The sequence below is a fragment of the Patella vulgata genome, chromosome 9 (assembly GCF_932274485.2).
Source record: "Patella vulgata chromosome 9, xgPatVulg1.2, whole genome shotgun sequence".
In the NCBI taxonomy this organism is placed as follows: Eukaryota; Metazoa; Mollusca; class Gastropoda; family Patellidae; genus Patella; species Patella vulgata.
Genome location: NC_065887.2, coordinates 4,277,991 through 4,350,079, shown reverse-complemented (window position 1 = coordinate 4,350,079; position 72,089 = coordinate 4,277,991). Strand labels below are relative to the sequence as shown.

Here is a 72,089-nt window from a genome sequence, read left to right as displayed (position 1 = left end):
TGTGTTTCTGTCGAGGTTGTAGCCAAGATGCCAGTGTGTCGTACCGCTCGACTACCTCCGTCACACGCAACTCAGAAGTTACAAGTTGTAGCTCCTGGTTATTTTGTGTTTGCGGGACGTGGACGGGATGGAACGGTGTATAGTCCTTCGGATAACACGTTGGGTTGTCGAGCACGAAAATGAACCCTTGATAGTTAGAAATCGAACAGAGAGAGAGAGGGAGAGAGAGAGAGGGGTCCTTAACCTTCGTATTGTATTGGCCAACAGAGAGGGAGAGAAAGAGAGAGAGAGAGAGAGAGAGAGAGAGAGAGAGAAAGATGGGGTTCAACGTCCACTCGACACAAACTAGGTCATTTCGGGACTAACATATAGTTCAATTTTATTTCAATAATTCGCTTGCGCGTAGGGGTCTTAAGCAGTGGGAGGAAGCCATAGGCCCCCGAGAAAACCCACGAGGTTGGACAGGCGACCCTACTCCTTATCACATACAACCGTGGAATCGAAACCATGCCAGTTGACTCAATGACAGACCTTATGATACAGCGCTCACGCGCTAACCATTCGACCATACCATTTTCGTCTTAGTACACTGCATAGTGTATTCACTTCTTCATTAGATGTAGACAAGTAAAACCTTAAACATCATTTCATTGTTGTTTATTGTGTTACAGGAAATTGACTGTTGGTAACCCGTATGATGAAACGGCTATAATTGGAGCACTGATTAGCAATCAACATTTAAACAAGGTCAAAGGTTATGTTAAAATGGCTGAGAAAGAGGAAGCCGACGTATTGTGTGGTGATATGTCTGATGGGTTAAATTTAACAGACGAGAAGAAAAATGTAAGCTGTGTAACTGATGTCTCTCAATCTGATTAAAACACAGATCCTATTTCGTTTCGTTTTTATAGTTCAAAATGTCGTTTTAGTTGTCTTTACTACACGTGTAGGCCATCGAAAGTATAAAAAACGAAACGAAATATAGATCTTTATCTTAATCAAATTGGATGTCTCTTTATCCATCAGAACTTCTGATCAACAACAGAAGCCATTATTTACTTTTGATCTACAACGCTTTACACCTGACAATATTACACTGCATGGCTTCATATCGCCAATAGGGCCGAACAAGTAGGACGCTAACCCTATTTCGTTTCGTAGATCAAGATGGTCTTTTTTCTTTGTGTTTTTTCTTTTTTTCAATTTATTTATGGTACAATTACATGTATTTTAAAAAAAAAAAACTAATTTATTGACCGTAATATAATACAGTAATATATATTAACATACAAGTACATAAAAATAGAAGCCATTAAAGACACATTCAACATTACAATCTGTTCATGATGTTTGTAACCTTTACAATCTCAACAGTTCGAGGGGGATTAGTGACTCAAAAGGAATTTCCACTTTTCTAATTTGTCTTTATCTACTTGCGAGTCTATCTCTGCGCTTGAATGTAGAAAAGCGATGTACTCTTCTTTAGTTGGTTGATTAGAGGCAAATTTTGTCTTATAAATATTTTCCGGCGTGGTTCCCCCTTGTCGGTGATGCAGGACGGATGGCCTGACAAGGACTGCTGTCTAGTCCTTCGGATGAGACGAAAAACCGAGGTCCTGTGTATACATTGGAATGCACGTAAAAGATCCCTTGGCAGTTGGAATTCGATATAAGAGTAGGCGATAGTGCCGCTGCCCGGGCAAAATTTCCCTCATAGCACACTGTATGGCGTATGTCCGTCTTCATTAGATAGAAGCAGAACAGTAGGCCGTTAAACCCCATTTCATTTCATTTCTTTTTGTCTTATAAATATAATACTTAGTTAATATTATTGCATGGTTCACAAAGGAAAGCTCAGTCAGGTTTGTGGAATTTCCGATCTCTTCGTGCACATTATAGTATCCAGAATGCATGGCAGGAGAAGCCAAGGTCTGACAAAACAAAAAAAATGGGTGAAATTGTATCAAATATGATATTTAACATAATGCTGTCTCCACCTTGGATCCTCATCCCGACTCCCCTGGTTAAACCCGTTCTTCCCAGTAATTATTAATGTCTGCTGATGACATGTGATTTTGTTGCAGGGTTATTTTATGAGACCAACAGTAATAACGAATGTTCGTGATGAATCTCGACTGATGACGGAAGAAATATTTGGTCCTGTTGTTTGTGTCGTGCCATTTGATGATGAAGATGAGGTAAACATAATAGGGGGTGGGGGGGAATACCGCAATTATCGACCGGTTTCCATGAAACGTCATGATAATAATATCTCAGAATAGGCATAATTTCCACCACTTCCGATCAGCTGCTTTTGATGTATCCGATTACCAAACATTTCATGCAGAACGACCGACTCCAGACCACAAGTATCAACCGATATCCATGAAATTTACAGATTATGATTACATGTATATTAATAGACATTATTCTCCCGACATGTTATAATCATTTGTTGTTGGTTAATCACAGGTTATAGAAAGAGTTAATAAAGTAAAATATGGTCTTTGTGCTACAGTTTGGACTCAAGATGTTTCACGACTTCATCGTGTTTCTCATCAGCTACAGGTATACTTTTATATTTATTATTATTATTATTATAATATCAACTACAGGTATACTATTATTATTATTATTACTATTATTATTATTGTTATTATTATTAAATTAAATCAATACTATTATATGCGTTTGTATCGACCACTGATTAGCTAAAGGGATCTGCATTCAATCAAATCGATTACCCTAATCAACAAATTTATCGAAACCGATTTCCGAAGCGATTACCACAAATCGCAAAATCATCTCTAATCTGCTTTTTAAACTATGTCCACTCCAGCTAAAAGGCGCATTTAACGAACTTAAAGTAATTTGAAATCGACATCTGTATTAAATTCAAATCGATTTGGCAAGTCGATAAAAAAAAGCCTTTTTTATTATATTTAATCAATATGAAGCCACGGTGAATAAGTGAGTAAGGCTCTGACTCACTAACCTAGTGGTCTCTGGTTCGACCCCGGTGATGGCCGAGAAAGCTCCATGGGATTTTACGGTGTGGTTCCCCCTTGTCAGTGGTGCAGGGCAGAGGGCCTGGAAAGGAACAGCGTCTAATCGTTTTGATGGGACGAGAAAAATACATAGGTGTCCTGTAGCCTACACTTTGGTGTTTACGTAAAAGAACTCTTGAAAGTTGGAATTCAATTGCTGTTTGCTGTCTAGGCAAACTTCCCATCACAGCACACACTTAATGACGTATAACAGTCTTCATTGGCGTGCACGTAAAAGACGTCTTTAAAGTTGGAATTCCATAGCTGCCTGGGCTAAACGTTTCGCATAGCACGGTGTATGCTGGTTTTCATTGACCCCGTTGGAGCAGAAACATTGAACATTAAACCATCCATTCATTCATTCATTCATTCATTCATAAAGCCATTGTATTTTGGGGGTCACGGTGGCTAAGTGGGTAAGACGCTGGCTCGCTAGTCTGGAAGTTGGGTGTTCGATCCCTGCATTGGCCGAGAAAGTTCATCCAGATTTCCCAATGTGGTTGCCCCTTGTCAGTGATGCAGAAAGGAGGGCCCGACAAGGACAGCTGTCTAGTCGTTCGGATGGGACGAAAAACCGAGGTCCCGTGTACCCATTGGCGTGCACGTAAAAGATCCCTTGACAATTGGAATTCGATATATGGGCCGTAGTGCCGCTGTCCGAGCAAAATGTCCCCTCATAGCACACTGTATGGCGTATGCCGGAGCAGAACAATAGGACGTTAAACACCATTTCATTTCATTAAGCCATTGTATTTTGACCCTGTTGGACATTACACCAATCATTTATTCATTGTATTTTACAGGTAGGAACTGTGTGGGCCAACTGTTGGCTGGTCCGAGATTTAAACCTACCTTTTGGTGGAGTAAAAGAATCGGGTGTTGGAAGGGAAGGATTAAAAGATTCCATTGATTTTTACACAGAAGAAAAAACAATATGTCTTCAATTATAGCAAAGTTTTCAACTTCACAACACTCATGGTTAATCTTTAAGTGACATTTTAAGCGATTGGGAAACACATTAATGGAACACAGTTTTTATGGGAAACAATCACTGGTTTTATTCTAAAAGCACAACGTTTCTACAAGTATCATCTTATCGTTTTCAATCATTCACGGTTAATTTGTTGTCCTAGTAAGCGTTCGTTTCATGTCGTTTGTTTTTTTTTGCTTTAAATTCGCTGACATACTTTCAAATAAGGCCTGCACCATCTGTAGCTAACACCTCACCTCAATGACCTCTCTACCTACTGACCTCTGACCTCTACCATAAGCCCTATCTATAGAAATGGTTACCAATAGTTACGGTTCCATTAAGAACCGAATGAAGATTTTTGTAATTAAATGTCACTAGTGATCAATGATTCAAAGCTAGTGTTGAGAATGTACAGAAAGTGATTAGATATTGTACAATAGTCATTTATTTAACAGGTGTGTAAATGACTGTACAACGTGTATTTACTATTGTTATAATAGACTACCCACCACCGAATACACAAACCCAAACAATAATGGCGTATATATTATATCACGTATAAGTAGCGTCATACACAAGCCCAGTCAATAATGGTGTATAATATTATCACTTATTAGTGACGTCATAAAGCCTACTTGCCATCCAACCTCTGTATCACCATTGGTCTCATTTCGTTCTACTCCATCAATCATCAAGGGCAGATAATTTGAATACGTTGTTCCCTGTGGATGAACCTAGGGGAAAGCGGAATGAGACCACTGTGGATACCGATATTGGCCTGCCACCTGACATATATTTATTTTAGTACAAGGATTATCTTCATAAGTAAATCATATCGACTTTACAGTGAATGCTATGGGTTTTTATGGACTTCTGAATTGTATTATGAATAGTTTTGATTGATGGTAAAAGATCCCTTGGCAGTTGGAATTCGATATAGCGCCGCTGCCCGGGCCAAATGTCCCTCATAGCACACTGTATGGCGTATGCCCGTCTTCATTAGCCCAGGTTAGTAGCAGAACAGTAGGACGTTAAACCCCATTTCATTTCATTTCGTTTCATTTTTGGTTGACGCAGTGTGTAACATGCCAGGAGGGATAACTCTTGTATTCAGGAACATTAAAGGGGAGATAACAAAGACTGTATTTGTCTGATTGTATTTATGTATATATTGTAAATTGGCTTATAAAAAGTGTATAAATTTTTAAATAAATTGATTTTAATACACATCGTTATTTTATAATGATTTGTCACAATACACATGAAAACATCGTTCTATATTATATAAATTCCAATTATTGGTGCTGACGTGCAATTAAACAATATTTTATTCATTCATTCATTATAAACACCAATAAATCACCATTCTTTTTATAATACTACATCGCACTTTTATATAGGGGTTGGGGGATGGATGAATGGTTAGCGCGTGCAAGTTGTATCATAAGGCCTGTCATTGTCAATTGGCTTGGTTTCGATTCCCTGGTTGTACATTACTAGGAATATGGTCACTGTCCAACCTCGTGGATTTCCTCCGGGTCCTCCGGTTTCCCCCCACTGCTAAAGACCTCTACGCCTAAGCGAATTATTAAAATAAAATTGAACCATATGTTAGTTCCGAAATGACCTGGTTTGTGTCGAGTGGATGTTAAACCCCCTCTCTCTCTCGGATCGTAAATTCATGGATTATTGCCCCTGATTGTACGAAAAAGATCTCGGATGGGTTTATATCGAATCGTAAATTCATAGATTATTGCCCCTGATGTTTAAAACCCTTCAAAAATATCTTCTTTACACAATTATCACTGATTTCGGACGAACAACCGAACGGAAACTTCCTGTTATAATGGTCCTTTCCAAATACTGGCAAAACAGGCAACACTATACTATTGCTGTGGACAGTCTTAAGGCACAGATTTTCCTCGAAACTCAAAATATACGTTAAGAATAGAAAGATCTTGTTGAGCATTGGGAGGCAGACCACCATAAATTGTAGTTCGTCTATTTACGGCAATTCTCGCTCTGTCTCTTTTCTCCCCTTTTGCATGCCCATTTTTGTTGATTTTGTGGTCTAGAATGGACGAAGAGGGTTTGAATTAACATTTTCTGCCAGGTTTTGGTAAATATTTATGATTTTGAGGCGGAAGGATAACCGAGTTATCAGGTTGGTTACGGTGACATGTACGACGAATAGTTACATATTTTTAGTATGGCCGAATGGTTAGAACGTACGCGCTGTATCATAAAGCCTGTCATTGAGTCAACTGGCGTGGTTTCGAATCCCCGGTTGTACGTGACAAGGAGTAGGGTCGCCTGTCCAACCTCGCGGGTTTTCTCAGGGTCCTCCGGTTTCCTCCCACTGCTAAAGACCCCTACGCGCAAGCGAATTATTGAAATAAAATTAAACCATATGTTAGTCCCGAAATGACCTCGTTTGTGTCGAGTGGACGTTAAACCCCATTTCTCTCTCTCTCTACATGTACATTCATTTTCAAAGTGTGATAAATGGTTCCTTCATAGTGAAACATTTTAACTAAATACCATGCAAAAGGTATATTACAATAGTTGACTGTTTTGATTGTGTCACAGGCGACATGAATATAGTCCATTAATAACTATTCATATTTAACTGTCTAAACGATAAAGAAAGACAACCAGGGCGACTGAAAAACACAAAGTTGGAGATTATCTATGTCTAATCTATAAAAAGACAACCCAGGCGATTGATAAACACAGCAATATGTTCTGTTAATCTCGGTATTTTACTATTTAAACGCTAAAGAAAAACAACTTGGGCGACTGATAAACACAGCAATAAAACAAAATAAACAACAAACAAGCAACAAACATAGTCTGTTTATTTGCGATGTTGGGTATATTTTAATATCTTATTGGTTTAAAGAAGTAAAGAATAATATATTGTAGTTGTTAGTATCTAGCTACTTTAAAGGTGTACAGGTGAAGTTGTAGTTGTTTGTATCTAGCTATTTAAAGGTATACAGGTAAATATATAGTAGTTGTTGGTTTAACTGGTTACTTTAAAGAGATACAGGTGAAGTTGTTTGTATCTTGTTGGTTTAAGGAGATACAGGTTATTTATAACCAAAACAAATCGACTCTTCACAATAGGCTTCTGAAAGTACAACATAATATGGTTTATAATAATAATAAACATCATAATCCTTTCAATATTTCACTAGTTGTAGAAAAAAACCAAAACATCATTAGAGTCTTTGTGCTATATTTTGACATTTTGGTCATTATGTTCGCCATTTTGAAATCTCCGATTAAAAGAAAGACAGTGGATAAACCTATAGTACACCACGGTGGACGACTAGAACACCTTAAAGGCTCAATACCACTCTTGTGGTAACTGAATAATATGTCCCAATCTTTATTCTGGTCAACAAATTGTACTATTTTAGAATATTTCAATTAATTCATGATACAAATTTCATCTTAACACACCTTATGTAAAAATTTTGAAAAATTCAACATAATGGTTTGAAACGTCTAACGTAAACCTTTTCAAATGAAACTTCGATTTAAAAATATTTTCGAACCCTCTGAACAAATAAAATAGGATGTAATGGATAATTTACACAACAGGTAGGACACTTAAACATCTAGTACTTAGATAGAGATATTATTTATTTTCTGGAGCTTTCAAGCCAGCAAGAGTGTTATTGTCCCTTTAAGGTACACTCTCCAGTTTCCATCAAGGTAGCCAGAGAGTAAACTTATAATACACACCCCAGGTTACACCATAGTACCCTTTACACGAGGAGAGGTCGTTTCTTTCTGCTTTACATATCAATAGAATCATGAATATCTACCTGCACAAAATCCCTTAACACAAGGGTACCCCATGCAATTCTTTTCGTCTTTACATTGTTCTATAAATATCAGTAATATATATCATTATAATATGACACCATGAATATCATGAATATATCATTATATATGACACTATGAATATCATGAATATATCATTATATATGACACTATGAATATCAGGAATATCATTATATATGACACCATGAATATCATGAATATATCATTATATATGACACTATGGATATCATGAATATATCATTATATATGACACTATGAATATCATGAATATATCATTATATATGACACTATGAATATCAGGAATATCATTATATATGACACCATGAATATCATGAATATATCATTATATATGACACTATGAATATCATGAATATATCATTATATATGACACTATGAATATCAGTAATATCATTATATATGACACTATGAATATCAGGAATATCATTATATATGACACTATGAATATCATGAATATATCATTATATATGACACTATGAATATCAGGAATATCATTATATATGACACTATGAATATCAGGAATATCATTATATATGACACTATGAATATCAGGAATGTCATTATATTGAAGTAATGTATTCATCAACATGGCAACAGAAACGAGTTATATTTACATATTTCTAGATATATTATCGTTAATATATATAAATAGCCAGGGTTGGTATAATTGACCCATTGTCTATAATATATATAAATAGCCAGGGTTGGTATAATTGACCCATTGTCTATAATATATATAAATAGCCAGGGTTGGTATAATTGACCCATTGTCTATAATATATATAAATAGCCAGGGTTGGTATAATTGACCCATTGTTTATAATATATATAAATACATCAGGTTGGTATAATTGACCATAATATATATCATATTCTATATTTACCGTGACAAACACCGTTTGAACACTTGCCGCCAACATCAGTACAATCATTACCTTCATCCTGTTCATCACAGCCATTGATAGCTATAATAAAGATAATTTACAATATAAAACTGTGCCTCTTTTAAAAGTTATAAAGCTAACATGGTCTGGTTGACAAGGTGCACAATCCGAGCAATCATCCACCGGTCAATAGTGTCACCAGGTGTTCCTTTAAAAGATAAAATGGTAACGTGATTGGCATAGGATAGTGTCACTAGGTGTTCCCTCTGTAAACAATTTAAGCATACACTACTAAGCACAAGGTATCTATCACTGGGATATAGGAAAGTGTCACCAGGTGTTCCTTCTGTGAACAAATTAAGTATAAACTGCTAAGAATAAGGTATCTGTCACTGAGATACGAATGAAGCAAGTAGAACAGTATTGGTACTAGATAGAGACGTGTTATGGATAACATATAATTAATATCATACTTACGCATGCACGTGCCATCTACACATTTACTAAACGTAGTACAGAAGTTATCTCCACATCGTTTACCTGAAACAATAAAATTAAACCATACAATTCAATATGCTTTATTAACAGCAACTTTTTTCTCTCACATTAGGTCACTACTTTGTGTTGTTATTGATAATAACAGTCCAGTATGAAATGAAATGAAATGAAATGGGGTTTAGCGTCCTACTGTTTTGCTCCTAAACTGGGCTAATGAAGACGGGCATACGCCATACAGTGTGCTATGAGGGAAATTTTGCCCGGGCAGCGGCGCTACGGCCTACTCTAATATCGAATTCCAACTGCCAAGGGATCTTTTACGTGCACGCCAATGTGTACACGGGACCTCGGTTTTTCGTCCCATCCGAACGACTAGTCAGCTGTCCTTGTCAGGCCCTCCGTCCTGCATCACTGACAGGGGGGAACCACGCTGGACAATCAGGATGAACTTTCTCGGCCAATGCAGGGATCGAACACCCGACCTCCAGGCTAGCGAGCCAGCGTCTTACCCACTTAGCCACCATGATCTCCACAGTCCAGTGTACACAGATATTAAATAATTACTGTATATCGGGTTTTCCAGAAAATACGAGTACACCAGGCGGTGGACAAATTGACCATTTGTTTATTTAACAAGATCAGGGGCGTACATAAAGATTTTGTTTGGGTCTGTGTGTGTGAGGGGGGGGGGGGGGAGTAGCAAAAATGCGACCTTTCCCTATGTCCTAGGGTTACGGTTCTCCTTGTCATGTGCAACCGGGTAATCGAAACCACGCCAATTGACTCAATGACAGACCTTATGATACAACGCGCACGCGCTAACCATTCCCCCTCCCATATAAAAGTGTGATGTATTAAGTTAACACTTCGTCAAGGTCGTTGAGATGTAAATAAGGTTAGGACATGTAATTATTGGCGAGATTGTTTGTTAGGGTTAGGGTTAGGTCCAGGGATGGGGATTAGGGTTCGCATTAGCGCTAGCCTTGTTTACTTCTCGTGACCTTTGACCAAACTTGAAGCTGGCCTTATCCAATAGAAATGAAATGAAATGAAATGAGGTTTAACATCCTACTGCTAACCTGGGCTAATGAAGACGGGCATACGTCATACAGTGTGCTATGAGGGAAATTTTGCCCGGGCAGCGGCGCTGCGGCCTACTCTTATATCGAATTCCAACTGCCAATGGATCTTTTACGTGCACGCCAATGTGTACACAGGACCTCAGTTTTTCGTCCCATCCGAACGACTAGACAGCTGTCATTGTCAGGCCCAGATCTAACCCTATAATTCCTAACATGAACTGGGCTAATGAAGAACTGGTTTTATTGATTGTAACTCAACTAAATAATTATGAAACATACCCTTATCATGACATCTGGTGTATAGGCCGTTTTCGATTTCATCACAAAAACCATCTAAAATATAAAAATATATATAATTTAGTTGTATTGAACTTATTGTTTATAACTGGACGCCATACCAAACTGAAAGGGACCCTTTTATATGATAATATCCACACCACAATACGGAAATTCCCTAAACGCTTTTAACCTAATCCCTTAGAGGTATTTAGTAACTGGATAGAGCAATAAACTATAACACATACTTATGGAAGAACAGCTACTCATGGGTGACATTTCGCAGGTTTCCTCCTTTTCAGTGGAGCAGGACGGAGGGACCGACAAGGACAGCCGTCTAGTCGTTCGAATGGGACGAAAAACCGAGGTCCTGTGTACACATTGGCGAGCACGTAATAGATTCCTTGGCAGTTGGCTATCGATATAAGAGTAGACAGTAGCACACTGCATGACGTATGCCCGTCTTCATTAGCCGAGTCGGAGCAGAACAGTAGGACGTTAAAGGACAATATTGGTGCCAGTCATTATCACATGTGTGTTAGAGCTGGTTAAACACATTCCAAATATATTTTTAACACAGAGATCATTGCTACGATAGCTAAGTAATACAGGTTTCCCGTATCGGAACTTACAAACGCCAAAGGAAAATGAAATGAAATGAAATGGAGTTTAACGTCCTACTGTTCTGCTCCTAACCTGGGCTAATGAAGCCGGGCATACGCCATACAGTGTGCTATGAGGGAAATTTTGCCCGGACAGCGGCACTACGGCCTACTCTTATATCGAATTCCAACTGCCAAGGGATCTTTTACGTGCACGCCAATGTGTACACGGGACCTCGATTTTTCGTCCCATCCGAACGACTAGACAGCTTTCCTTGTCAGGCCCTCCGTCCTGCATCACTGACAAGGGGAAACCACGCCGGAAAATCTGGATGAACTTTCTCGGCCAATGCAGGGATCGAACACCAGACTTCCAGGCTAGCGAGCTAGCGTCTTACCCACTTAGCCGCGTGATCCCCAACGCCAAAGGAAAACACGAGTCGCCGCTCTATATAACTGACTGAAACGACGAGTGATAACAGATACACGGCCGAATTTACTACTCACTACTAATTCCCTCGATGACCAAAAGTTGTTATATGGGACTGTAAGAGGATACCTGATAATTCAATAAAGTAATTGAATGTCATTAGATAAGAGAACACGAGAAAAATAGAAATAGTCCGTACATTCCCTTGTTTATATTCATTCTATACCTTATAAAAACATGGTAATGCACGGACTTTTTCTGTTTTTCTTTCGTGTTCTCTATCTAGTGGCAGTCAATTCTTTTTATGAATTGTCAGATATCCTCTCACAGTCTCACACAGCAACTGTTGGTCTTCAAAGGAATTATTAGTGAGCAGAAATTCGGCCGTGTATCTGTTATCAGTCAGTTATATAGAGCGGTGACTCGTGTTTTCATTTGGCGTTCGTCACTTCCGATACGGGAAACCTGTATTACTCAGCTCTATCGTAACAATGATCTATGGGGTAAAAGTATATTTGGAATGTGTTTAACCAGCTCTAACACATATGTGATAATGACTGGCACCAATATTGTCCTTTAAACACAGTAAATCTCTAAAGAAGTGTATATGATGTCTTTGTCGGGTGAAATAGTGTGTGCGTATTGCGAGGGGAGAGGGGAAGTTGATGATGTTGATATCAATGATGATTATTAATGTCTTTTTCTACATAAGATGACTGTAAGAAGACTGAACTAAACTCGAGGGGACATGAGCCATGTTGTTCAAATTGGTCTTGATCAACATCTTATAGGTTCGTAAAATAAAAATTTTAAGCAAAGTGGATCTCTAAAAAAGTGGCTACGGCAATGTCATAAAATGTTGAGAAATTTGATCAATGTTCAAATATGATCATCTTTTAGATTAGTGAAACATTAATTTCTAGCGATGTGGATCTCCCGGAACAAGCAGCGGGCGGGATGGGTAGAATGTAACCTGAACACGTTTTTTTTAGATATTTACAGTGCTAGAAAGCAATTTTTTACTAAACTAAACGGGGATCATCATCATATCAACTTTATCCCCCCTCCACCTCCCCCTTACGCCCCCCTCCCCGCCCCTTACAAAGCAACCTAGTTGTCCAAGGGCACCCTATATATTAGAAATTAATGTTTTATATGGTGATCATCAAGACCAATTTCGAAGCACGTGGTATTGATACCCCCACCCAATAAAATGCACGCCAATATCCTGCATTGCACCCTATTGACAAAGGGAAAAAGATGCCCACAGAGGAATTTTATATACTTATTGAGGTCCCAACAGCCAACATATGTTATACTTACAACCGGATATACAGGTTTTATTAACACAGACTTCCCGCTTAACAGCGTCACAGGCTTTACCGCCACAATTTTTAACTACAAAAAAAATGTACGGGTTTTAGACTATTCAACAAATGTTAATGTGAAAAAAACCCATTTATGATTGACTTATATACCTATCTAACAATTAAATGATTACGTGACATTTTACAAAGCAATCCACAAAATATACGTATGATGAGAATTGTGGTTTTATATGTACACTAGAACATGAATTGTAGTGTTATGTGGATAGGTAATGATTGGTTAGGTTATAAAGAAAGAGAGAGAGAAATGGGGTTTAACGTCCACTCGACACAAACTAGGTCATTTCGGGACTAACACATGGTTCAATTTTATTTCAATAATTCGCTTGTGCGTAGGGGTTACTAGCAGAGGGAGGTAACCGGAGGACCCGGAGAAAACCCACGAGGTTGGACAGGCGATCCTACTCCTTGTCACATACAACCGAGGAATCGAAACAACGCCAGCTGACTCAATGACAGACCGTATGATACAGCGCGCACGTGCTAACCATTCGGCCATCCAAATCGTCGGTGTTGTTATAAATGTGGTAGACTAGGTATCTTACCATCGGTCGTGCATTTTACCAGCATACACGTGTACCCGCACTCTGTTACGTTACAGACTCTCCCTGTAAAAACATAAAATATAACTAATCACTCGTCATATAATGTGACATTATCCGAGTCTTCAGAACTTTAGAAATTGGAAATCCATGAGTACTATGATAGTTAGAATGTAAATGTGGTGTTCTCTTGCCATCTTTGATTATTGGGTGAATGTAAGCTTACTCTTCCGGACGCTTGTTACCACTGTTTGTCGTGTATTTTGTACACGAGGAGCAGTCCATTTGCTGATTACACTATTTTGCTTGAATACACTGTTTTGCCTTTAACGTTTTTTAGGACTTCGAATTCTGTATTACGGTTTGGATTGTTCGTACTTGGTTTTATTTTATTTATAACTGAAATTAAAGATGACAAAATAAAACTACATTTTTATGGTAACGTTTTCACCGCGATAGCGGCTCTTCAGACATTTATTATACAATAATTCAATTAACTATTATTATATAGGCAAGGCTAGTTACTCCGTAGCCTAACGACTACAAATATTCAATCCCACCATGGTCTTTATTTTATTTAATTTAATTATTCTCTTATTTAGAATTACGTTTCGGGTGGTACTTTTCAATAAAATAGCTTTCTTTTGTCTCCAAGAGGTCGTTGTCTATATCTTCTATACTAATATTTGTGACTGTCGTTTGTCTGTCTGTCTGTCTGTCTATCTGTTCGGGGTTGGCGGCTACACTAGGTCTGCCCCGAGTCTGAAATTTGGGGTATAGGGGTAGCTCGGACCGGGGAGTAACATAGGCCAAGTGGCGTTAGTCTACCACTTCCGGTTTCGGGGTTATGACCTCCGAGCGAAGCCGGGCATTCTCCTAGTAATATATATACTAAAGAAGACAAAGTACAAGTACGTCTTTGTTTACGGTAGATAAATGCATAAATAAATAAAAAATGTGTCCAAGTAAACAATTCTCCACTTTACTTCATTCTGACATACACTATATCATATAAGTTAGCTGTCTGCCTTCTATAGGAGTCCTCAGATATTAATAATGTATAAGACTCCTGTAAAAGGCAGACAGCTAGCTTATATGAATTAATGTATGTCACAATGAAGCAATGAAGCATAGTGGAGAATATTTTTACCTGGAGAAATATCCAAAAATATGAGCACAACCGTAAAGCTACACTACTTTGTTTCACGGTAAACGATGAAAGAAATGCCGACACTTCACTTCATTCTGACATACATTAAATATATGCATAGGAAATGAAAATACTTGCCAGTAGAACAGAGAGTTAACGTCGAAGCCAAAATTAGGATGACAACAGGCACTAAGAAGTTAAACACTACTGGTGAACATTCTGTGTCCGATCGCTTTTAAATACAAACTGGTGACAACAGGTCAACAGCTATTGATTTTGTCGACAAAAACCCATACTTTATTTGATATATGACGCATACTGACACTGAAATTAATTACTAGCAATATGATAATACACGCTTGATTAAATTTTAAATTCATTTACTTTTAGTTTACGTGTATGCTTATTGAATATAATATAACGTTAATTATTGTCTGTACATACCAATATTCCTAAATCCAAATGGTTGCTGAAATGGTTCATATTTCGATTTTTCACTCAGATCTAATGCAAAACAGAAGGTTTTGGCGCGAGTAGTGACGTGTCAATTTCGAATATGTACAGAAATGAAAAGAAATGGGGCATAACGTCCTACTGTTCTGCTACGAACTCGGCTAATGAAGACGGGCATACGCCATACATTATGCTATGAGGGAAAGTTTGCCCGGACAGCGGCACTACGGCCTACTCTTATATTGAATTCCAACTGTCAATGGATCTTTTACGTACGCGAATGTGTACACGGAACCTCGGTTTTTCGTCCCATCCGAACGACTAGACAGCTGTCCTTGTAAGGCCATCCGTCCTGCATCACTGACAAGGGAGAACCACGCCGGATGAACTTTCTCGGCCAATGTAGGGATCGAACACCCGACCTCCAATTTACCGTCTTACGCAGTAATTAACAAGGGTTAAAAGATTTAATATATTTTACTAACATGATTGTACGAAATGTCACGTTTTTAGCTTATGTGGCTAATTTTCAAAACCGTTCAAGTATCTCCAATACACAATAAGCATGGTTGAATCAGTGAAATCCTACCGAAATTTTCAGTCAAATGGTCGCTCGCCTTTACGCAAAGCATATAATGACCAGGATTTCACAGTACCGAAACAGCTTTAACCCGGGTTTAAAATGATATTTTAATGGAAATTGATAATAGAAAATGTACATTTTTAATTTTATTACATTCAACTGCTGCTTTCGACACGGTGGACCCTTCCATTCCTCTACGTAGGCTTCAATTTAAATTCGGTATTTGTGGCTCTGCATTAAATCTTTTAGAAAGCTATCTTATGGGTAGAAAACAGTGTATTTTAGTCGCTACACACCACCCAGACTCAGCACGATTTCACTTGATGCCCTTTTGGAAATTATCCAAGAACCACTAGGGCCACACCATATACGTACTAAATTATATTCTATTCCACTTACTATTTTGAAATTACTTAAATCTGAATATTTGGATTCAAATTGCACTGATCCTGCATCCACTGAATACAGGGTTGTATCCATTGTTCTTGACATTGCCCACCGTCGTTTGGACATTGCGACTGAGCCTGATGTGTCTAACACCACCAACAGTTCATTTCTAAAACTGAAATTTGCTAATAAAGGCATTGATGCTATCGGGTTAAGCCAAATATTACACCATTAGCAAGTCACAGCACACATCCCTCCTTACTTCAAAACTGTTACTGTTCCTAGGATTTCTTATACGTATACTAAACCCATTGCATCCAAAATATTTAATTGCAGAAACGCATTATCTAACATCACTGCAAAAGAATTATATGATGACCCTTTACCCTGTTCTTGCTCTACGTCGTCCTTCATTTACCAACCAGCTGGACATGTAGTCACTGGTGATTTAAACATAGTCCAAAATAATAAGTTACGTGAGATTTTGTCTAAAGGACCCAAATACCGGGAACCGCAACCATTTTCATGGGTTCAAAATTTCAAACTTATTATGGATGCCGTAAAGGACTACGCCAGATCATGGGCCAAGAGGGAAGATGTTATCTCTGATACTCTCTCAGATTGGACTAAGTCTATCAGTCGTTTACTTAAACGAAGAATTTACATGCAACGTTTGTTAGTTGATACTAGGCCTAAATCTATTTTCAATGATGTTAACATTGTTGAAAATCTCAACGCCTTACATGACAAGTATGTCATTGTACCGGCTGACAAAGCGTCCAATAACTTAGTGTTTATATGTAAACGATATTATTATGACTGCCTGTTCAAGGAACTTAATTTCGGGAAATCTATCGACATTGCTACTTATAAACGCTCTACGCTTAGTAAGGATGAAATTATATCCAATCACAGATCAGTACTCACTTCATTTGGTAATCCATGTGGAGATACCTATACAGAACTACCCTTGTTATATTGGATACCTAAACTACATAAAAATCCCTACAAGCAACGTTTTATAGCAGGTTCATCCCGTTGTTCCACAAAACCACTTTCAAAAATATTGACATCTATACTAACGGCAGTGAAAGAGGGTATTCAAAAATACTGTGATAAAATATACTCTCGTAGTGGTTTTAATCAAATGTGGATATTAAAAAATTCCAAAGAATTACTTGATGGTTTACAATCTAGATCACTTGCTTCAATCTCATCTATACAAACTTTTGACTTTTCTACTTTGTACACTAACATTCCCCATAGTAAATTAAAAGCTCGGTTAAAAGACATTATTCACAGTGTCTTTTCTTCCAAATCGGGAAATGTTAGATATCAATATTTAGTTGTTAATTACAATTCTACATATTTTGTTAAGAACCATAGTGATTCCAAAAATAAATTCACCGCCAACAAGATAATTCAGATGTTGGATTTTTTAATTGATAATATCTTTGTTGATTTTGGAGGGGAAATTTATCAGCAAGTGGTAGGTATCCCCATGGGCACCAACTGTGCACCTTTGCTTGCTGATTTGTTTCTATATTCCTACGAAGCCGATTACATACAGGCACTCGTAAAATCCAATAAACGATTAGTCAGACATTTTAATTTCACTTATCGATATATCGATGATGTACTATCACTGAATAATCCAAAATTTAGTGATTATGTAGAATTCATATATCCTGATGAGCTCGAAATTAAAAACACTACTGACAGTGACAATTACGCTTCCTACTTGGATCTGCGTCTCGATTTTGACAATTGCCATAAACTTAGTGTTAAATTGTACGATAAACGTGATGACTTTGACTTTCCGATTGTTAACTTTCCATTCATTAATAGTAACATTCCAATATCACCAGCTTATGGAGTGTTTGTGTCTCAACTAATTCGTTACGCGAGAGCTTGTTCATTTTATTCTGATTTTTTAAGTAGATCGAGGCATTTGTCATCTAAGCTTCAACTACAGGGATATTTGCGAACTAAACTTATTAAAACCTTTAAAAAGTTTTATGGGCGTCATATTGACTTGATTGGTAAATATAACATGTCCCTCTCAGCTATTATTCTAGATATATTTAATTGACGCGTATACAATCTCCCTGATAATATCTGTCTACTACATCGTTAACACTGTTCATCACGTGCATTTTGCATACCGATAGTCCATTGGCCAATCACGCTATTTTACCGAGATTTCGCCAATTAGTTTGGATGCAGCTATGGCGGGTGTGGCGCCAGGCAGGGTAAGCTTACTCTTCCGGACACCTGTTACCACTGTTTGTCGTGTATTTTGTACACGGTGAACAGTCCATATGCTGATTACACTATTTTGCCTTATTACACTATTTTGCCTATACCGTTTTTGTTTTTTAGGACTTCGAATTTTGTCTAATGGTTTGGATTGTTCGTACTTGGTTTTATTTTATTTAGTTAATTGTAAATCGTCGTATGAATCTGTTTTGTCATCTGGGGTTCCTCAGGGTTCTGTTCTTGGTCCGATTTTATTTACCCTCTATACGTCACCATTAGGGGGTATTGTCAGAAAATATGGTCTCAGCTTTCATTTGTATGCCGATGATACTCAATTATATATTTCATTTACGCCTAATTGTCCATCCTCTTTCAATTTATCACTGTATTAGTGAAATTAGAAAATGGATCTCAAAGAACTTTCTAAAATTGAATGATGATAAAACCGAATATTTGTTATTAGGTTCAAGGCATCAATTAAGTAAATCTGCACATGATTACCCCCCTGTTGTAATTGTGATATATTTTCATCTTATTATGATCGTAATATTGGTGAAATCTTTGATACTTTTATGCTTATGAGAGATCAAGAAAATATTATTTGTCAATTGTGCTATTTTAATATCACAAATAAAGGTAAAGTACGTAAATTTGTAACTGTAGAGGCCACTAAGTCTCGATTAGATAACTTTAATTCACTTTTAGTTGGTTTACCTTTAAAGGAGCTAAATCGCTAACATTTGGGACCTAGAAATTGACAAAAGTGGGTCGCAACGCATATAATACTGTAATATGAATGTATACAAACTGATTTACATTCAATGGTTTCCGTTTTTACTCCAATTTCAAATCAGTTATGTTCGGCGAAATAAGCCAGCAGTCTCAATCGAGTGCAAATTTCTAGCGTCTGGTTATTCCAGTCTACATACGGCGTTTGATTTGGTGCAATGTGCCTAGCCTCGTCCCTCGAGTCTCTTGATACATCTGGGGCTGAAGCGCATTATGGTACACGATTCGTGTAACAATGGTAAAATGTTTATTTTGTCTTAAATATTGGATATCAAAAGCCCATCTTTTTCCGGTAAGATCACAACATGAATGTTGATTTAATTTTACAAATAAAGGGTGTTTTCAATGTTGAAGATTTTGGATGATATTGAGTTAGAGACTTAGCTACTTTAAAGCTTATAGAATACTGCAGCTAGACTTGTTACTTTAATTAAGAAATGTGACCACATAACTCCTGTTTTATCTAATTTACACTGGTTACCTGTTAAATATCGAATTGATTTTAAGATTTTATTACTTACTTTTAAATGTTTAAATAATTTAGCTCCTGTTTACCTCTCAGATCTTTTAGAACTTTATACACCTGGCCGAACATTACGTACATCAGATAAACTACTTTTAAAGCCAAAAACTTTTCAACTAGTCTCTTCTGGTCAGCGCTCTTTTACTTATCAAGCACCTGTTTTATGGAATAATCTACCATTTAGTTTAAGATGTTGTACATCTCTATATTCTTTTAAAAACAACTTAAAACACATTTATTTAATCAGGCTTTTAACTGACTCTGTATACAATCGTTAACATGTTCATAATCTTGTTGTTTATTTATGATTACATTGTCATTTTGTAAAGTGCCCCTGACCATGTTATATGAAAGAGCACACTATAAATATGCTGTAATAATAATAATAATAATAATAATAACCCCTGCATTTTAGGCAATATGTGATATATTTGTGAATTTTGTTGTCCCATTCAGTGGAAACTTAACTAATATCCTTAAAAGGATTAAAAGATCTTGAATAAGAGAAGGAGTCCTATTGATTTTATCTCACCTCCATACATTTCTTGCAAAATGTGGGCGTATCTTTCATGGCAAATGCTGGTCATCGCTAATAGCAGTGAATTTTTGGATAGATAAGGGTCGCAAGGAAAGCATGTATAAAAAATTTCTATCCCATCGCTTTTTTAATTTCCCCCATCACTCGGCAAACCTCGGCAGATTCCGGTGAGATAGATTTAACGGAAGTGAGATGGGGTTGAAATAAAGATCGACTGTTCAGTTAACTAATCGTGACCCTCGCAACCAGGGGTCTTTCAACCCAGGGATCAGTATAGAGCATAGCAGGGTTTTCTTCTAAAAAGTCTACGTTCTAGAAGTCCCACTTCTATATCAAAATCAGGCGTCGTTGTATCTAACAGCATAATTACTTGCGTGCAATAACCTGAAGAAAGGAGTACTTCCGGCCAAATTATTAAAGTTCGCCAGGCCTGATATTACTACGGCATATAAGTAAGTATAGTCGTGTAACAGAACGATATAATCGTATAAAAATCAATTTTATTATGTTTTTAATGAATATAAACAAACAGCACTGACATTTATCATTATAAAACAGTATTATTTTGTAAAATAAAAAAAATAGGGTAATATTTGTTATTTGATGAGCTCACTGAACAACCCTGATTACTTGGCCAATGCAATGTAAAGCTTAAGGATATCTATTAAAGATGTATTCTGTAAGTGCTAAATCGTCCTAATGAAGGTCTGTCGATTGGTCTCAGATATTCTACAACTCATATACTAAACATTCATTCATATCCTAGAACATAGGCTATATTGATTTTCAACGGATTTTAATACGATTTCTAATAATTGAAGTATAAAATGGATAATCGAGACTTTGTGTATTATCGCAACAATAGTAGCAGTGATAATCGAAACTACACTGTTCTTCAAAAGGCAATAACTCTACTCAGAATGAAGTAGTTTGACTTTAATTTTCAACATGACTATTCTTTAATTATTATAGCAAGAACTGTAATAAATTACCCGGCTAGCTATATTATATTATTATAGAAAGAACTGTAATATATTACCCGGCTAGCTATATTATATTATTATAGTAAGAACTGTAATATATTACCCGGCTAGCTATATTATATTATTATAGTAAGAACTGTAATAAATTATTCGGCTAGCTATATTATATTATTATAGCAAGAACTGTAATATATTACCCGGCTAGCTATATTATATTATTATAGCAAGAACTGTAATATATTACCCGGCTAGCTATATTATATTATTATAGTAAGAACTGTAATAAATTATTCGGCTAGCTATATTATATTATTATAGCAAGAACTGTAATATATTACCCGGCTAGCTATATTATATTATTATAGCAAGAACTGTAATATATTACCCGGCTAGCTATATTATATTATTATAGTAAGAACTGTAATAAATTATTCGGCTAGCTATATTATATTATTATAGAAAGAACTGTAATATATTACCCGGCTAGCTATATTATATTATTATAGAAAGAACTGTAATAAATTACCCGGCTAGCTATATTATATTATTATAGTAAGAACTGTAATAAATTATTCGGCTAGCTATATTATATTATTATAGAAAGAACTGTAATAAATTACCCGGCTAGCTATATTATATTATTATAGAAAGAACTGTAATAAATTACCCGGCTAGCTATATTATATTATTATAGAAAGAACTGTAATAAATTACCCGGCTAGCTATATTATATTATTATAGAAAGAACTGTAATATATTCCCCGGCTAGCTATATTATATTATTATAGAAAGAACTGTAATAAATTACCCGGCTAGCTATATTATATTATTATAGAAAGAATTGTAATAAATTACCCGGCTAGCTATATTATATTATTATAGAAAGAACTGTAATAAATTACCCGGCTAGCTATATTATATTATTATAGAAAGAACTGTAATAAATTACCCGGCTAGCTATATTATATTATTATAGAAAGAACTGTAATAAATTACCCGGCTAGCTATATTAAATTATTATAGTAAGAACTGTAATAAATTATTCGGCTAGCTATATTATATTATTATAGAAAGAACTGTAATAAATTACCCGGCTAGCTATATTATATTATTATAGAAAGAACTGTAATAAATTACCCGGCTAGCTATATTATATTATTATAGAAAGAACTGTAATAAATTACCCGGCTAGCTATATTAAATTATTATAGTAAGAACTGTAATAAATTATTCGGCTAGCTATATTATATTATTATAGAAAGAACTGTAATAAATTACCCGGCTAGCTATATTATATTATTATAGAAAGAACTGTAATAAATTATTCGGCTAGCTATATTATATTATTATAGTAAGAACTGTAATAAATTACCCGGCTAGCTATATTATATTATTATAGAAAGAACTGTAATATATTCCCCGGCTAGCTATATTATATTATTATAGAAAGAACTGTAATAAATTATTCGGCTAGCTATATTATATTATTATAGAAAGAACTGTAATAAATTACCCGGCTAGCTATATTATATTATTATAGTACGAACTGTAATAAATTATTCGGCTAGCTATATTATATTATTATAGTACGAACTGTAATAAATTATTCGGCTAGCTATATTATATTATTATAGAAAGAACTGTAATAAATTATTCGGCTAGCTATATTAAATTAAAATTAAAATTAAGTGGTTTGTTTATATTGATTGTTATTAACACCTTTTTGTTTAATTCAATGAATAATTAATTAATTAAAGAATCCACCATTTATAAGAGCTCTGCTTTTGATAAAATAACTCTCAAATAATAACACAGTTTTAAGATAAAATATAGATGATTGGGAACAAAACCAATTATTGTCTTGTACTGAAAATGAACCCGATCAACTTATATCAATCTTGATATTGGCGAAAAAAGGAAAACATATTTCCCAGTAGCTGTAAAATACCTTTCAAAATGCAATATGCCATCCGTTTATTGATTTGTCGTATCATATCTTTCCTCAAGAGCGAACAATAACTTGTTTATTAAACTTTTCATATGTTATTCTAGTTTGTTGGTGGTGATATTTAATTATTCTATTGACAAGTTTGAAATCAGAATGAGGTTTAACGTCCTCCCCAACCTGAAGCGAGCGAACCCGCGACCTTCAGACTAGCGAGCCAGTGTCTTACTCACTTACAAAAATATTATTTATTGGTATTAGCGAAAAAAACAAAAACATATTCCCCAGTAACTGTAAAATACCTTTCAAATACAATATAACATCCGTTTATTGATTTGTAGTATCATATCTTTCCTCAAGAACGAGCAATAATCTGTTTATTAAACTTTTCGTATTTTATTCTAGTTTGTGGTTGGCGATATTTAATTATATATTGTATTGACAAGTTAGGAATAAAATGAGGTTTAACGTCCTACCATCTTGAATCATTAGGAGACTGATGTCCCCCACCGAAATCCCCAAATAAACAGATGACACATATTCATCTATTGCACATTTATCTTTTTCAAAAGTATCGAATTGATTATCTATGCTTACGATCAAACTCAGTCATGTTTTGAACTACCTGGTACTCAATTTCATCACTCTCCATCAGTTAAAATCAAAGTTATCTTGTCCCAAAGAATCGACCAAGGAAATTGCTTAGCTCTGCTTAACTTTAGCGGGAAATATTAATCATTGAGCTCAGCCAAGACATTCGACTAATAAACATCTATACCTCAATTAAAAGCAGGGTTGTTATGTTCCAAAAGTCTTGACCAATCAAATTCGTATCGCTATACTCAGATTTTCATCGCTCTCACCCAATTAGAACCAAAGTATTCGTGGTCCAAAGTATCAACCAATCAAATTACTTATCCATGCTTAGCCTTAATGGAAAATGCGCATGATCGAACTCTGTCAAGGCATTCACCTAATAGATACCTACACCAATTTTGGACATTCTACCTGAATTAGATGGAGAGTTACTGTGTTCCAATGTCTCAACCAATCAGATTGAAGTCTCAAATATGCCCAAGCAGAAATGCTCAGCATCGAACTTTGTTAAGGTATCGATGTAATGAAACTATACACCAAGTTTAATCACTCTCACTTGATTAGAACCAGAATTATCATGTCCAAAGCATCAACCAATCAAATTGCTCATCTCTGCTTACCCTAAGCAGAAATGTCAATCTTTGAACTTTGTCAAGGCATTCACCTAATGAACGCCTTCATCAAGTTTGAACATTTTACCTTAATTTCCAAAGAGAGTTATTGTGTTCCAAAATCTCAACCAATCAAATTGCTTGCTTTTCGCTCTGCTTGCCCTGAGCAGAAAATGCTCATTATCGAACTTAGTCATGGTATTGATGTACTTAAACTATACACCAAGTTTCATCACTCTCACTTAATTAGAACTACAATTATCGTGTCCCAAAGCAAAAACCAATCAAATGGGTTATCTCTGCTTACCCTGAGCAGAAAAATGCTCAGCTTCGAACTCCATCAAAGCATTGACCCAATAAACACCTACACCACGTTTTGGGTTCCAAAACGTGTGAAGGACAGGTAGACAGACGGACGTATGGAAAGACAGGCAGACAGACGGACCCATTTTAATAGTGCCCTGCTTTCTTCGAAAGGTGGGGGACATAAAATGAAATTAAATGACGAACTATGAATATGAACCGCTTGAGAGGATACATTATCAATCAATCGTGCAATATGTAATGGAAATACCTGGATGTTCGTGCGTTCAAGAAATTTATGCTGTCCATATATACCAGTGAAAGTTGCCAATGGTGTACGTAACAAACCCATGGCGCAAGCAAAGCACGCCCTCCGCCATAAAAAGCAGTTTTGGGAACTCAAAAATTGCATCGATAGTTTAAACTCAGCCATTGCGTTGATACAATTTTAAAATCGATGTGTTCACCGTCTATATGTCACAGTGTCAATGAGAAAGATTGTATGACAGTTGGACGACCATCACATGACCATAAGCAGATTCTTGCGAAAAAAAGGGTCGTCAACGTTCTAGTAGATCCCACAATATATCTGCAAGAGAAGATGGGGCTCTTTTGATACTCTTCAGTGTCAAGTACTATATGTTCGTAATCGGCTATTTCATTCATATGACTGTAAGCTTATACTAGTAAGTTGGAGGTAACCTCAATGGACAAAGGTATCAAATAGAGATCCTGGACAGTGTTGTAGTGCTCCACTTTGACAATCATCTTCTTCTCACAAGACCTTTCTTTATGGTCTGAATCCAGTTAAGCATATCGGAGACACTACCTTGGCCAGCCAGAAGCCCTTGTGTCTCTCGCTTAGCTGGTTCGGTTCAGTGTTTCCACGGGGCAGTTCAGGAAGACGGAATACCCTCCAGAAAGTATAACAGCTAACCACTATCACTATATTCAATTTGGGGTTTTGTGATCCTTTTTTATATTTTGCGTGGCAGGAAATAGGCTAAAGAAGAATGACACACAGTTTAGCTTACTGTCTCCCAGAAAGGGGCGTGTCATTACAGTACTGTATTCGATCTAGTCAATCATAATAAAATACAATGAAAAAGTTAAAGTCACTAGATTACAATAGATTTACATATGAAACATCAGCGGAAGGGTGGAAGATGCTAATACACGTTGCTTTACGGAGACACTATTTGTAATTCACGTAATGGGGTCGACACATGTTCTTAGTCAACTCTTTTCGTTTCGGATCGAAGTTATCAGATGTTGTAGTTGTCACAATATAGTCTAGAGTGTTCACAATAAAGTCTAGAGTGTTCACAATATCGCCTGGATTCGATTGTCATATAACATTATCTCGATAATAAACAGTGTCGATTGAAGATATACGGACGGACCAACGGACGGACAGACAGAGTACCCTTTTAACAGTCCCTTGACGGACGAGTAATCTATTTACATTAACTGATACTAGTCTGAATTCATGCTTTAAACATAACCAGTGAAAATATTGATTTACAATATCAACTTTCTACCAACCATTAATTATTACCGGAAACTTCACAGTTGGCAATAAATAGATTATTTAACTAGTAACACGTTACCTTAAAATGAAAATTTTACCTACAAAAAAAAAAGCCGACAGTGAGGCTGATCCTCCCCACCCCCTCCGAAATCCGAAAATAAATAGATGACACATATTAATTAATTGCACATTTATCTTTTTCAAAAGTATCGAGCAATCAAACTGATTATCTATACTTAATCTAATCATAAAATGTTCATATTATGCTAGCTAGTCATAACTCGAAGCCTTCGTATTTTCCATAAATTCAGCGGCGAAACACGAAGTCAGTGTTTTATACATTTTATTAAAATATTCTGTAATTTGGAACAGTAAAATAATGTTGAGCTTGGACACCCTACCAATCTGAATAAAACACAAGTCCTATTTCGTTTCGTTTTTTATAGTTCAAAATTTCGTTTTACTTGTCTTTACTGCACTAGGATCTGGAAGAGTTGTTATCATTGACGTGTTCTGAATGGTGTAAAGAGATAAACCAATGAAACGGTCTGTTACGGCGAGCTTCAGGCGTGTTTTGTACGGGACTGTGGGTAATCCACTAGTAACATCAATGCTGATTGGTTAATTGATGTCTGCCATCGAAAGTATAAAAAAACGAAACGAAATATAGATCTGTATTTTAATCAGATTGGCACTCTACAAATATCCGACAGTATATAATTGACCTAAAATACGCTTATGGTCAATTAATGTGCCCATAAATAGAATAATATCTTGTTGAACAAGAGTCACTCACATAGACGTAGGCAGTGGAGGTGGGACTGTACGCCTACCTCTCCCCAGATTCGGTGATAGGTGAACGGTTCATATTTCGGGCAATGTATTTCCTTTATTTAGGGCACAAATATCAGAGAATGGGGAAGATTAAGTTGTTTTTAGTTAACATACTGTAAATTTATATTGTTGTGTAACGGTAAATAATTGAAAATAAACACCAATCGCAGGTTTTAGGAAATTTTGTTTTAGTTAATGATTGGCTGATTCTGAAAATTTGGGAGACAAAGAAAATTTTCAGGGAAATTGCCAGCCCCCCCCCACTCCCTATGCCTATATGGTCACTCATCCCTTGCAACAGGCTCTATATTCTTTCTTCTAGGCAATTTCGGTTGGTATCTGAAACGAAGACACCTGTCCAAGTCACTATATTGTTACTCATTTACAAAACTAACTATATATTATTTATTGATATTAGCGAAAAAAGCAAAACATATTTCCTAGTGGCTATAAAATACCTTTCAAACACAATATGACATCCGTTTATTGATTTGTCGTATCATATCTTTCCTCAAGAACGAGCAATAACCTGTTTATTAAACTTTTCTTTTTTTATTCTACTTTGTGGTTGGAGATATTTAATTATATATTGTATTGACAAGTTAGGAATAAAATGGGGTTTAACGTCCTACCATCTTGAATCATTAGGAGACTGATGTCCCCCACCGAAATCCCAAAATAAACAGATGACACATATTGATTAATTGCACATTTATCTTTTTCAAAAGTATCGAATTGTTTATCTATGCTTACGATCAAACTCAGTCATGTTTTGAACTACCTGGTACTCAATTTCATCACTATCCATCAGTTAGAATCAAAGTTATCTTGTCCCAAAGAATCGACCATGTGGCAACCCTTGGTCTATCAATGGTGTTGGTGTTGTTGAAGCCTATAGATGGTCCGAACATTGACCTGGAAGTTATTTTCCAAGTGACTGGTTCCTCTGAGATGTCGTGAGTAGTGGCATGCTGCTGACGTTGTAGTGTGAATGATTTAACCAGGTATAGGGGTGCATTTTATAGGGCTGGTCCCGGTGAACAGCACGTGTGGCATGAGTTACATGAAAATTATTGAGAACACATTAACATCTCAAAAGTCAGGTTGCGTTTTTGAGAACATTTCCTGGGTTCAATTATGTGTTTGGGAAGGAGCCCTATTGCTCAGGTAAAATTGGAGATGTTGTCACAAATATACAAAAAAACAATTAGCAAATTTATGCAATGAGTCTATTCAGAGTAAAATACCAACCTGACGTTTCTTTTGCTGGTTAGTACATATACACAGAGTAAAAATACACAGAGTGGCGACTCGCATTACGGCCCATAGTAACACAGCGACGCGCAATGCATCTTGGGAATTGTCTGTAATAAACACACACCGACAGTTCGCCCAACGACATTACGATATCTATATCGATGAACTAAATCTCTTTAATTTCGTAGTTTTATAGTATTTTCGGTAACAAAACTACCGAGAATTATCACATACAATCATACGTTAGTTGTGTGTGTTTTTCGGGAATTTATAAAACATGATTCATATTTTTAAAACATGCATAGATAAAGCGTGGTACAGCCCGGAATGAAGTGAGAGACGGCATTTGTGACGGTTTATGAATTGGTCTATAAGGCCGTAAATTATTGTCGATTTTAAAAAGTTTTTATTAACTTTAAAACTAATCCACCAAATACTTGTTGTTTCGATTCCCAGATTTGAAATGTAATTTCCATACACCTTAAATTTGAAAATGCCAAAGTGACACGCCCTTTTTTGGATAAGACCTTTTTTACTCAATATCAACATGATTTACCCTTGCCTTCTAGAGCTTATTACTGTGTACTTCTCTTATTTATGTTATGTTAATAAAGTAAGCTTTCATTAAAATATAAAAAAATAATTTAAGAATATTAAAATCGAATTTCAAATAGGCATATAACGTTTTCCAATAAACAGATTTGAGCCGATGGTTGTTTTCCAAGATAAAATACCTTTGGCCCCAACGTTGACTCACTGTGTGCTTTTATGATTTTTGTTCTATTAATTAATGTAGGCTTTCAATTAAAAATAATAATAATAATAATTAACGATATTAAAATTCTATTTGAAATAGGCCTATAAAATTTTTTAATAAACATTATTTGAGTTGATTGGTTTCTCTTTTTACAAACAAGTATAAACCAAAAACAACTTTAGAATGAATACTTTGCATATTGCTCTGGGTGTCATGTAATGTTTTGACTGACTTTATAGGCCCCCTAATACTATGGCATTATCCATTTTACGCTGCTACACAAGACTATATTAAATTATTATAAATCTGAAGTTTGCTCTAGATATCCATGACATTAGGTCTGATCTGTGTTCAGAGTTACTTTTATTTTTGTGATTTTTTTTTGTCAACTGATTATTTAGAAATAGAAAATTTAGTTTATACTGTGTACTTATGGAATTATCTGCCATGAAAACTGAAGTTAACCATACAGCATACTATTACTAGATAATGACAGAGTAAATTAAAATTATTTTGAATTACTGAATGGTTTAAAATTAGTGACAGTGCTTCAGTAAATATTTTATTGGTCGGATTAAGGCCTACCAGTAAAAGGGGAAATGTGATTTTGAATAGCATAACAGTATTAGGCTTACTGTATTAAAAGTTTATTGCAACTGAAAATTGAGCAAAATAATATTTTTGTTATGAAATTTGGAAAAGTATATAACATACCATCTACTTAACACTTAAATTGTTTACCACAAGTACATAGAATCACATTTTTCGATACACAAAACATAGAATGTAAAAAGAACATGTGCTTACGATTTAAAATTTGATCCTTTAAAAATCACAACTACATGTAATTCTAAAATTACGAAAATAATAGATAGCATGCGATAAAGAATGCAATGAGTTGGTTTACATCGAAGCGCAACTACTTCTTGTCCCGCGAAAGCGCAACTACTAAAAAAGATCTACAATTTAAATTACCGGATATTAATACGTTTATTAGACCTATGACTATGGCATGTCATGGATTCAAGTGGCGTGGTTCGATTCCCCGCTTGTACACGACAGGTGTAGGGTCGCCTGTCCAACCTCGTGGGTTTTCTCCGGGTCCTCCAGTCTCCTCCCACTTAATCACTGCTAAAAAAAGACCCATCAATTGAATTATTGAAATAAAACTGAACCATGTTAGTCCCGAAATGACCTTGATTTGATTTAGCTTAGACAAGTTAGAGCGAGAGGTCATATTATCATAAGTTAGATAGCCTAAAGACGTATATCTATAGATCTACTTCTAGGCCTACAGTACTAAGTACTCTACAATGGAATATATCAGAATATGCAATATAATGCCAATTAATCAATCAAATATGAAAACACCTTTCAACAAATATGTACTCTTACAAAATAAAATTTTTGATGATATATACTGCTGTTATTATTATCTATAGTATTATAGCATTTTCTTCTGTTCAACTGCGAAGCGTCTTCTTTAGCCGACATGTTTAGTGACATTACAGACAAAACCCAAGATGTAGTGCGCGACCTACTTTGTATGCAAATTAAGCAGTCGCCACACTGTGTATTTTTACTCTGTGATATATATATGCGCCCTGGAAGCTTTGAGAATATCTTACAATGCTTTGAATACTGAGACTGTTAATTAGAATAGGGACATGCATTAGAAATAAAAGCTCAAGATCGGCAAGTTAAATAGTCCATTAGTCAATGTAGAAATATAGAAATTATTAAATGTAAAGTTAAAATGTCTCACCGCCACACATTGAATTCTAGTTATTGTGTGTCCTGGCTACATGAAATCCAAAATGCTTTTCCCCAGAGACTATTCTAGAACAATTTGTACAGTAATAAGCGTAAACATTTTTTATTGTTCATTGAATGACAATAGGCTGATAAAGTCTACTCCTTTACATAAAGTAAACCATATTAGATAGCGAGCGATAGAGGACTAACATATGGTTAAATTTTATTTGAATGATTCGCTTGCGCGTAGGGGTCTTTAGCAGTGGGAGGAAACCGGAGGACCTGGAGAAACCCCACGAGGTTGGACAGGTGCCCCTACTCCTTGTCACGTACAACCGAGGGAATCGAAACCACGCCAGTTGATTCAATGACAGACCTTATGACACGGCGCTAACCATTGGGGTGTTGGATTCCTCTCTTTAAAAAGCTTAGTGTGTATGTATATACGTGAAAAGGTGATAGAGACCATGTATTTTTCTTCTTAAAAATGTTCAAGTTCATGGTAGGACCCTGGCAACACCCTCCTTCAAAAATTCCTGGATCCGCCCCTGTTATATGAGACACCTCCCTTTAGTGATGTTATATCATTAATATCTGCTCCAATATGAGACAAAAATTTTGAATTTGAATACATGTATATATATATACACACTATATATTTATTTACTTACATTTTAGGCTTTGAAGTTCATTAAATCCTCTTCATCTTTAAAACACATCATATTTACTGATTGTGTCCTCTTTACAAGCAATAAACACTTTGTACACCCGCTAGTAGCACGCATTTGGCGTCTGTTACTATCACACGAGTTTAACAGCCATAACTCTTATTTATTAAAACAATATTTTAATACTGGATAACATATTTACAGGTACAATTCTACATATGAACATCATTTGGTTGGGTATAGCAACGTCTATCAATAGCTGCTCCACCTGGGCCTCACAGGACCTCTCTTCTCCGGGGTCGAGGGCAGGCCCTCTCCCGAGGTCCGGACCGAATTCCCTCTAGGTCTCTACAGGCCTTTCCCGTCTCTCTAGGTCTGCCTCCGTCTGATTCTCAACTAGGCTTTTTATAAGGTGCAACAATATCTGTCGCGTCATATAGGCACGCCATAGTTAATAGCATTAGTAATCAGAACAATGAAAACTAATTATTAAGAATCACACATCTTATCTTTAGACAAAAGGTGTCGATACGTGTTAAGCCTAAATCTTATATCATATAGACACTCCGAGTATACAAGTTTGACAAACGGTTCATTCCCATATCGCCGACTCAACGAGTTTTAGGGGAAAAATTTTGGTCGACGTTATGGGAATGAGTGGCCAAGAACAATAGACCCACGCTGAAAGATAAACCTCATTAAGCAGATAATTTTGGGAGCATTTATTTTTTTTTTAATTTATAATACATAACATAACACAATTTTAAATTTCTGCACAGGGTCCAACATAGTCCAAAAATTTTAATAAATTCAGTCTTCCTTGTTCATATCTATAACATCGTTATGCACTCTAAGGAGTGCGGTTTCAGTGCTATGCCCCTCTCGATAAGCAGACTGGAATTTACCGAGCAGTGAGTTTCGAGTGGGATAATCTATTATTTGAGATAAAATGATCTTTTCAAGCAATTTTTCTAAAAATGAAATATTTGACACTGGTCTATAACTTTTGAGTGCATTACGGTCAAGACTTGTTTTTTTAATCAAGGTCTTACAGTGGCCTCCTTACAATCATCCGGAAAAATACCAGAGGAGAGCACATCATTTATAATAATCGTCAAAGCTGGTGCTATTTCATCCAGACACTCTTTTAGTAGTTTTGTAGGAATTGGGTCCAGAGCACATGACTTACACTTCATTCGACACACCACTGATATTACATCATCAACATTCAATGGCTCAAAAGCAGAGAAATTACACTGGTGTGGGACATTAATGTCAGTGTAAGGGGGGGGGGGAGTCAACAAACTTTTCACGAATTTTAATAATTGTTTCGGCAAAAAAGTCAATAAAGGTCTGTGGTAAAAATCAATTTCAGTGAACTATATTAATAATGACTGGTCCCTGCCTCATTAACGCTTTTAATCCGCTTTAATCCAATCAAAGTGTGCCGCGGTCGACTTTCCAAAACTCGGTGTGTCGGCGATATGGGAAGACCCCTGACAAACCCATTACATCTTACATAATATTGTCAACATCCCCAAACCTGCCACAGATTAAATTTTACAATTAAACTGCCAAATGTCCAAATTGTGTTGCAAATGAAAAATATAAATTAAAATATGAATTCAAAATACAATATTAAATTTTAGATCCCGAAATAATATCGTATTACAATTGTCCTTTGCTGCCTTCCCAGACCTGTTGATATTAAAGTGAATGTTGAAGCAGACTTAGCTGCCATATCACAATTACGTTTACCTTTCACAGATTTTAAATCTTCCATTAACCTTTTTATTTATGATATATTTGGTTTTCATTATACTTTCTGTTATCAAGGGGAGATAAATCGCACGGATTATACTTACTGTTATATTTGTTTTTCACGGAGATCCCTCATTGTACTTTCTGTTATATTTGTTTTTATTTACATTTCTGTGATAATGTTTTTATATGTCTCGTTAAATTTACCATTTACTCTGTGATATATATATGCGCCCTGGAAGCTTTGAGAATATCTTACAATGCTTTGAATACTGAGACTGTTAATTAGAATAGGGACATGCATTAGAAATAAAAGCTCAAGATCGGCAAGTTAAATAGTCCATTAGTCAATGTAGAAATATAGAAATTATTAAATGTAAAGTTAAAATGTCTCACCGCCACACATTGAATTCTAGTTATTGTGTGTCCTGGCTACATGAAATCCAAAATGCTTTTCCCCAGAGACTATTCTAGAACAATTTGTACAGTAATAAGCGTAAACATTTTTTATTGTTCATTGAATGACAATAGGCTGATAAAGTCTACTCCTTTACATAAAGTAAACCATATTAGATAGCGAGCGATAGAGGACTAACATATGGTTAAATTTTATTTGAATGATTCGCTTGCGCGTAGGGGTCTTTAGCAGTGGGAGGAAACCGGAGGACCTGGAGAAACCCCACGAGGTTGGACAGGTGCCCCTACTCCTTGTCACGTACAACCGAGGGAATCGAAACCACGCCAGTTGATTCAATGACAGACCTTATGACACGGCGCTAACCATTGGGGTGTTGGATTCCTCTCTTTAAAAAGCTTAGTGTGTATGTATATACGTGAAAAGGTGATAGAGACCATGTATTTTTCTTCTTAAAAATGTTCAAGTTCATGGTAGGACCCTGGCAACACCCTCCTTCAAAAATTCCTGGATCCGCCCCTGTTATATGAGACACCTCCCTTTAGTGATGTTATATCATTAATATCTGCTCCAATATGAGACAAAAATTTTGAATTTGAATACATGTATATATATATATACACTATATATTTATTTACTTACATTTTAGGCTTTGAAGTTCATTAAATCCTCTTCATCTTTAAAACACATCATATTTACTGATTGTGTCCTCTTTACAAGCAATAAACACTTTGTACACCCGCTAGTAGCACGCATTTGGCGTCTGTTACTATCACACGAGTTTAACAGCCATAACTCTTATTTATTAAAACAATATTTTAATACTGGATAACATATTTACAGGTACAATTCTACATATGAACATCATTTGGTTGGGTATAGCAACGTCTATCAATAGCTGCTCCACCTGGGCCTCACAGGACCTCTCTTCTCCGGGGTCGAGGGCAGGCCCTCTCCCGAGGTCCGGACCGAATTCCCTCTAGGTCTCTACAGGCCTTTCCCGTCTCTCTAGGTCTGCCTCCGTCTGATTCTCAACTAGGCTTTTTATAAGGTGCAACAATATCTGTCGCGTCATATAGGCACGCCATAGTTAATAGCATTAGTAATCAGAACAATGAAAACTAATTATTAAGAATCACACATCTTATCTTTAGACAAAAGGTGTCGATACGTGTTAAGCCTAAATCTTATATCATATAGACACTCCGAGTATACAAGTTTGACAAACGGTTCATTCCCATATCGCCGACTCAACGAGTTTTAGGGGAAAAATTTTGGTCGACGTTATGGGAATGAGTGGCCAAGAACAATAGACCCACGCTGAAAGATAAACCTCATTAAGCAGATAATTTTGGGAGCATTTATTTTTTTTTTAATTTATAATACATAACATAACACAATTTTAAATTTCTGCACAGGGTCCAACATAGTCCAAAAATTTTAATAAATTCAGTCTTCCTTGTTCATATCTATAACATCGTTATGCACTCTAAGGAGTGCGGTTTCAGTGCTATGCCCCTCTCGATAAGCAGACTGGAATTTACCGAGCAGTGAGTTTCGAGTGGGATAATCTATTATTTGAGATAAAATGATCTTTTCAAGCAATTTTTCTAAAAATGAAATATTTGACACTGGTCTATAACTTTTGAGTGCATTACGGTCAAGACTTGTTTTTTTAATCAAGGTCTTACAGTGGCCTCCTTACAATCATCCGGAAAAATACCAGAGGAGAGCACATCATTTATAATAATCGTCAAAGCTGGTGCTATTTCATCCAGACACTCTTTTAGTAGTTTTGTAGGAATTGGGTCCAGAGCACATGACTTACACTTCATTCGACACACCACTGATATTACATCATCAACATTCAATGGCTCAAAAGCAGAGAAATTACACTGGTGTGGGACATTAATGTCAGTGTAAGGGGGGGGGGGGGGAGTCAACAAACTTTTCACGAATTTTAATAATTGTTTCGGCAAAAAAGTCAATAAAGGTCTGTGGTAAAAATCAATTTCAGTGAACTATATTAATAATGACTGGTCCCTGCCTCATTAACGCTTTTAATCCGCTTTAATCCAATCAAAGTGTGCCGCGGTCGACTTTCCAAAACTCGGTGTGTCGGCGATATGGGAAGACCCCTGACAAACCCATTACATCTTACATAATATTGTCAACATCCCCAAACCTGCCACAGATTAAATTTTACAATTAAACTGCCAAATGTCCAAATTGTGTTGCAAATGAAAAATATAAATTAAAATATGAATTCAAAATACAATATTAAATTTTAGATCCCGAAATAATATCGTATTACAATTGTCCTTTGCTGCCTTCCCAGACCTGTTGATATTAAAGTGAATGTTGAAGCAGACTTAGCTGCCATATCACAATTACGTTTACCTTTCACAGATTTTAAATCTTCCATTAACCTTTTTATTTATGATATATTTGGTTTTCATTATACTTTCTGTTATCAAGGGGAGATAAATCGCACGGATTATACTTACTGTTATATTTGTTTTTCACGGAGATCCCTCATTGTACTTTCTGTTATATTTGTTTTTATTTACATTTCTGTGATAATGTTTTTATATGTCTCGTTAAATTTACCATAATATTTGGCGCAATATATCCCGGTTGGAGCTGTTGGAGCTGGCGTAACCAGTTGTCACAAGTGTAAAGTGTTAAAAGTAACAACCAGATGTCACAAGTAAGTCGATTGAAACAGAGAAACGAGTTTAATGTAGACTAGTCAATGTGTTAAAGTAACCAGTCAGTTGTCACAAGACGAAGTAGAACCCTGTGCAACAGAATGAATAAGTATTATTGTTCATGAATTGAAGCTTTATTCTTCTGTCATTTTTCAGACACTATGTGCATTGGTACAACAGACATACAACAGAGCGGGACGTTTGTAACTACTCGGTCAATAATTTATCATTTAAAAGGATAAATAAATTGATTTGAAAACACGAGCTTATTTATACGCCCATATTTTATATTGGAGTATAAAATCATCATCGCCGTCCATTCACTCGGCCACCGATATGTCGTTTAAACATCCTAAGAGTATATAGTCATCATCGCCGTCCACTGACTCGGCCCCTGATATGTCGTTTAAACATCCTATACATGTCACAGTGGAATATATAGTCATCATCGCCGTCCACCAACTCGGCCCCTGATATGTTTAAACACCCTACATGCCACAGTTCTGTGACGTTGTCTTTTCAAACTCGTATGTATTGTTCGACATGCGCCGGTTAGCTGGTACTCTCAAACGGTACTGTAAGTTTTTTTTGTATTTTGTTTTTGATGATTATATATTTATCAATAACGGATGTGATAGATTGTTGATATGTCGTTTGTGCGTGATCACCGCGAGCATTTGGATGTATAGGGCCACGGTTGCTAACTGGGCAAGTCGCTGCCCCTGCAGCCCGAAGGTCGCATGTTATCCGGATTTTTCCGAGGTGGTTTCCCCTTGCCAGTGGTGTAGGAAGGAGGGACTTACAAGGACAGCTGTTTAGTCGTTCGGATGGGACGACAAACCGAAGTCATGTGTACAAATTGGCGTGGACGTAAAAGACCCCTTCTCTCAAAGCATACTGTATGGCGTATGCCCGTCTTCATTAGCCCAGTGGTAGCAGAACAGTCGAACCTTAACACTCCATTTCATTTAATTTAATTAAAAAGCCTACACTGGATCTAAATTATTGGAGAAATGTGTTGCTTCTGATAACGGCTCGACATCTAGATAATAACTATTTGTGCTTCTAAACAATTTCACAGTACCGAAACAGCTTTAACCGGGGTTTCAAATGATATTTTACTGGCAATTGATGATAGAGAGTGTACATCTTTAATTTTTATTAGATTTATCTGCTGCTTTCGACACAGCGGATCATTCTATTCTTTTACGTAGACTTCATTTTAAATTCGGTATTTGTGACTCTGCCATTAGCCCAGGTTAGGAGCAGAACAGTAGGACGTTAAACCCCATTTCATTTCATTTGTGACTCTGCATTACATCTTTTAGATAGCTATCTTGTGGGTAGAAAACATGATGACACCTTGGAGGGGATGGGGGTCTCTTCCAACCTGGGTTGAGGACGTCCGGGGATCCTTCCCCGATTTTTGAAATTTCGACCTGAAATGTTGGTCTGTGGAGTATATCCGATGATCCTTGGAGTCGCCCTGCCTATTGATTTTAAAATTCATCGAAAAAAAAGGCAGCTTTTCTTTACGATTTTGGGAAAATGGGTCTTAAACACCATCTCTCTCTCTCTCTCTCTCTCTTTCTCTCTTTTGATTGTGTCACAGGCGACATGAATAACTATTCATATTTTACTATCTAAACTATAAAAACCGGGTGACGGATAAACACAGAAATTTACTATTTAAACTATAAAAAAAGATGACCTGGGCGTGTGATAAACACAGCAATATGTTCTGTTAATCTTGGTATTTTACTGTTTAAACGATAAAGACAACTTGGGCGAGTGATAAACACAACAATTTACTGTCTAAACTATAAAAAAAGACAACCTGGGCGACCGATAAACACAGCAATATGTTCTGTTAATCTGGGTATTTTACTGTCTAAACGATAAACTATTATGTTCTGTCAGTAATATAAAGAAAACATGTCAGCACTATATTACAAACAAAATAAACAATAAACAAACAAGCAACCAACATAAAGTTTATTTTACGATCTGGGTTATATTTTGATATATTGGTTTCCTTAAAGAAGTAAAGAATATTATATTGCAGTTGTTTGCATCTAGGTGCTTTAAAAAAGTAAAGAATATAATATTGCAGTTGTTTGCATCTAGGTGCTTTAAAGAAGTAAATAATATAATATTGTAGTTGTTTGCATCTAGGTGCTTTAAAGAAGTAAAGAATATAATATTGTAGTTGTTGGTTTAGAGTTATGCAGTACAAAATGACTCCCCACAATAGACATCTGAAAATACAAAAATATGGTCTATATATTATGAATATACAACCTGTCATAATTCTTCTAAAAATGTCAAAAGATGTTGAACAAAAACCCAACACACTCTCCTGTCTAAGAATCTTTGTGCTAACGTTTGTGATAAAGTGCTCCATAACTTCATCAAATTTAACGCCCACTCGATACAAACTAGGTCATTTCGGGACTAACATATGGTTCAATTTTATTTCAATAATTTGCTTGCGCGTAGGAGTCTTTAGTCGTGAGAAGAAACCGAAGGACCTAGATAAAACCCACGAGGTTGGACAGAGGGGTGGAAATGTTGACTTAAAGTAGTGATGCACTGTGTTATATTTCTGTTATGTTTCTGTTTAATATTCTGATCCCGATATAAAACAATACCATATTTACGAAACTGATACTCTGTTATTTGTAGTGTTACAGCTTTTCCTATTTTTTTTGACATGTTGGTCATTAAAAGGTGATTTTAGAATTTTAGAAATTCACCATGTCCCATTTATGAATGGATAATAGTTTCAATAAACATGACAGACAACGCTTAAATTTACAGAGCACCATCAAGTTTATACCATTCATAACAACATCAAGTGAATGTGTTCAAAGAGTAACCGTGAGAGACATGGGGTAAACCTATAGTACATCCTCCAGTTTACGCCATTTTAGAAGATATCATAAGATGCATGTACAGTTATCGCCATTGTAAACGACTAAAACATCATGGTGAACGTACTCAAAGTAACCATGACAGTAGGGAAGGGTATCGCTGTCAATATTAAATGCCCTGCTATAATGTCTTTTCCATTAATTATGTGTAAAAAGCCTTAATACCGGTAATGATAAAGTCAAAATTCCGTGCGCCAGATGGTAAATCTGTAGTACACACTCCAGGCCACACCATGGTCCACTTTACACAAAATGGAAACGAGGAAGGGGCGTAGAAAGTTGGTTAGTGTCCGAAAATGTTTCTTATTTAAATAAATACGCCAAATCATATAACAATGGGTGATTATAAATAGAATAGAGAGTGAAGATTTACCTGCACAGAATCCATCAACACATGAGAGATAACTACATTTTAATCATATTACGATGGGTGATTATAAATAGAACAGTGAGTGAATATTTACCTGCACAGAATCCATCAACACATGGATAACCCTTGCATTTCTGGTCATTACTACATGGTACTATAAATAGGAATATCAGCATATTGTAGTAATCTATTCACCACACGGCAATAGGAACAAGTTATATTTAGAATGAACAAGCCAACAATGAGGCTGATGTCCCCCGCAGAAATTGCAAAATAAATAGATGACACATATTAATTAATCGCACATTTATTTTTTTCACTTAGTTTCATCACTCTATCAGATAGAAACAAGATTATCTTGTCCCAAACCTTCGACAAATGAAATAGATAAGCTCTGCTTAGCTTCAGCTCGAAATGTTAATCACTGAACTCAGTCGAGACATTCACCTAATGAACATCTACATCAAGTTTAAACAATCACCTAATAGACACCTACGCCAAGTTTGAACATTCTACCTCAATAAAGAAGGAGAGTTATTGTGTTCCAAAGTCCCGACCAATCAAATTGCTTATCACTCTGCTTACCGTCAGCAAAAAATGTTCATTATCGAACTTAGTCAAGGTATTGATATAATAAAGCTATACACCAAGTGCCCTCACTTTCACTTAATTAAAACTAAAGTTATCATGTCCCAAAGCGTCAAACAATCAGACTGCTTATCTCTGCTTACTCCATCAAGGAATTCACCTAATTGACACCCACGCCAAGTGTGAACATTCTAACTCAATTAGAATGAGAATTATTGTGGTCCAAGTCTCGACCAATCAAATTGCTTGTCACTCTGCTTACCCTGAGCAGAAAATGCTCATTATCGAACTTAGTCAAGATATTGATGTAATGAAACAACACCGAGTTTCATCACTCTCACTTAATTAGAACTAAAGTTTACGTGTCCCAAAGCATCAACCAATCAAATTGCTTATCTCTGCTTACCCTAAGCCGAAAATGCTCATCTTCGAATTCCATCAAGACATTGACCTAATAAACACCTACACCAAGTTTGAACATTCTAGCTTAATTAGAAAGAGAGTTATTGTGTCCCAAAAAGTGTGACGGACAGACAGACAGACGGACGTACCCATTTTAATAGCCCCCTGTCGGCCTCGGTTTTTCTTTTTTTCGGGTTTTTTTTCGTGAGTTTTTCTTTCCCCAGCATAACCGAAGTCTTGTGCTTTCTCCTACACTGAATGAATGAAATGGGGCTAATGAAGACGGGCATACGCCATACAGTGTGCAATGAGGAAAGTTTTGCCCGGACAGCGGCACTATGGCCTACTTTTATATCTAATTCCAACTTCCAAGGGATCTTTTAAGTGTTCGCCAATGTATACAAGGGACCTAGGTATTTCGTACCATCCCAACGACTTGACAGCTGTCCTTGTCAGAATTACATTAAGAGATTTCTAGAAATTTTATCGTTAATGTATAAATGATCCACAGTCTATATATAAATAATTGACTCATTGTGTATAAAACAAATCATATTTACCGCGACAGAAACCGCTTACACATGCGCCAGTAAGAGAAAGGCCAGTGCAACCAGCTCTCTCAGCCCGCTCATCACAGCTCCCTAGGGCTATAATAAAGATAATTTATAATATAGAACTGTGCTTTCATATGAGAGAGAGCGAGAGAAATGGGGTTTAACGTCCACTCGACACAAACTAGGTCATTTCGGGACTAACATGTGGTTTAATTTTATTTACATAATTCGCTTGCGCGTAGAGGTCTTTAGCAGTGGGAGGAAACCGGAGGACCCGGAGAAAACCCACGAGGTTGGACAGGCGACCCTACTCCTTGCCACGTACAACGGGGGATTCGAAACCACGCCAGTCGACTCAATGACAGACTTTGTGATACAGCGCGCATACGCTAACCATTCAGCCATCCAACCCCCCGTGCTTTCATATGATTAAAGGCCTACACGATAATGTGGTTGATAAAATTCAAAATAAAACATATCATCCAACATAGTGTTACCAGGTGTTCCAGCTGGTAACCAATTAAGCATACACTACCAAGAACAAGGAACCTGCCACTCTTATACAAATGAACCAATTAGACGGATATTGATAACAGAAACAAAGGGGGACCATCCTTGGATATTTAGAATTAGCCATTGAAAGTAGAAGAAACATTTGACTTTGATGATTGGTTCTTCATCTGGCTCCAATCATTTGATAATCTTTTATTATTTTATAACATAATCAATAATATTCATCCTAATATCCAAATTACAATGGAAACTAGTACAGATAGAATAACATTTTTTAGATATAACAGTGGTAAATGTCATCTAATTATGTCCATACCTCGTTCTTGAGAAGGATTATGTGTTGTAAATAAAGTCAAAATTACATCTCGTTTACCTAAAACTTTCGGTTTTCGTAAAACTTCCTAATTTTACGAAATGTTTGATGCCATTTTCTATTAAAACACTGGGATAGTTTTGATTTCGAATGAATTGTTTTAATTCTTGTAATCTTATGAGTATTTTCTTATCCCATGATACGATTGTACAAATTCTCCTAGCAAGATTAAACGGAATGTTTCTTTTTGTATGAGAAAGGTGACATGAATTGAAATCTAAATACCGGTGCGTGTCAGTAGTTTTATAATTTAGATCAGTTGTAATGTCATCATTTTCAGATAATGTTATCGTTAAATCTAAAAAGTCAATTGATTTAAAAAAAAAATTTGTATTATGAAATTTAAACTTTCATTTAGTGAGTTTAGCATGAGATATAACTAATTTAATAAAACATTATCCTAAACAAATATGATAAAACAATCATCTAAGAAACGTTTCCATGAATGTCAAACTGTAACTTTAATTCCAAACCTAAACCTTCTCCAATATTGGCGGGCGTACCAAATTTCGGAGATCATCTGGCGATTCGTTTTTACACGATGAAAGTACTAGCCAGAAATTCAATTTTAAATGTTTTTTTTCTCTCAAATTCTTCAATTCTACTTATATTTTTGTATGTTATTTACTTATACCAATGTAATTAAAATATAGATTTTTCCATCCCAATCATGGTATTTTTTGGTATATAATCATGAGAGTTGAATTTAGAAACTTATCAAATGTGTATTATACTTACGCCTGCAGATGTCATTTACACATTTACTAAATGCACTGCAGAAGTTACCATCCCCACATGGTTCACCTGAAACAATCATTTTTTGAATATAGCTGAATGTCACTCATTTGATCAACACAAATTATAGAAAATCAGGTTATATGACTGTAACTAAATTAAACATTGTATCATAAAATACCTTGTACTTGACAGAAGACATAGTTGTCACCTTGTAGAGAAAAACACACATCACCTATAATATAAATAAAATGAAATCGGGTTTAACATCCTACTGTTCTGGGTCGACTGGGTTGATAAAGATAGGTATACCTCATACAGTGTGCTATGAGGGAAACTATGCCCGGACAGCGGCACTAACGTCTACTCTTATATCGAATTCCAACTGCCACGGAATCTTTTACGTGCACGAGGCCTCGATGTTTTGTTTCATCGGAACGACTGGACAGCTGTCCTTGTCAGACCCTACGTCCTTCACCACTGCTGACAAGGGGAAACGACGCCGGGAAATACCGATGAACCTTTCGGTCAACACAGGGAGCGGACCCGCAACCTCCAGGCTAGCAAACGAGCGTCTTACTCATTTAGGCAATGTGGATTCACGTAAAACAGATTGTATTGTCAAATGCAACGCCATATCAATGTCGAATTTTAATTTTAATCACATTTTAACCCCTTCACTTCGATGTTCGTAATTGAAGCCTTAACCAAAAGGACATTTTATCATCAAAAATAAAGAACTGTCATCCGAAGTGACTTTATTTTGGAAACGAATGGAGTTTTTAACCTTTTAATGAAGGTGTTTCTTTATCCTGCTAGAGGCTATATATTTTATTCGCAGCTTACAGGTTAAATGTGTTACCGATTCAACGCTTAAAAGATACATTAGTTAAGAGTTTAATAAAGAGTTGGCCATTCGTGCTAATTCAAAAATAGATGATAACAAAATAAAATATTGTAAATTTCTGTCAAATTACTTTATTCTGAACGGAGTTGTCACTGTTGGAAATTTAGACTATAAATAGGCACCAACTGTGTCCGCACCGTCTACGAGAATTTACAATCGTTTGATTGACAGACAATAACTCCACCCACATATTCTCGATTATCAAGTAACATTCTCAATGGCTATGGTACCCTCGCTTGGCAGACCTTTCATCACCAGTCTCCGGTAGTAACATCAGTGACAAACGGTAAACGTTAGCTTGGTCGGTCATTCATTAATTTAATTTTAAATGGACGACTGTTTAAATCCAAACTTTATCCGTGCCATCCGAGGGTCTACAGAGTTGATTTTGGGCTTGTCAAGTAAATAAAGGTCTAATTAATAATTTCTATAACATCTAAAGCCTAAATAAAGACTTACAATAGGCAGATGTGGCTCTTGCATGATGTATGTTTAAATACTACTAAAATATGGAGTTTGATTATTTGCCATATAGGAAATGAAATGAGGTATAGCGTCCTACGGTTCTGCTCCGAACTGGACTAATGAAGACGGGCATACGCTATACTATGAGATAAATTTTGCCTGGACAGCGGCACTAGGGCCAACTCTTTTATCGAATTCCAATTGTCAAGGGATCTTTTACGTGCACGCCATATGTGTACACGGGACCTCGGTTTTTCGTACCATCCGAACGACTAGACAGCTGTCCTTGTCAGGCCCCCCGTCCTGTATCACTGACAAGGGGGAAACACGCCGGAAAATCTGGATGAACTTTCTCGGCCAATGCAGGTGCCATATAGGAAGACCACCTTCCTATTTACCTAATGTGTATTGTATTACTCTTATTACGTCATAGATTTGTTTCCAACGTCTATTTTGCAAGCATTCCATGAATACATTTTTGAATGATCGAGATATGGTTTGGAAGGTAGCATACTTACCGAAGAATGCACAGGTACCATCAACACAACCCTCTAAGTCATCGGGTTCACAGGTTTTACCAGTACAATTACCTGAAAAAAATACAACCAAGTTACTGGTTCACTACACAACATGGAATTAAATGATGGAATTTTAATTTTAAGTGCTTTAATAATAATAATAATAATAATAATAATAATTTCTTTTTCATTTGGAGTTTTTAATTTGGAGAAAGATATAGAACAAATTGTCCTTAATCGTTTAGATATCATTTGTCTGAAAGCAATCTCCAAGAAACATTTCAGTCACAGTACGGAATCGGTCGTGCTTCGTGTATAAAATCATATCGTATGCAGCGTGGATCGGAAGAAATGAAATGAAATGAAATGGGGTTTAACGTCCTACTAGGATCGGAAGGCACCAGTGTCGCTAGTTTTATTGGACTGGAGCGCAACATTGGATACGATAGATCTATCAATCCTACTCGGGAGACTTGAAACTCGATACGTTATATCCGGAGACGCACTGAAGTGGTTGGAGTCGTATCTGAGTGGAAGACAGTAGAGTATCGTTATTGACGCATCTCAATCAAGTTCTTGATTTGGGTGGGGGTCGGTCAGTGAATCAAGTGGCGTGGTTTCGATTCCCCGCGGAGTAGGGTCGCCTGTCCAACCTCCGGCTTCCTCCAACTGTTAAAGATCCCTAGGCGCAAGCGAATTATTGAAATAAAATTGAACCATATATTAGTCGAAAATGACATAGTTTGTGTTGCGTGGGCGTTAAATACCATTTCTCCCTTTCTCACACTTGCTTTTGGTGTTCCGCAGGGACCCGTATTGGGACCGGTTTTGTTCACAGCATATACTGCACACATTTGAGATATCATTCGTGAGATGGGTCTTAATTACCACCTCTCTGCGGATGATATCCAGATATATGTTGAACTTGATCCTTCACCAGATACCTCTACATCAGAACTTGAAGCATGCATTGAACAAATTAGAATCTGGATGTACAGCAACTATTTGAAATTGAGCGATGAAAAAAAAACAGAAAATAAAATAATCGGGAATAAAAAGAACATTGACATCAAGCATGTGACTTTTCAAAGCACTGCCATAACCCATCCAACTGTGTCAAACATCTTGGTGTGTTCTTTGATATGAAAACTCATGTATCCAGGCTGTGCAAAAAGGTGAACTTTCATCTGTGTAACATTGGCAAAATTCGACCCTATGCCACTAAAATGTTAATAAATGCTTTTTGTTATGTTATCTTTAGATTATTGTTATTCATTATTTTATTCTCTTCCTAAAACGCTTGTAAGTCAGCTACAGAAAATCCAGAATAAAGCAGATCGAATTGTATCTCTCACCACACCATCTGACCGTATTACACCTGTTCTAAAACAGTTACATTAACTACCAATTATTCAAGGCATCATTTTCAAAATAAAATCAATCACGTTCAATTGTTTAAACGATCCTTTTGAACCACCCTTTGTATTCGATTTAATTCAACGTTCATATGTCAGTACAGACGCCAAAATTTGGTGAGAGAGTTTTTGCGTTTGCAGCACCAAACGAATGAAACATTGCCACTGGAAGTCCAAAATAGTCCAAAATATTTAAACGACGTCTAAAAACCCTTTTTTTTTAACCCAAACTTTTGAACTATAATTTAAATGCTTCACTTTTCATTTGTATATTGTAACTTGACTATTCCTTTGTATTCTTTTGTTTATTTGTATATACATGTATGGTTTTTTTATAATGACATTTATAATGTAAAGCGCCACAAAGCAGTCAGAATCTGAATGAATGTTCAGCTCTAAAGAAAAAGGTTTATAATCATTTTAATATTATTAAATGTAGCTTATAGAAGATTATGTTTCTTACCCGCGTCTAAGCATAGCAATTTTTCACAATTTTCATTTATCGCATCGCACTGTGTAAAGTTACATACTCTCTCTGTAAAAAAAACATTACAATATATTGCCAATATAAATAAACCCTTATATTATTATCATATAATATGACATTTTCCCCTGTCTTCAGAAATCATTGGTCCATTGGAAATGTGGCAGATCTACCATGTATGTTATTCGCAGCATCTGACCATGTGATTCACCGGAAACCATGCAAATTGACTCAGTGACAGACCGTAAGATCTAACGCGCAATCTTTAAACCACGCGGCTACCCAACACATCCACGTCTAACAGCAATTTCGTTTTATAAACCTCTACAGCATGTCCTCTATTATTTATATTATAGTTAAAATCTAAATAGGATTGTATTTCTCACCCTCTGCAACTTGTGGTGTGTCTTCAGGCTCTGAAAAAGGGACAAAATTCATGACTACTCTTACACTTAAAATGTAAACGTGATTGAAAGGCGACAGTACAGCCAACAGAAAATTGTTCATAGTCTTTCACTGCAACCATAAAACTATATTTTTAAAGTGTAAGTACAGGCTAACCTTGGCAAAAAGCTCCAATAAATCCAGTAGGACAGCTACAATTCACAATAAATTCTGATGGATAACACGTACCATTATTTACACAGGGGTCGTATACATTGCAAGGATTTACTTAAATTAAACATAATTAAAAAAATCTCATTAACATAATATGGGTATTTCGTATTTAAACGAGGACATGAGCGAGTTAGAAATTACCAGGGATTTAAGTAAAATGATAATTTAAATGCAAAAAGTACTGGTGAGGATATGATACCCATTGAGATTTATAAATGCGACCATTATAGATTAACTCCTCTTTTACAACAAAGTTAGCTGTCGCATATTCGTTGCCTGAATCATGGTCTCCATGCGTTATTAGGTTCATTGCATGAAAAGAGACAGACCACATTACCAAGTAATTATATTTGAACTGACTATCTGGTAAATTATTCGCATCAATTCTGTATAGAATGTGAGTGAAATGGTCCGATGAGCAGCAGATAATCTTCGACGAACAAGCTTGGTCCAGGAAAGTATAATCAATGGCAATGAATTTGTATTAGGCTGTCTTCTACAAAGATATACTTGTAACTGTAAAGGAGGTCGATTATATGCGAGTCTTACCGAATTCAGCTGCATAATCACATGGTGCGGATTTACATTATGTTAAGATTTAATTCAGTTGTAATGGGTGAATTCTATGTCAATCTGGGTCCAAAGAAACTGTATCTCGGGTCCTTATTGGTTTGGATTTGTTTATAAATGTTTGTTGTTCAATCAAGGCTGGCTAAATTATTATGACAAAAAAGAATGTGCGTAACGTACCGTCGCAGGTTTCTCCTAAATATCCTGTAGTACAATTACATCTGTATCCGTTATCAACTGGTGAACAAGTACCATTATTTTTACATGGGTTAGGTAGACACACATTCACTAGAATTAAATATGCACCAATAATATAATAAACATCTATACAGGGGTATTCACCCATTCAAGTCTCGCTATCCACCATTGAATTTTTGGAGTTATAACTTTCTGATTTTGCTTATTAATACCGAATTAATAGCCAATATTTTTACTTCTATTTGGTTTTCATCGAATTGTTTATCGTTGTGTATTAAAACCAAGAATCTTAGTACGTAGTCAAATAAGTCGTTAACAGGTTGTAAAATGCCCGAACAATTACATTACGGGGTGTCTAGCTTTTACCTTTGGGAAGCTAATGGTACCGGCGGAAAACCTTTCGATAACTAGTTTCATCCACTGCGATGGGCGTTGGATGTCCGAATGGTTATCGCGCCCGCGTTGTATCATAAGTTCCGTCGTTGAATCATCTGGCGTGGTTTCGTTTCCCCGGTTGTATGTGATAAGAAGTAGTGTTGCCTGGCCAACAACGTGGGTTTCTCCGGGTCCTAGGGTTTCACCACACCGCTAAAGACCCCTACGCGAAAGCGATATTCTTGAAATAAAATTGAACTATATGTTAGTCCCTAAATGACCTAGTTCGTGCCGAGTGGACATTAAACACACACACACTCTCTCTCTCCCCCCCCCCTCTCTCTCTCTCTCTCTCTCTCTTTCTCTCTCTCAGGAAATTATTGATACAATATACAATGTATCTTACCATCACAGTTTTCACCAAAATACCCAGGAGTACAACTACAGCTGTAACCGTTATCAACTGACAAGCATGTAGCATTGTTTTTACAAGGATTTGGGGTACAGGCTGATCCTAGAATTAATAATATTAACTAAAGTTACAACTTTGATAGTTTATCTAATACACAACTATAATTGTTAATGTTATAAAGGATTAACACACTGTTTTCAACTTTTAAAAAGTGAAACATAAAATGTGGGCGTAAATATACGCCGTAGTGTTTACCATGATGAAGATCATTTTTAAATCGGTTAATAAATAGAAAAGTGTTCATTAATTTTACACCCACTGAAAAATATAATGGCCTTAATCCAAGTTGGACAAGCCAACAGTGAGGCTGATGTCCCCCGCCGACCATCCTCGGTTACCCAGTGTACTCATCCCGTTCTACTCCACTATACCCTGGGTTAATCTATGGGGGAGACAGGTTTTCAAGTTATCCGCCCTTGATGATTGTGCTATTTTTATCGACCAATCCCATAAATTGTTATTCGAAAAGGAAGTTGGCAAAGGTAAGTAACACTCATCGGACAATGTTAGGAGTTGGCCTATTCTAAATGCGTAATTATTAAAAAACGATTATATATTATGCTAATGAAGACCAGACGTTCATATAAACGACCGGAATTTTATGTTCACGTGATATCGTAGACAAGTTATTGTGAATCAAATTGCCATAAGTTCAATAATAATAAACATAACAGAATGACATATTTCAGACAAAAAACGAATAGTAATAATAATAACAAAAGTCAAACATATAGATGTTATACATATTTGAAATCAACAACACATACTACAGATGTTGATAATAAAATTAAATATAAACTAGAACTGCGAAGCAGTAATGACGGGTTTCACCGGTGCCACGTTACCCTTGATCTTATGTCACTTCCGGTAACAATGAAACCGTTAAACAGGTTTCCACATAAGCATTGCACACATGAAATAAAATGGACGCAGAAACAACCAAATCCAGCAATCAATTCATTTGCTACATGTCAGTGATCCTGTCAAAATTACATTACTTCCGGTGATAATGAAAATGTTAAATTGGTTTATGAAATCAGAAATAGCATCATCACATGGTGAAAATTTTATGTAAATCCTATAATAATTGCCACCTTTATAGACCAAAAACCTTGAAAAATGACTTGTAGAAAATCGCCTATTTCTCTGCAACCGTACAAGTTAGAAACCATTTTGAGGTATCTGTATGATCGAATGAGTTCATTCTATTTGTTGATTGGAATCAAATATCATAATTTTAAAAACATTACAAATCTGATTCATTTGAATAAAATATCTGTTTTGAAGGCTAAAAATACATTTTTTGCCAAAATGACGTTACTTCCGGTGATAATGAAAATCTTAAATTACTTATACTTATATGAAATCGTAAATGGCATTATGTATCACACAGTGAAAATTTCATGAAAATCGAACAATAATTGACACTTTTATTGACAAAAAACCTTAAAAAGTGACCTGTTGAAAATTGCCTATTTCTCCGCAACTGAACAAGTTAGAAACCATTTTGTGATATCTATATGATCGTAAGGGTTCATTGTATTAGTTGATTGGAATCAAATATCAAAATTTTAAACGAATAACAAATACAACTCATTTGAATAAATTATTTGTTTCGAAGGCTATAAATACGGTTTTTGCCCAAATTACGTAATTTCCGGTGATATTGGTAATGTTGAATTGGTTTGACCTAAATTGACATTACGCACCAAATGGTGTAACTTTTATGAAAATCCAGTAATGATTGATTCTTTTACAGGCAAACTAGCGTAAAAAGTGACTCATGCAAAATTGCCCATTTCTCGGCAACTGCTCATATTACAAACTATTTTTCACATACATTCTCTTCGTATGGGTTATTTCTACAAGTTTATGAACGTATCAAAGAAATATTTTAATATATGAAGGCGCTGGATGGGTTGTAAATAGCTTATTTTTACCCCTTTTTTTACCTTTTAATCGAAATGGCCCGAAAACGAAATCGAAATTAAAAAAACTGAGTCCGAGATTTTGTGCACCTTAACAGTGCGCATCTTTTGGATAATATCAGATTTGTAAAAAATAATATTTGCTTTCAAAAAGTGGTAAGTGGTACCGAACTGTCAATATTGTAGTTTTTGCTAAATTTACGCGTCTTCCGGTTCCGACAGGAAACTTTACCGGCAACAAAAAAAATGATATTTTGAACCACGGAACATATGAACTAGGTTTTATACAAATCGAACAATAAATAATTAATGTAGGACTGAAAAACTGAATTAGCCAATGGCGGCCAAGGAAAATTACGGAAACAAAAAATGTTGACATTTTTGTTCAAATCAGATGACTCTTTAACCTTGGTTAAAATGTCATATAAAAATATTAATAAATAAAAAAGTTTTTTGTAAAAATTTAAATTTTCAAAATTTGGCGCCTAATATCTTCCAAGATTTGTCGAAAATCAAAAATCAAAAGTAACATAGCTATGTCCCCTGTTTCTGGCTATGTTAAAATGCATCATATGCTAAAATCCAATGATTATTGTTAGTATTACGGCAATATTTCAAAAAACGACATTTTCGGTGATTTCGGACATTTCGCAATGTCGCAGAATGCCGGGAATAGCTTTAATCTCCAAGTCACACCCACTTTCCCAGTAAAACTGAAGACATTGTATCGATCCGACAAGAAGTTGCTGAGATATAAGCAAATTGGAAAAAAAAAATAATAATAATAAGAAGAATAATAATAAGAATAATTTTAACAAAAACAATAGTGTTTCACACAAGCTACGCAGTGTGAAACCCTAATAAATTAGAAATATATACATTATTTACATAAATCATTCAGTAAATGGGCATGAATATGGTTATCTACCCTTATAAAAACGAAGGCGAAACGATTGGTTTGTAAACTGTTTTCTGATTGGTTCGTAGACTGTAGCTACATTCTAGGCCCGGGCAGATAATTTGAAATCGTGGAAACCCTATGGATTAACCCAGGGTATAGTGGAGTAGAATGGAATAGGTACACTGGGTAACCGAGGATGCCCGCCGACATCCCAAAATGAATAGATTACACATATTGATTAATTGCACATTTATCTTTTTCAAAAGTATTAAGCAATCAAACTGATTATATATACATGAAAAATATCTATACTTAGTCTAATTATAAAATGTTCAAGACCAAACTCATTCTAGAGAGAGAGAGAGAGAGAGAGAGAGAGAGATGGAAGAGAGAGAGAGAGAGAGAAATGGGGTTTAACGTCCACTCGACACAAACTAGGTCATTTCGGGACTAACACATGTTTCAATTTTATTTCAATAATTCACTTGCGCGTAGGGGTCTTTAGCAGTGGGAGGAAACCGGGGGACCCGGAGAAAACCCACGAGGTTGGACAGGCGACCCTACTCCTTGTCACGTACAACTGGGGATTCGAAACCACGTCAGTAGACTCAATGGCAGACTTTATGATACAGCACGCACGTGCTAACCATTCAGCCATCCAACCCCCCAAACTCATTCAAGATTTTGAAGTACCTCATGGCAGTGAAACTATACACTAAGTTTCATCACTCCCCATCAGAATCAAAGTTATCTTGTCTCAAAGCATCGACCAATGAAACTGCTTGGTTTAAGTGGGAAATGTTCATCATTGAACTCAGTCACCTAATGAACATCTACATCAAGTTAAAGCATTCTACCTCAATTAAAAGCAGAGTTGTTATGTTCTAAAGTTTCGTCAAATCAAATTGTTTACCCTGAGCAGAAAATGCTCATTATCGAACTTCGCCAAAGTTCCGATGTAATGAGACTATACACCAAGTTTCATCATTCTCACTCTCACTTAATTAGAACTAAAGTTATCGTGTCCCAAAGCATCAACCAATCAAATTGCTTATCCTTACCCTAAGCAGCACATGTCCATTATCGAACTCCACCAATGTATTGACCTTATAAACACCTACACCAAGTTTGAACATTCTACCTCAATTAGAATGAGAGTTATCGTGTCCCAAATAGTGTGAAAGGCAGACAGACGGACAGACGGACAGTCAGGCGGGGGACAAAAAATGAACTGAGTGGAGGTGCGGAAATGGTGAATCAAACGTGTTTCGTTTTTCTCGCCATGTCAACTGTTCGTTCTCTTGGGGTTTGTTGTGTTTAATTTGATAAGCCACTTGAATAGTGTAATGGGAAAAAAACAAATCTTTGAAAATAGATAATAACAAATATTTATAAGTAAAACAGACTCACTTTTGCAGCAGGATTCACACAGGTGAGCCTTTTTTACGTCCGAGCAACTGATGCATCTTCGATTTGACATCATCCCTCTATACCGTGACCAAGGCCACATGCTCCTTTGTCCAGAAACAGTCACAACAGTGGTAAAGATCAATGCAATCCACAAAATAACACGCATGATGATAATACTATAATACTATACTATATATACTATAGCGCAAGAGTACGTGAAACAATTAGACTGTTGAACACGGAGTTTATCGTTTGTTTTATACACAAATACCTGATCACATGTGTTCTTTTGTGAATTATGTTTTTGGGGGTGTTCTCCCAACAAATAATATGCATCAATTGTTGTAGGAAATAAAATCAGTAACTTTTATTTGGTCGTTAATTTTAGATCTAAAGGTTTTTAGAAATCAACTTCTTGTCGACATGGTGCTTTCATTTTATTAAGGAAATAATATTTTATATTTGTGCTGTTACTATTTTCCTCCTTGATCGTGCCTGGTTAGACAAGATAGGGGGGTTGGGTGGTCGAATGGTTAGCACATGTCCACTGTATCATAGTTTGACATTGAGTCAACTGGCGTGGTTTCGATTCTCTGGTTGTACGTAAAAAGGAGTATGGTCGCCTGTCCAACTTGGTGGGTTTTGTCCGGGTGTTCCGGTTTCCACCCACTGCTAAAGACCCCTACGTGTAAGCGAATTATTGAAATAAAATTAAACCATATGTTAATCCAGAAATGACCTTCTTTGTGTCAAGTGGGCGTTAAACCCCATTTCTCTTTTTCTCTTGAAAATCGATTGTAACACGTGTTTAAATATTTATATCCTCAGCAGTCGATATCCTTTTTGGCATATCCAATTACCACGAAATATAGATTAATTATATTATATATCTTTTCAGATAATTTAGGGGAAACATTATTGTCATTCCACAAACTGTTCTAGTGCCATGATTCCCAGGAAACCTACAATATTGTAAATCTCTAATATCAACATCAATCTTTATGTTTCGTGAAATATAATTGTAGCCCAAAATGGAAATTTCTTGGATTCTGGTCGAAAAGTGGCGTCGAATGAGTATAACAGTCCTCTAAATTTTCTGGGCGACTCACTGCGAATGAATATTTTCTGGGTGCTAGACTCTGTTTGCATATCCAAATGTCGCTTTAAAACACGGGTGTTAAAATTCGCTGTCGTGAGAAGAGAGGGCGGGATATCTTCCCCCATTTGTCATAATAAAATCATGTTAAACACGGATTGATGATTGGTATAATCAATGCGAATAGTAGAAATCTCGTTGGGGGGTGGGTGGGGGTATCCGCGCAGTAAAAACCAAATAACAAAAAAACGTTCCGTGTGATTATTTCAAATTAAAATTTCTAGTCGTTTAAAACAGTCATTTTTACGTTTAAAAATTTCTAGTCGTTTAAAACAGTCATTTTTACGTTTAAAATCATAAAATCATAAAAGTTTTTCATGTTTTGGACTCTCCCCAGATAACATGTATCTGAAAAGAGAAGATTGAACCATAGCATTATTCCTGTTTCATTATTCGTTAGTCAAGCTATAAAAGCAATGTGTGTGGACTGGGGTCTGCAACCGGAAATGAAAATACTTTCTAGTGTTGTTTAGGAAATAAAAGAAAATTATTAAAGCAATATGTTTCATTTATTGATTTATTTGCATGGCTGCCATGTTGCATATGGTAATCAAATTTTATAGATATGGTTGATTTACTCATCAGGAAACAGAATGGGAAAATAAAATTGATCAAAGTTATGGATATGTTCAATTGACTGATTTATTCGCATGGCTGCCATCTTGCATTATGATAATCAAATTGTATAAACATGTTGGGTTATGTTTCTAGGACACAGAATGAAACAATAAAATTGCACGGCAAAAAATATAGAGTTAGTCCAGCCCTAATATTGCCTTCCCAATTCACAGTTATATATAATAGGAACTGGACAATCACGCATCGATGGACGGACTTTACATGGTCGGTTCCTAGCCCATATCGTCCTTCGGAAAAAGGGTGAATAAGTGGGTAAGACGCTGGCTCGCTAGCCTGAAGGTCGCGTGTTCGATCCTTGCATTGACCGAAAAAGTTCATCGGGATTTTTTTGCATCGTGGTTTCCCCTTGTCAGTGGCGCAGAACGGAGGACCTGGCAAGGACAGCTGCCTAGTCGTTCGGATGAGACAAAAAACCGAGGACCCGTGTATACATTTTCGTGCATGTAAAAGATCCCTTGGCAGTTGGTTAGCGCGTGCGCGTTGTATCATAAAGTTTGAGTAAACTGGCCTGGTTTCGATTCCCTGATTGTACGTAACAAGGTATAGGGCCGCCTATCAAACCTCGTGGTTTTTCCCCGGGTTCCCCGGTTTCCTCCCACTGATAAAGGCCCCTACGCGCAAGCTACGTATTAAAATAAGACTTAACCATATGTTATTCCCGAAATGCCCCATTTAGTGTCCGGTTGACGTTAAGTTCCACCTCTCTCTCTCTCTCTCTCCTCTAAAGCAACACTACAAATTATAGATTTACTACTTCTTAGTTTATTACATGTAAGGTTTCAATACTCTTACAGGTATCTTTATCAAGCAATGATCAATAATGAATAACAACCTTACATTTATAGTACACCCATGGGTAAAAACAAATTAACAATCAAAACATAACATTAATAAGACTTATAACAACAACCATTTCCCTTTGAATATGACTTCACTATCTCTCTTAAATATAACAGATTAAATTGGGGACTGAAGCCACCAACTAGACTAACATGTAATCCTGCAATCAATATCCCTTATATACACCTCTCTCTCTCTCAATATCCCTTATATACACAATTGAATAGGTTTGTGTCTTTAAGATTATCTAATTTAATATATTAGGCATAATTAAAGATACATTATGGGTGATTCGATAGTCTCGATTATCCATTTAATCGTTAAATCGCGAAGGAAAGTTATGCAGTAAAGATACATTATGGGAGATTCGGTAACGAGTTGACAGTTCTCACTATAATAGTTAAAAACTAGATAAAAAAAATGTAAAGGCAAGAATTCCCAGAACTTTTAAAAGGCTTGGAAAGATAATGTTACAGTCACTTTAAACCTATCACCAGTAAACACAATTGCAGCAACATTGTATGAACAAGTTTAACACTTACAAACGTCTTGATATCTCTTTTTGATTTCCTTAAAGGGACATTATTGTGAAGAACCTTAGACTGCTTATGATGTACAATTTTATATATAATTATCCACACTACTGTCATTACTTGAGTATGTCATTTTGTTTAAGTGAAATCTATTTCTGCGAAATTTACCACTAGCAGTAGACACAATGTAAGACCTATCACTAAACTGGTTATTAACAGTTCCTGTCTCTTTACGATCTTTAATGTACACGGAATCGCCACACATTAGATGAGTTAAAGATTTAGCAGAATGTCTATTTTCAACATTATCTTTCTGCTGTTTTCTAAGAACGGCTTCACGATTTGACAGAATAATTGTCGACCCATGAGTAACTGATGGACTATACCCATTGTGGAGAGGTGAATTACGATAATTCAAAAATGCTATGTAAGGATCGTCTGATAACATTAACTTTTTAGCGATACGCACAGCTCGTTCATCTTGACCATTACCAGATGAATGAGTCGGGCAACTTGTCACATGAGTAAAACCATAGTTCTTCGCTAAATCTGAAATTCTGCAGACACTACCGTTGTCACTAAAGACACTCTCGGGAATGTCATGATAGGAAAATATTGACATTAGATGATTATATAATGACACACTTTGAGGAAAGTCCCGAAAGCTTAGCTACTTCAATGTACCTGGAATAAAAATCTACGGCAAGTAGATATTTATTATTTTCAAACTCAAATAAATCAGATGCAACTTTCTGCCATGGTCTTTCAGGAAAGTCTGATGGTTCAAACTTATTCACAGCTTGTTTACAACATACAAAACAATTTGAAATTAAGTCTGAGAGCTTAGTCCTATCCACCAAAGAGAACGTTTCGCACGATCTCTACACTTTGTAATTCCGAGGTGTCCTCCATGTAGTTTACCAAGAATATCAGCCTGGAGAGATTTAGGTATGACAATTCTAGTACCACACATTAAAAAATTATCAACTACAGTTAGGTCTTCTGTATAATATGCTGTAAGATAAGGTTTAACACTATGAGCTGCACTAGGCCAACCATTTAAACAGAAATATGCTTTAACATGAGGTTTAACACTGCACTAGGCCAACCATTTAAACATAATGAAATGATATCTTTACAAACTGGATCCGCTTCCTGTTGAGCACGTATGCCATTCAAGCGTTGATCTTTCAGAGGAAGGTCTGATACTAATGTATGAACGTATAAGCTTGTGTCATTCTAGAAAATAAGATCTGCTTCAGTTGCTTCAGAATAGGGAGCGTGTGATAATATATCCGCAATACACAAATTTTTACCTGCTACATGAACAATACGGTATGAATAACGCATTAGCCTCAATCTGTAACGTTGAATTCTAATAGGACGACTGTCTAAGACAGTCTTTAGTACCTAACAACGGGACTAACGGTTTATGGTCAGTTTCAATGAGAAATTGTCTTTGTCCAACTAAATAGTCTTGAAACTTTTCGCAAGACCAAACAACGGCTAAGGCTTCTTTGTCTATTTGCGCGTATTTTTGTTCCGTTTCTGTTAGGCTTCAAGACGCAAAAGCTACTGGTCACCAACCACTGGAATACCGTTGCAATATAACTGCACCCAGACCATACGATGAGGAATCCGCACTTACTTTGATATCCAGGTCGCGATGTCACAACCTCTGATTGGACGCTACTGCCCACGTGTCTTTAGATAACATAGCTATAAGTTCGGGAATTGTGAAGTAAACAAGCAACGGCCAGATGTGAAATTCGCAGTCGTTGCTTCAGGAACATGATTATAATACTGTCCATCAGTCATACAAGTACATGTATGCTTTTTGTTGATTTGTAAATCTTAGAAGTGTAGATGTAGTGGTATCACTATAAACCTCAGAATGCCTCGTTCGGCATTTCTGTCCAAACGAGGCAAAAATGTGTTAAAATTTTTGCCTCGTTTTTGCCTCGTTCTAACAAGGTAAAAAAAATGCCTCGTTTTGTCTGAAGTTCCAAAAGGAGGTTTTTTAAATTGCCCCGTTTTGGAACGAGGTATTTTGTTCAGAACGAGGCTGGGTAAAATTGCCTCGTTTACTAAGCGTGTTTTAATTTTATCCAAGATAATTATTAGCGGTATTTGCTATCAACAAATTGAGCCATACAAATAATGTTCGGATCTTCACGTGACAAATTGCCGATCTACAAATTAGATTATTTATTTGGGACATGATATTGTCCATAGCTATGGTTTACTACACTGGAGTTCTATCGTGTATAATAAACGCTACCCAAGCGAAAAAACATAACAATGTCACGTGACAATATTAAATATGGCGGATAAAAGCGTTCTTTGATTACATGCTGTTTGGTTTCAATATGAAATAACACGACGGTCCTTCTTTTGCAATTAGATAAACGCAAGATTTGTTGTCTGCGATATCAGTAATGTGGACGCGTACGTCAAGTAAAACTATTTCACACACACAGCTTTCTTAATTAATGGCCTCAATCAGGTATCACAACACGGCAGTTGTTACTAACACCTATATAGGTCAACGATATCAAGGATTCTAATCAATCAACCATGACAAAAAATTACATTATTTGTTACCCATTTTGACTGTATATTCTTGATACTAGTGCACGAATATTCTATTTAATAATGATTAGAAATATCAAAGTTATAATTTATGAACTATTTAAATGTTCAAATAACATCCCAAGTAATATTATATCGTCAAGTTTAAAGCACAACCTTCATTCGGTGATTATAAATTTATGGAACCTATAACCTTAGCTGAAACCACAAGACAGAATACTGTGATGATTGTTGATTTACATTTCGGCACTAACCGGTTGCCCTTCGGCTTCGATGCATACAATCAAAGATTATTTAAATTCAGAGAATGGTGTCCGATTGGTTCTTTGATTATTAATCGTTTGGTTTCTTTCAATTAATTATAACGTACGCGTCCACCTAACTGATATCGCAGACAAGAAATTAGTGTTTATCTAATCTAACATATGGAAAAGAAGAAACACCAAACACAACAAATAATATATTATTATTATTTACAAAAGCATAAAATTTCATATTTCCAATACGTCAGTTCATTTTTATACGCCCACATTGAAATGTGGTCGTATATTGTCGTCGCCCCCGTCCGTCCGTCGGTCCGGCGTCCACAATTGCTTGTGGACGCTCTAGAGGCTAAAGTTAATATCCGATTGACTTTAAATTTATACACAGTATTTAAGGTCATGAGACGAAGAAGCCTATTGATTTTCAATGATTTCCGATAATTACTGCCAGAGTTATGGCCCTTGATCACTTCAAAAAATCTTGTGGACGCTCTAGAGGCCAAACTTAATATCCGATTGACTTTAAATTTATACACAGTGTTTAAGGTCATGAGACGAAGAATCCTATTGATTTTCAGCAATTTACAATAATTACTGCCAGAGTTATGGCCCTTGATCATTTTGAAAAATCTTGTTGACGCTCTCGAGTCTAAAGTTAATATCCGATTGACTTTAAATTTTATACACAGTGTTTAAGGTCATGAGACGAAGAAGTCTATTCATTTTCAGTGATTTTCGATAATTACTGCCAGAGTTATGGCCCTTGATCACTTCAAAAAACCTTGTGGATGCTCTAAAGGCTAAAGTTAATATCTGATTGACTTTAAATTTATACACAGTGTTTGAGGTCACGAGGCGAATAATCCTATTGATTTTCAAAGATTTCTGATAATTACTGCCAAAGTTATGGCCCTTGATCACTTTGAAAAATCTTGTGGACGCTCTAGAGGCCAAAGTTAATATCCGATTGACTTCAGATTGATACACAGAGTTTAAGATCTTGAGGCGAACAAGTATATTGATTTTCAATGAATTTTTATCTCTTGGAACAGCTAAATCCATGATACAGTATTAAAAGTTTTGTATACAAAACGTTAGCATAGGGCAGAACTTTATAAAAACCAAACAAATTCTAATGGTTTTCTGAGTTGGTGCTCTTAATCAGATTTTAGTGTATTATAAATGTTTCATTACCGAAAAAAGTAAAAATATGCGACAACTCTTGTTGACTGCTCGGACGATTTAGCTGCTGTGGGCGTATGTTTCGTTGCCTGGCAACCTATCTTTTACATTTACTGTAGAAAATAACTTGACTACAGCATTGGCTATATTTCTATTGAAACCCCATAACATTGCACAAAATATCACTATAATTGGAGCAAGGCTATATATACGTGCAACGAGCGATGAATTTGTCGACTCAATTGAAATATTATATACTTAGTAGATATGGTCACCTGTACTACGTTATCATCTTGTGTTGTGTATATAGTCGATTATGACAACCTATTTAAAGATCCGTTTCGTGAAAGGGCGATATAATCCTTTGACGACGGTGTAATCGTACCTTTATATGGAAGAATAACGTTGCCATTATTATTTCAATGTTCACGGTCCAATATGCAAATGTCTATATTTCCAAATACTTATTTTAGTTGTACAATTTGCAATTTTCATTGCTCCACTTGATGTGTCGCTTGAAAGATATTGTTTTTTAAACCCAGGTAAGATAAACATAATGATAGTTGTTCTAAATAAATATAAATATATGGTCATATCATATACTATTCAAAAAAAGTAGGGGATATTTGATTTTTAAGTGTTATTAAAGTCACCTAATGAAACTGACGAAGAAACAAATGACAAAATGAAATGAAGTTCACATTCATCGATTTATTCCAAATGATCGTTAGACTAAGTAAGGCACAGACTGACCATTATAAGGGTAAAATGATACCCGGGGTCAAACAGCAAAGTTACCACAGCATCACAACCAAGTCAGTAACGGGTAAATCCTCCTCTGTTTGCCAAACAAGCATTGATCCGACGTGGCATACTCCTAATGAGACGTCTAAGGTCATTTTGGTCCAGATTGTCCCATTCCTGTTGCAACGCAGCACCAAGTTCTTGGACATTGGCAGGACGTTGTTGACGTTGACGTAACCTCTGTCCAAGCATGTCCCAGACATGCTCGATGGGGGAGAGGTCGGGACTCAGTGCTGGCCAAGGTAATGTGGTGATGTTCTGTTGTTGGAGGTAACCTGTAACGATCCTGGCCCTGTGACATCTTGCGTTGTCATCCTGGAAGATGAAACGGCGGCCATGACGTCGTGCGAACGGCACAACATGGACTGCCAAGATGTTGTCCCGGTAGTACTGGCCTGTAACACGCCCTGCAACAACATGTAAAGCCGTTCTTCCAGCAACAGTGATGCCTCCCCACACCATAACAGAACCACCCCCAAATCGATCATGTCTGATGACGTTAACGTCTTGGAAGCGCTCGTTTCGACGACGCCACACCCTCCTACGTCTGTCCAAAAAATCAACAGTGAACCTTGACTCATCTGAAAACATCACATTGCTCCAGCGTCGATTATCCCAGTGTTGACGATCCCTACACCAACGACGTCTTGCCTGAATGTGATGATCTCTCAAACAAGGGATCACGCGAGGACGTCGGGCGCGAAGGTGATCCCTATGCAGTCGATTCCGAATCGTCTGGCCACTCACTCTCACACCAGTGTCTGTTTGAAGACGAGCGCTGATCTGATTTGCTGTGATGACACGATTTCTCAAGGCCAAGGTACGGATAAATCGATCCTGGGCTTGAGTTGTCGACCTGAGCGTGGTCTGTCCTGTACAGATTGTGTATCACGGTATCTGGACCATAGCCTGCTTATGACAGACTGAGAAACATTCATCGTCCGCGCCACAACCGCCTGTGTTGTGCCGATCTGTAGCATGCCAAGGGCACCTAACCTTTCATTTTGGGTAAGCCGACGCATATCAAAATTTGTTTTCTGGTCACTAAAACAATTAAACTGATGTTTCCACCCTGGAATTCAATGCCACAATGACTGTAACATTCAAAGTCAGAGTCGTGCAAATCTTGGGTTGGACCCCCATGATGATCCCAAGCATCACCTGCATTCCATGCGGTAGCTATTGGTGCGTTTGGGCGTCACATGTAACTGGAAATGTTTCTTCTGTTAGGTTCTATAGTGACTTTTTTCGTAGTCATTTGCATATTTTAGTATTATGCCCCAAAAATCAAATATCCCCTACTTTTTTTGAATAGTGTATTATCATCATGGGCTGATATGAAGTTATAAACATAAAATCTGCACGTCATTATTTGATTTTAAAAGTGGGTTGAGTAGAATGACTGGTAGGGTTTATTTAAAGTGGAGATAGGGTATATTCCCTTTCAGCTTTTAGGTGGTGATTCGAGTATACGTATTGAACAAATCTGAATGCTATATTAACTGATGGTTAAGATAAAATTTCACATTTGTATTATAATAGAATAAGGCATATGGAGATGCGATATCGATCACTACAGGGTAGAACCACAGGGTAAAATATTTTCCAGGCCGACACCCAGTAACTTAAACATAAAGCAAGCAGATGCAAACTTCGCCGTCACTTGAGCCAAGTTTTTAGAAACGGTGGTAAGATCATGTGTAATGAAATGTGGTAAAATCATGTGTAATGAAATGTGGTATTATAGAAATATTTTAATTGAAGTAGTCAGTAGCTTTAATTACCTGGGTATAGTTTTCAACTATAACGGTAAATTATCTGTTACCCGGAAAACTATAGCTCTACAGGGACAGAAATCTTGCTTTAGTTTAATGCAAACCTTCAAAGACAACCATTTTAATATACAAATCAGTTTAGCATTATTTGACACATACGTGGTCCCCGTTCTAAATTATGCATCAGAAGTCTGGGGATGTCAGGAAGCCGATAATATAGAATAGGTCCATAGGTCATTTTGTAAGAAAATGTTGGGTGTTAGAACATCAACAAGTAACGTATTAGTAGCCTTTGAACTTGGTATATATCCTCTTAGTATACAGAGGAATATATTAATAATTTAAGTACTGGTTATATATAATTAAAAGTAATAATAGTGTTTGAAGTAATTGTTACTATGATAACTGTTTTATTGTTGTCCACATAATGAAAGAAATTGTGTTATTTCACAGCTGAATTGTATGTAGGGAATAACTTTTAATCTTTAACACCCTAATACACACTATGTCGGCGGCATGTTTGACCTACATTCACTTAACCTTAATCCAAACTTTAAATCTTTCAACGGTTTACAAGAAGGTGCTAAATATTTCCATTTAAACTTTTAACCTCTGTAAATAAATACAAAAAGCAATTTGAAAAATAAACCATAAATAAAGGAACCATCTCGTTTTACGTCCACTTCCAACTAGGGGCATGGACTTTAAATCTTTCAACGGTTTACAAGAAGGTGCTAAATATTTCCATTTAAACTTTTAACCTCTGTAAATAAATACAAAAAGCAATTCGAAAAATAAACCATAAATAAAGGAACCATCTCGTTTCTAGAGTTTTACGTCCACTTCCAACTAGGGGCATGGAACCATCTCAGTGAATAAAGCTATTAATATGCCGTTAACCCGTGACGCGAACCGAATTGTGTTTTATAGTAAATTAGAGGAATAAAACATATAACGTTGCTGATTGGGGCCATTATTAATTAAGAACGCTGTGTGTGTGAAATAGTTTTACTTGGCGTACGCTTCGACCTAACTGATATCGCAGACAAGAAATTAGCGTTTATTTAATTGAACACTATAGCATTGACTATGTTTCCTTTGAAACCCCATAACATTGCACAAAATGTCATTATTGGAGCAAGGCTATATCTACGTGCAGCGATGAATTTGTTGACTCATACCAATTGTCAATTAAATGTAAAATAAAGCACACCTCATACATTAATTAAAACGTTTAATTATAAAGACATATGGACATTAATAATGCAATACTAATTTGTGGTATGGCTTGTATTCTTGTCTTGTCTATTTCTTTCTTTGAACATTTTATAATATTATATTATAGTTTGGACTGGTTTTATTTACGTATTCAAAAAAAGGAATCTTAATTCTACAAATTCATAATGCATGTACCAAACAATATAGTCAATGCTATAATCTACAGTAAATTTAGAACATAAACTGGCGTATTGGCAAGATGAAATGTTATGCTTTTTTGAATAATAATAATGGATTATTTGTTGTGTTTGGTGGTTCGTTTTTTGCATAATATCAAAAATATACAGTCAAAATGGGTAACAAATAATGTAATTTTTTGTCATGGTTGATTGATTAGAATCCTTGATATCGTTGACCTATATAGGTGTTAGTAACAACTGCCGTGTTGTGATACCTGATTGGGGCCATAAATTAATCAAGAACGCTGTGTGTGTGTGAAATAGTTTTACTTGAACTACGCGTCCACCTAACTGATATCGCAGACAAAAAATTAGTGTTTATCTAATCTAACATATGCAAAAGAAGAACCACCAAACACAACAAATAATCCATTATTATTATTCAAATAAGCAGAACATTTCATCTTTCCAGTACGCCAGTTTATTTTTTATATTTACTTTAGAAAAATAACTTGACTATAGCATTGACTGTGTTTCTTTTGAAACCCCATAACATTGCAAAATTATCATGATTGGAGCAAAGTTATATAAACGCGCAGCGATGAATTTGTCGGATCATACCAATTGTCAATATAAATGTATATTATGTATATTATGTATAATAAGATTACAAACAGAATATAAGTGTTAACTAACAACAGAACCAAAACGGGGTCGATACTCGACTGCTTAGTTTATATGCATTACTCTAAAATCTTGAGCGGGCCGGGTGGGGATCCAATATAATTGTAAGATCCGTAATGAATTTAGAATAAACTATGTTGAAATCCTAGTTCACAGGTGTAATAAAAATCTTATTTGAAGTTGATAGTTATTTACTGTTAAATATTTTCGTTAGTTTATTTGTCGGGTCTGGTGTCTCCATATAGCAAGACGCGAATGTCTTGTATATCGGGTGGGATATAAAAAAAAAATGTCAAAACTATATTATAATCAGAGAAATGTTAAAACAAAGAAATAGACAAGACAAGAATGCAGTCCATAACATAAATTATTATCGTCCATGTCTTCATAATTAAACGTTTTAATTAAATTTTAATGTATGAATTGTGTGCTTTGTTTTCCATTTAATTGACAATTGGTATGAGTCGACAAATTCATCGCTCGCTGCACGTATATATAGCCTTACTCCAATAGTGATATTTTGTGCAATGTTATGGGGGTTTCAAAAGAAATATAGCCAATGCTGTAGTCAAGTTATTTTTCTACAGTAAATGTAAAAAATGAACTGACGTATTGGAAATATGAAATTTTATGCTTTTGTGAATAATAAGAATATATTACTTGTTGTTTGGTGTTTCTTCTTTTGCATATGTTAGATTAGATAAACACTAATTTCTTGTCTGCGATATCAGTTAGGTGGACGCGTACGTTATATTTAATTGAAAGAAACCAAACGATGAATAAGCAAAGAACCAATCGGACACCATTCTCTGAATTTAAATAACCTTTGATTGTATGCATCGAAGCCGAAGGGCAACCGGTTAGTGCCGAAATGTAAATCAACAATCATCACAGTATTCTGTCTTGTGGATTCAGCTAAGGTTATAAGTTCCATAAATTTATAATCACCGAATGAAGGTTGTGATTTAAACTTTACGATGTAACCCGGTGGGAAGATGTTATATCTATCTTTTGTTTATCTTTTTTTATTTAACCAATATTTTATTCACGGGATAACGAAACAAGCCAATGGCTTAAATAAATCAGATTCCCAAAAGCGATATACATAAACGATATACCATTTATTCAGATAGATATACATGTATGTAGAGTATTAAAGTACATATATAATAAGATTACAGAAGGAATATAATCAAGTGTTAACTAACAGAACCAAAAAATAGTCGGTACTTTGACTGCTTAGTTTATATGCATTACTCTAAATTCATGGGTGGGATGGATGGGGGTCCACTAAAATCATAAGATCCGTAATGAATTTAGAATAAACTATATTGAAATACTAGTTCACGGATGAAGTTGATAGTTATTGTTAAATGTCAAAGCGCTCGGTTAGATTAATTAAACCATGAACAGCACATACAATATTTTCGTTAGTTTATTTGTCGGATCTGTGCCTCCATATAGCAAGACGCGAATGTCTTGTTTATCGAGTGGGAGAGTTTTGATAATTGTTTGTCGTTCATTAAAGATAATTTGGACAGTGTTTTGTATTGTGTGTGAATTCTGTGATCTATTCAATGGTGGTCTCAATGCTATAGTCAGGTTATTTTTCTACAGTAAATATAGAAAATAAACTGGCGTATTGGAAATATGAAATGTTATGCTTTCTTGAATAATAATAATGAATTTTTTGTTATGTGTGATGGTTCTTCTTTTGTTAGATTAGATAAACACGAATTTCTTGTCTGCATATCAGTTAGGTGGAGGCGTACGTTATATTTAATTGAAAGAAACCAAACGATTAATAAGCAAAGAACAAATCGGACACCATTCTCTGAATTAAAATAACCTTTGATTGTATGCATCGAAGGGCAACCAGGTGGCACCGAAATGTAAATCAACAATCATCACAATATTCTGTCTTGTGGTTTCAGCTAAGGTTATAAGTTCCATAAATTTATAATCACCGAATGAAGGTTGTGATTTAAACTTGACGATATAATATTACTTAGGATGTTATTTGAACATTTAAATAGTTCATAAATTATAACTTTGATATTTCTAATCATTATTAAATAGAATATTCGTGCACTAGTATCAAGAATATACAGTCAAAATGGGTAACAAATAATGTAATTTTTTGTCATGGTTGATTGATTAGAATCCTTGATATCGTTGACCTATATAGGTGTTAGTAACAACTGCCGTGTTGTGATACCTGATTGGGGCCATTAATTAAGAAAGCTGTGTGTGTGAAATAGTTTTACTTGACGTACGCGTCCACATAACTGATATCGCAGACTACAAATTTGCGTTTATCTAATCTAACATATGCAAAAGAAGGACCGCCGTGTTATTTCATATTGAAACCAAACAGCATGTAATTAAAGAACGCTTTTATCCGCCATATTTAATATTGTCACGTGACAGTGTTATGTTTTTTTTCGCTTGGGTAGCGTTTATTATACACGATAGAACTCCAGTATAGTAAACCATAGCTATGGACAATATCATGTCCCAAATAAATAATCTAATTTGTAGATCGGCAATTTGTCACGTGAAGATCCGAACATTATTTGTATGGCTCAATTTGTTGATAGCAAATACCGCTAATAATTATCTTGGATAAAAAAAAACACGCTTAGTAAACGAGGCAATTTTACCAAGCCTCGTTCTGAACAAAATACCTCGTTCCAAAACGGGGCAATTTAAAAAAAACCTCCTTTTGGAACTCCAGACAAAACGAGGCATTTTTTTTACCTCGTTAGAACGAGGCAAAAATTTTAACACATTTTTGCCTCGTTTGGACAGAAATGCCGAACGAGGCATTCTGAGGTTTATAGTGTATGTTTCCTTTAAATACCTTAAGACCTAGAACTGTCTAGACGTCATGAACATGAATATGTACATAACTGGTGCACGCGCACATCCGTGTACTTGACGACGCATGACATGAAGCTAAATAAACGTCTACCTACCAGTCTACATTGTCGTGTCAATCTAGCAGTAGCCATCACAACAACTTAACACAACAAGCCCCACATCCCGTTTTACGTAATATAGGCTACAGGCAATTAACACGTACATTGGTTTATGAAAAAGGGAGAAAGTTTCGCTCTGTTGATTCCACTCCGTTTATTTGTGGGTGTAGATTTAAAGTAACTTCATATAGGAGCAGACCATTTGCTGATTACACTATTTAGCTCGAATACATTATTTTGCCAATAACGTTTTTTAGGACTTCGAATTCTGTCTTATGGTTTGGATTGTTCGTACTTGGTTTTATTTTATTTTATTATAATAACCAAGTATATTGGTTTATCGACAAAACGTGTAACATTGGACAGGTGAGTTAATATTGAGTAATAGTTTACATAATAATGGTAAGATAATTCAGAAGACGATTCCATTGACTGATACTTTGTTTTTATTTTCCTTGATTTATATGTTTCAGATATACACCCAACTACCTAAACACCATGGCAGGTAATGTGTTGAGATTTTATCTACTTTTAACGTTTCTCCCAACGGTAAAGTTGTACACTGATCTACCCAGACACTGTTCCTGAAGCAATGGTAAGACGAATACGGGTGTGAACGTAGATTGTTCTCATGGTGGATTTTCTACTGTGCCTGATAACTTACCTGTAAATACGACTTACCTGTATTTAAATAACAACAAGATAAAACATCTGTTAAATAATCAGTTTGTGAAGTTAACCAACTTAAAATATCTGAATTTGAATTCCAACCCGATTAGTGATATCCATGAAAATGCTTTCAACAATCTGTATCAGCTTCAGGTGTTGCAACTCAATGGACATGATCTCAACTATTCCCATCAATCCTTGACATCTTTACAACGTTTAAAAATCCGATCACACGTCAAATATACAGGAAATATCGCAAAGTTTACCGCAACGAGCAAGGCGTTCGGCTATTTAATTAATTTGCAACATCTTAGTATTGATTCTTGGATCATCGAGAAATTTAATTTGGGTTTCTCAAAACTTTTTAATCTACAAGAACTGGATTTGTCAAGCATAGATGATACTGAATTTAAATGTCAACTACCTTATATTACTAATAATACTTTCGTTGTCTTTAAATCAATTCCGATTTCAACTATAAATTTAAAAGGTTGTGTACTTCATTATATAGACAAGGATGCCTTCTCTGTCTCTTTTCTCGCCTTTTGTATGCCCATTTTGTAGTAATATCAATGGCTGTATTTGTGCTAAAGAACACATATATAGAATAATATTATGGTCTTGATTAATTATTCTCCATTGTCAAAATATTAGCTATGGTATAAGTTTATTTTGAAACGCAAATTAAATTGTTTATTAAAAATTTTGACACCACAGACAAAAGAATAGACACTTATAAATAAGAGGGAATGAGGGCTAGAATAGTCAGACACGCATTGGGTTCTTTAGACGACCAACATCATGTAGTGGTTTCCTGCGTATAGCCACGCTGGTTAGACTTATACAGGAGTGAGGTTGAGAGAAAAAGATATTAATTTTAAAAATTGTAATGTAGACTATTGTGTAACTGTGACAGTTACATATTTGATTTCGGTATCGTAAGAAAACACAATGGTGAAGTCCTTAAGAAGAAAGATACAACAGTAGCCATCCCAGAGCCAACCAACCCCTAGACATGCATGGGTTATACGCCGGATGCAGCGACCGGTTTAGCGTCTGCCGCTCTCCACGTCTGACAAACGACCCATGGTGCTACAAGTTTTGTTGATCTTTTGGTCTAGAATGGACGAAGAGGGTTTAAATTTAACATTTTCGGCCCGGTTTCGGTAAATGTTCATGACTTAGAGGCGGAAGGATAACAGAGTTATCAGATTGGTTACAGTGATTTGCACCGCGAATAGTTACAATTTTTAGTTTGTTTAAAAATTATTTTATCTTATTTTATTTAAAGTTTGCTTCTTCAAGTTTGTATATCTTAAAATTTTAGTGCAAAGACATGACAATTTGTTTCTCTGTCTGTGGTGAAAAGCATGGGAGTCGGACAACGAGACCAGAATTAACATTGAAGTCAATGGGGAAATTACTGGTGGTCTGCATCCATAGAAAATAATGTTGGAGTGATCTCCCCTTCGACTACTATCAAATTCTCGAAATCTTGTCAACGTGGTAGAGGACAAAGTTCGCAATGGATATTTTCGGTGAACTTGTTCTATGGGGCAACCCGTCTTCTTTAGCCAGTAGGAGCAGAACAGTAGGTCATTAAATCCCATTTCGTTTCTATGGGGCATGCTTTCAGGATCGTAACTTTCAACTTCTTTTCGCAGAGTATGTGTTTCAGTTCACATTTCCTATTTTTAAAGTTAAGTACATATTCCATAAACGATATTAAAAAACTTCCTATGTGAGATATATTTAAACTGATTTCCTATTTATCTCGGACGACTTTACTGCTGGTTGGTTAGTGTTTACTCGGCTATCTATTTTAATACGGATCCCTTGATTGTAGGGCAGCTTATACAAAATACTAGCTGTGTTTATTATATCAAGTTGAACAACCTATTAAAATTACCATAACCCAGTAGGTAAGACATTGGCTTGTCAACCCTAGAGTTTCCGTGTTCAATCCCTGTGTAAGACATTGACTAGTCAACCTAGAGTTTCCATGTTCAATCCCTGTGTTGACCGAGAAAGTTCAGCGGATTTTTCCGAAGTGGTTCCCCCTCTTTGTAGTGAAGCAGGACGGAGAGCCTGGCAAGGGACAACGTATAGTCGTTCGAAAGGGACGACAAACTGAGATCCCGTGCGTACATTGGCGTGCATGTAAAAAGATCCCTTGACAGCTGGAATTCGAAACAAGAGTAGGCCGTAGCGCCGCTGTCCGGATAAAATTTCCTTCATAGCACACTACATGGCGAATGCCGTCTTCATTAGCCCAGTAAAACGTTACACCTCATTTCATTTCATTCACTCTCGTATTTGGATGTTAATCGGGGTTTGGACTGCAGGGAAACAACATACAAATAAATTAAAATATGTTTTTATGAATATAAAGTATAATATACATAATTGTACCATATAACTACATAACAAAAAAAACTGGTACTTCATGAAAAGTATTTAAAAATACCTCGCCTCTTGCAAGTCACGTGTAATATCAGGGATGAATACAAATATTTATAAACAAAATCATTTGAACTGAAAAGTTTGTATTAATATATATATATATATAGAGAGAGAGAAATGGGGTTTAACGCCCACTCGACACAAATAAGGTCATTTCGGGACTAACATATGGTTCAATTTTATTTCAATAATTTGCTTGCACATATGGATCTTTAGCAGTGGGATGAAACCGGAGGACCCGGAGAAAACCGACGAGGTTGGACAGGCGACCATACTCCTTGTCACGTAGCACCAGGGAATCGAAACGACGCCAGTTTACTCAATGACCGACCTTATGATACAGCGCAGACGTGCTAACCATTCGGCCATCCAACCCCCCTTGTGTTAATAGGTGCCTCCATGTATAAATGTAATAAAGAAAAAATAAAATAAGATAAAAACATTTTTGTAATAAAATAAGATAAAGTAATTTTTCAATAAAATAAGATAAAATAATTTTTAAATAAAATAAGATAAAATAATTTTCAAATAAATTAAGATAGAATAATCTTTAAATAAAATAAGATAAAATAATTTTTAAATAAATTAATATAAAATAATTTTTAAATAAAATAAGATAAAATGCCACAGCAATTTAAAGCTAAATATGTAAAATAAAGAACGAAAACACAATATAAGATAACACGCAAGAGCAGTGTTTGTCAATTATAATAAAATTTTCAGTATGAGCACATGACGGGGAGAATATGAATATGTTTTCAGTTTAAACTTAAACTTGTCAACATTTTTTAGAAAAAAGGTAAATTGTTTCATAAAAGACATTCAGAATATTAAAAAGTACGTGTCATGCTTCCCCGTTTGTATTTTGGTAGGAACGGGGATTTACTTGTCGGTGAAAGGATCAAGATATCAGTTCTATTAAACAAGCGATATTTAAAGTGGAGTGAGATAAAGTGGAGTTTTAAATGTAATAATTC

General features: G+C 35.9%; 2 protein-coding genes and 1 long non-coding RNA gene across 6 annotated transcripts in view; 1 reads left to right on the top strand and 2 right to left on the bottom strand.

The window, feature by feature from the left end:
• Nucleotides 1-4,591, top strand: part of LOC126831571 (2-aminomuconic semialdehyde dehydrogenase) — a 17,655-nt gene extending 13,064 nt beyond the window's left edge. Inside the window, exons 7-10 of the mRNA XM_050562141.2 lie at nucleotides 672-843; nucleotides 2,085-2,198; nucleotides 2,473-2,568; nucleotides 3,851-4,591. Of these exons, the coding sequence (XP_050418098.2) occupies nucleotides 672-843; nucleotides 2,085-2,198; nucleotides 2,473-2,568; nucleotides 3,851-3,997 (529 nt within the window). The 3' untranslated portion in view covers nucleotides 3,998-4,591. The remainder of the gene's footprint in view (nucleotides 1-671; nucleotides 844-2,084; nucleotides 2,199-2,472; nucleotides 2,569-3,850) is intronic.
• Nucleotides 4,592-6,962: 2,371 nt separating this feature from the next.
• On the bottom strand, nucleotides 6,963-10,692 carry LOC126831612 (uncharacterized). Of its 2 annotated transcripts, XR_008789345.1 has the most exons (5): nucleotides 10,637-10,692; nucleotides 9,255-9,317; nucleotides 8,778-8,858; nucleotides 7,857-7,916; nucleotides 6,963-7,153 (listed from the first exon to the last, which is right to left on the bottom strand). It is a non-coding gene; the product is annotated as an uncharacterized LOC126831612 (long non-coding RNA). The 2 variants fall into 2 exon arrangements; XR_007684216.2 differs by lacking the exon at nucleotides 10,637-10,692 and having other exon boundaries at nucleotides 9,255-9,365.
• A 27,693-nt stretch (nucleotides 10,693-38,385) lies between these two features.
• On the bottom strand, nucleotides 38,386-53,370 carry LOC126831593 (adhesive plaque matrix protein 2). Of its 3 annotated transcripts, XM_050562183.2 has the most exons (12): nucleotides 53,135-53,370; nucleotides 48,830-48,937; nucleotides 48,031-48,138; nucleotides 47,224-47,334; nucleotides 47,049-47,078; nucleotides 46,642-46,713; nucleotides 44,764-44,835; nucleotides 43,055-43,108; nucleotides 42,877-42,942; nucleotides 41,259-41,345; nucleotides 39,803-39,862; nucleotides 38,386-38,663 (listed from the first exon to the last, which is right to left on the bottom strand). In XM_050562183.2, the coding sequence occupies exons 1-12, from the start codon at nucleotides 53,298-53,300 to the stop codon at nucleotides 38,629-38,631; spliced, it is 969 nt and encodes a 322-aa protein (XP_050418140.2). In that variant the 5' UTR covers nucleotides 53,301-53,370; the 3' UTR covers nucleotides 38,386-38,628. The 3 variants fall into 3 exon arrangements, 1 of the variants encoding a protein (XP_050418140.2); XR_008789357.1 differs by lacking the exon at nucleotides 47,224-47,334; XR_007684200.2 differs by lacking the exon at nucleotides 48,830-48,937.
• Between the last annotated feature and the right edge of the window lie 18,719 nt (nucleotides 53,371-72,089).

What these genes read in the sequence shown, in the direction of transcription:
- LOC126831593 (XM_050562183.2), bottom strand. Translation starts at nt 53,300, where the DNA reads ATGCGTGTTATTTTGTGGATTGCATTGATCTTTACCACTGTTGTGACT. An exon ending in GTGTGAATCCTGCTGCAAAA is followed by an intron (nt 48,938 to 53,134) that starts GTGAGTCTGTTT and finishes TATTAATTCTAG; the next exon opens with GATCAGCCTGTACCCCAAAT. An exon ending in ATTGCTATGCTTAGACGCGG is followed by an intron (nt 44,836 to 46,641) that starts GTAAGAAACATA and finishes TATTTTTTTCAG; the next exon opens with GTAATTGTACTGGTAAAACC.